Source organism: Oncorhynchus nerka, linkage group LG28 (assembly GCF_034236695.1).
Source record: "Oncorhynchus nerka isolate Pitt River linkage group LG28, Oner_Uvic_2.0, whole genome shotgun sequence".
NCBI classification, from domain to species: Eukaryota; Metazoa; Chordata; class Actinopteri; order Salmoniformes; family Salmonidae; genus Oncorhynchus; species Oncorhynchus nerka.
The window spans coordinates 53683807-53755408 of NC_088423.1; the positions used below are offsets into that span (position 1 = coordinate 53683807).

General features: G+C 41.9%; 4 protein-coding genes and 1 long non-coding RNA gene across 5 annotated transcripts; 4 read left to right on the forward strand and 1 right to left on the reverse strand.

The window, feature by feature from the left end:
* Positions 1-15180: 15180 nt before the first annotated feature.
* LOC115112733 (zona pellucida sperm-binding protein 2-like) lies at positions 15181-16265 on the reverse strand. The gene is made up of 3 exons (XM_065012558.1): positions 16131-16265; positions 15695-15818; positions 15181-15374 (listed from the first exon to the last, which is right to left on the reverse strand). The coding sequence occupies exons 1-3, from the start codon at positions 16263-16265 to the stop codon at positions 15181-15183; spliced, it is 453 nt and encodes a 150-aa protein (XP_064868630.1).
* Positions 16266-22078: 5813 nt separating this feature from the next.
* On the forward strand, positions 22079-24480 carry LOC135565583 (uncharacterized). Its single transcript, XM_065012884.1, has 8 exons — positions 22079-22241; positions 22342-22400; positions 22471-22551; positions 22653-22777; positions 23405-23548; positions 23857-23955; positions 24057-24218; positions 24358-24480. Exons 1-8 carry the CDS (start codon positions 22219-22221, stop codon positions 24460-24462), a joined length of 798 nt encoding a protein of 265 aa, XP_064868956.1. The 5' UTR covers positions 22079-22218; the 3' UTR covers positions 24463-24480.
* Positions 24481-24710: 230 nt separating this feature from the next.
* Positions 24711-33114, forward strand: LOC135565582 (zona pellucida sperm-binding protein 2-like). Its single transcript, XM_065012883.1, has 13 exons — positions 24711-24729; positions 25362-25518; positions 25701-25924; positions 26177-26297; positions 26618-26814; positions 26929-27043; positions 27250-27419; positions 27508-27605; positions 27776-27906; positions 28223-28412; positions 32583-32724; positions 32825-32921; positions 32997-33114. Exons 2-13 carry the CDS (start codon positions 25410-25412, stop codon positions 33068-33070), a joined length of 1668 nt encoding a protein of 555 aa, XP_064868955.1. The 5' UTR covers positions 24711-24729; positions 25362-25409; the 3' UTR covers positions 33071-33114.
* An 8994-nt stretch (positions 33115-42108) lies between these two features.
* On the forward strand, positions 42109-53008 carry LOC135565512 (uncharacterized). The gene is given in 20 exon segments (XM_065012559.1): positions 42109-42273; positions 42376-42434; positions 42519-42599; positions 42701-42825; positions 43475-43618; positions 43930-44028; positions 44139-44300; positions 44440-44539; positions 44725-44945; positions 45578-45734; positions 45923-46146; positions 46445-46565; positions 46886-47082; positions 47197-47311; positions 47518-47687; positions 47783-47880; positions 48051-48181; positions 48494-48683; positions 52766-52835; positions 52838-53008. Coding segments are annotated over 20 exon segments (2658 nt in total). The 5' UTR covers positions 42109-42250.
* A 9-nt stretch (positions 53009-53017) lies between these two features.
* Positions 53018-53305, forward strand: LOC135565584 (uncharacterized). The gene is made up of 2 exons (XR_010461709.1): positions 53018-53112; positions 53188-53305. It is a non-coding gene; the product is annotated as an uncharacterized LOC135565584 (long non-coding RNA).
* Positions 53306-71602: the final 18297 nt, after the last annotated feature.

Here is a 71602-nt window from a genome sequence, read left to right on the forward strand (position 1 = left end):
TCTACAATGTAGAAAATAGTGAAATGCAGAAAAACCCTTGAATGAGTAGATGTGTCAACTTTTGACTGGTACGGTATTTCTCAACTTTCCTAATATTAAGCACATTGCTTATATTTACAACAGGTGTACAGCCTACCTGGCTGTCATGAAAATTAACGAGTAAGTGTGATTCACGATTAATAGCGTCCTCCATTCGCTATTTAAGTCCATAGATTAAGTTCATTTTTTACCCCTGCCTGTTTCAAGTCAGGTGCATGATAATTGTCCTTTTTCAAATTATAGTGCGACACCTCATGTAGCCTAGCCCATAGGCCTATATGTTTTGATAAGGTTTGTGTAGACTGGCGAAAGTCAACCCAGCACAGGACACAAAAATGATTTGGGGTTGTTCATACTGTCGAAGCTTACAGTTAAAATTGGATAATGTCGGAGGGAAATCACTGCAAGACGAAGTCACCATGAAGTTAAATTCAGTCCAAATCACAATCAAGTGAAATTAATCTGTATTAAAGTGCATAAAATCAATCTGAGTAGTGTCTCTGCTTTAAACACACTGCCCACGTGACACCCTAACCACACATGGAACAGTAGATCGTCACCCACACAGCAGCTTTAAATAATGTAATGATTAACTCCACAACATGTCTCTGAGAGCACTGGTATTCAGCTAGCAAGAAGCTAACATCCCCATGTCAATCCAAAGGAACGTTGGACCCACGATGGATTTCAGTAGCTCTCCAGTGTAATTGCTTACTCTTCCACACAATCCCATAACTGCTTGCACACCTTATTCATGAATCTCTTAAAGGGACAGCGGAAGAATTGCTCTGGCGCATTGAATGAAATTCTTGTTTAAAATGAAGGTCTTATTTTGAAAATGTTTATTGCCTTGTTGATGATACCGACTGTCTATTCGGCAACTTTGGTTAAACCACGGTCAATTGATCAATATTCCGGTCGCCTGTAGTCTGACCATTCTGGATCATTTCAAATTTTAAGAACCATTTAGAGAGACATCTCATGTCAATGGAATTGAATATACATGTTTGACAGCCGTCATTTAACAAGCCATTGCAGTAGACCAAAATAAATATTGTTGATTCAGATTCATCCAGGTCTGATGGGCCAAAATATCAGAAATTAAAACCAACAAACCACTGTCGTGACCTTGACTTATCTGAGGACTGTTTAATTGTTAGCTGACTCTAAATGAATCATGTTAGGATTTGGGGTGCCGAGGAAGTGGTTTTAAAGTTACCATCTCCCGACAGAAATCTATTAAATTGATAGTCAACTTATTAACATTACATCGTATCCTCCTTGCAGCTGCAAAAACCCAGCCTTATGATTCAGTACTATACAAGTTGGTTTAATTGAATTACTAGCTAACTAAATAACAACACAGACTAAACACACAGGTGACACTATATGACGGCTTGTTACAAGGTTTTCCCCCCATTCCGTAAGGGACACTTATCATTGATACATTTTTTTAACACACGAACCGGCACCAGCTTGGAGTAAAAGCATGAATGTATTTATGTGGGATGCTGCCGTGGCAAGGTAGGTGGTGTGTCTTCTCTCTGATTGGCTACATGAGATCACAATGTCGTTGGTTGTCCGTGGCTCCAATGACTAGTCTTGAACAGAACTACAGGATGGGTTTACCTTTCACTCGTTCTGGAAGATGGGCTAATCAACCCTGTCACTGATTCCTCAGTGGGTGATGAGTAGGATGGTTTGGATATAGTAGCAGAATGATCCCACTTAAGTTCATTATTCTAGGTACTTGTGAGTTTAGGAAAGTTCCAAACGTGTAGCTTGCGCCTCACGGTTTTCTGGTCTAATGTTAATTTCTGCTACCATTCCTTTTATGCACTCTGGCTGCCGGGGATGGTTCTATCAGTCTGACCCGCTCTCTGATGTCCCTCGTGGCATGGATACTTACTATGCACATTTTCTAGGGGAGTTTGTCTAACCCGTTCAAAGTGAATACTGGAACAATATTTCTAACATAAGACTGGTCAGAGATTAGCTATAGAAAATGAATGTCATATTGTTTATTGTTTTATTTTTACTAGAAACGTCCTCACTCTACAGATAGGAAGTCTCGAGCCTTTACATTGTATATGAAATGTTTTTTCAAGACAAAGGTGATTTTTTGTTGTTGTTGGGAAAATTCTGTGCAAAAACATTCCTTTAGTTCATACTGGAGGGGGAAAAATAACTCACTTCTGCTGTAAATTGATCTGATCCTCACAGGACAGTCATGACACCACCACAAGACTTTGTACACAAGGCGGTTGGGGTTTGCAGCGTTTTCTTGTTCCTAACTTAGTCCCTCTCTCTACACTGGCAGCTGTGAGAACCCCGAGGATCCATACAGTGTGGTCTTCCACCCGGTAGTAGCTGATGCCAGGGTCCACTTTCCCCCTCACGTCAAACGCTTTGAGGTCTATATGTTTTCCTTCGCCGAGGATGCGGTTGAGCCGAGTGGCCAGGTAACAAAGTTCACCCAACAATCTTTATTGGTTAATTTTGTGAGTGGCAATCATACCTTTAAAAAACTGAACTAATAGTTTCTCTCTCTCTCTCTCAACAGGTCAACGACATGTCAAAGACCTCTCTGAGGAGCGTCATTTATATGTTTCTTCTGGATACATTCTTTGGGTGTAATGTCTTGTTCTAACATGTCAAATAAAGTGTTCTATATAAAACAATCCTAACCGTTGGAGCTACCTTAATTGTATCTGATTTGCGTTTAACACCAAGGCGCATGTAGTAGGCTTGTCATCTGACATGTATCAATCAACCCTTTTGTAAGCATGGAACTCTGAACCATCCACCGGAGGGAGATAAGTGTTGCACACCAATTTCCCGTCTAGGACAAACAATGGGTGTCAAAACAAAAGCTTTCCAATTTCCAGTAGGATGAACTGACTCAATGTTATAGTGGTTTGCCAAAGTGAAACCAGCAGGGCTGTGGTTGGATGCAGTGTTGGTAATTTTCAACTGAAATTACAACTTTCCTTGATACCTCTCACTAGCTTGGTTTCCATCCAAATATGGACATTTCTTCTTTAATGATATGCATGTCAATCTCTCATGGCTCAAATGGGAAGAGCATGAATTCATCGCTACTTGTTTGTGTAAGAAGTGTTGACAAGCTGAATGTACCGAGCTGTCTGTTTTTTAATCTACTAGCGCACAGCTCGGACACCCATGCATTCCCCACAAGACATCTCTTCACAATCTCCAAGTCCGAACTACGAAGGTAGAGCCATGATTACGTTGCAATCTATTCCGCATCAGAAGATTTCAACACACCGTACGGAACAGCGGGGACTGAAGACGCACTCCTTAAAAAGTTGCGAGCTTGCACAGCGGGACAGCTTCATTGCTCCAGACCACCACAAGGGGGAGTTTGCGCAATCATTATGCATTTGGGTCCCAAGGCTTTGACCAGACTAATTTTGACACGAGCCACCCTTGCCTTGTGGCGCTCAAAGAAGATTGCTGACAAAACAGATGGAAGTTGCCTTAACGAGTCAAGCAAATGTACAATTTGAGAGGACTGTGATAATGTAGAGAAATGGCTTTTTTTTGTTAAAGTTAAATTACAAATCTCTATCAAGTTACCAGACTAGCTAGTGTTAGGAGAATGAATTTGTAAATCGTCTTTCAGGGACTCCTGAGAACCAACAAACCAGGCAGTTGTCTTGTGAAACAGTGGATGTAAAGAATTGAGCTGGCTAAAGCATTGACTGCACAATTGTAAGCTTGCCTTGCAATGCAGCTGAAGTAACATGGCTAGCTATTTACTTGCTTGAGTCGGATTAAAAATAACTGTTGCCGCTCTGGGTATGGACCCTACGTAGTTCTGAACTAATATTCATACCAATCAATGAACCTCAAGTCTGAATGGCATTAATGAAGCCTAGAGTGGAATATACCTTTCATTGTGCCAAGGATGCAAGACCTATATACACATGTATTTTAGTTATTACCACGTATGAGATTCCCATATTGTAGCCTGTACATTGAATATATTCACCGACCATTTACTCTTCCCTGGCAAATAAAGGTGGTTAAGGTTTGACACACTTTCAGTCATATCAAACGATGCGGTGTATGTATTACAATTGTACACTTAAAGTGTTTACTGCTCCTGGGATATCAATGATTACACATTGTAACTATACAATAGACTAAACATTATTGATTTGTAATTCATATATACAGGAAAAAAACCTATGCATATCTAACTCCATTAATCTGAGGACACAGGATAGTATTTCAACCAGTGGAGAATGTGAAACGCTTTATTGAAAAATCCATGTGTCTTCTGTTTTTCCCAGACATCAAAAGTGGTTTCCTGCTAGGGTTTTAAATGTTGTCGTGGACAGAACATCCAATCATGTTATATTTCTATTAAAAAGGTGTACTTTTGAGAGCGAAAACCTACAGATGCAGGGACAAACGGTCAATGGGGAATTGTTTTTTTTGTGGGGGGGGGGGTCAGGCAAAACAATGAAAGGATTTTACTGGGCCCTAATGGACTACAGACATTGACAGTCTCCTAGCCTAAAAACAAATGCTAAATGCACTGCCTAGATTGAGGGAAACGCACTGTCCATTATTGGATTTGATCAGGGCATGGCAGGGAAGCACTAACAAACTGCCTTTAGTCCAATCAAAAGACATTATGGTGATAAATAAAAGGCAGTTGCTCCACCCCATGACACGAGAACCCTCTGCTGGAGCAAAATGCTTACAGCACCTGGTATTCCCAGGCGGTCTCCCATCCAAGTACTAACCAGGCCCGACCCTGCTTAGCTTCCGAGATCGAGATTTGGCTTTTATACCATTTCTCTAGATTTTGGTTTCCCTCTCCACCTCATTTGGATATTTCAGTACTATTTGTTGAATCGGAACGATGATCAATACTCCCACAATTCAAATTACCTTTCCAGTTATCTTGTCCGCATAGCATTCCCTTCCTGTCTCCCCACGCCTGTACAAGATCACCGTCATATCCCCCAGCACCTATTTAATATCCCGTCTTAATCTCGGGCGAATATGCCTCTCATGATTAAGTTTATTTTATTTACGGTAGTCCACATTACCACAGGTTATTTTCGAACCTGCCCATTGTATATCGGTTATACAAAACCCAGTGTATGTTGGTCATACAAAACCGTGTGGGAATAGCAAAGCTCCCATAATTGATGAATTCTAAAAATGTTAAGAACAATCAAAGAACTCAAATCCCCCCAGAATCGAGAACATAGGCTCTTGACCTTGCCGCCGACTGGGAAAAGCATTGTTCGTTGGATCTAGTCACCGTCCCTGTCGGTCTGGGGTGTACACCAGCCTGGTTCGAAGGACCAATTGTTGCAGGAATTAAATTCCTCTGTTTTAATACCCAATTAAAATCAAACACTCTATTTGTATAAAATGGACAGAGCCCAGTCTTAACGTCAACCAGCAGATTTTATTCACGAGAGTACTGCCCATTACACATTTTACCACAGGTTATAAACTGAAAATGACGTCATTAGTTTTAGTACTAACCCGTGTCATCTCCGCTCTAGTACAATGGCTGTATGGTTCTCACATGTCTCTCCCTATTAAGATAATATATGACAGAGCCAAGGTCAGGTTGTGTAGATAAACCTTCTAGCCAGTCAGGCTATAAGTTCATTAATTTATACCATGGTACAGACAGTCATTGTTCTAATTCTTGATTATATTTACACACATATTCAGTACTAGGATTAAAAAGAAAATTCATACATATACAGTAACATAATAGTATTCTGATTAGTACATATACAGTAACATAATAGTATTCTGATTAGTACATACACAGTAACATAATAGTATTCTGATTAGTTAGTCCTGATTGAAATGTATACATAATTAGTCATCATTGAAAAAAAATCCCTAAACAGTTGTACTCTTGATGATTTACCCACGTGACTCACAATGTAACTCATGGCCAGCACGGGATCGAACCCACGACCTTGGCGATATTAGCACCACGCTCTTACCACATGAGTTAACCAGTCACTGGCTACAGAGCACAATTGTTGAGATGCACTGAGCCTCTGAAAGTGCTGGCGCGAAAACTAACAAGTCCACCAACAGCATAGCCTGACAAGACTGGACCCTCTTGGTTGCTCCTTGTGGAAATTCCAATTGGCTGGGGAATTTAATCAAATTTTGGGGAATTTAATCAAATGGTGGAGCGCTTGCTTAGCATGCGAGAGGTAGTGGGATCGATGCCCGCATTCTCAAAAAAACACTTTGTTTTTGTGGCTCCGAAGAAAGCTCCAGTTCATACTTCATGCAGCCTTGTCTTACGACAACCTACTGTCATGTATCAGTGACAAACAACTTTCATGTAACACTGATGTCACAATGTCAGATGAAAAAGAAAGACATTTCTTACTTTCAGAGGAGCAGTGTAGCACACACCATTTAGGCCCACAAACAAAGCTGTTGGCAGTTTCCTTGAAGCTAAAGCAAAGCATGAACAACAACTAATGCCGAAACCTAGGATTGAAACACGGACCTCACGCTCTACCATCTTAATCATTTCGGGAAGCCACGAAAATAAACTCTGTGGAACCATTGACGATGCACACACATGTGACTCACAATTTTGAAACTCAAATTGTATATCACTGCCAGTACGGGGATCGAACCCACACCATTGGCTTTATTAGCACCTCGCTCTAACCAACTGAGCTAACTGGCCGCTGGCTATGGAACACAAAGCTGTGGGCAGTTTCCTTGTATCCAAAGCAGAACATAAAGAAATCAAATCAAATCAAATGTTATTTGTCACATACACATGGTTAGCAGATGTTAATGCGAGTGTAGCGAAATGCTTGTGCATCTAGTTCCGACAATGCAGTAATAACCAACAAGTAATCTAGCTAACAATTCCAAAACTACTACCTTTATAGACACAAGTGTAAGGGGATAAAGAATATGTACATAAAGATATATGAATGAGTGATGGTACAGAGCAGCATAGGCAAGATACAGTAGATGGTATTGAGTACAGTATATACATATGAGATGAGTATGTAAACAAAGTGGCATAGTTAAAGTGGCTAGTGATACATGTATTACATAAAGATGCAGTAGATGATATAGAGTACAGTATATACGTATACATATGAGATGAATAATATAGGGTATGTAAACATTATATTAGGTAGCATTGTTTAAAGTGGCTAGTGATATATTTTACATCATTTCCCATAAATTCCCATTATTAAAGTGGCTGGAGTTGAGTCAGTGTGTTGGCAGCAGCCACTCAATGTTAGTGGTGGCTGTTTAACAGTCTGATGGCCTTGAGATAGAAGCTGTTTTTCAGTCTCTCGGTCCCAGTTTTGATGCACCTGTACTGACCTCGCCTTCTGGATGATAGCGGGGTGAACAGGCAGTGGCTCGGGTGGTTGTTGTCCTTGATGATCTTTATGGCCTTCCTGTGACATCGGGTGGTGTAGGTGTCCTGGAGGGCAGGTAGTTTGCCCCCGGTGATGCGTTGTGCAGACCTCACTACCCTCTGGAGAGCCTTACGGTTGTGGGCGGAGCAGTTGCCGTACCAGGCGGTGATACAGTCTGACAGGATGCTCTCGATTGTGCATCTGTAGAAGTTTGTGAGTGCTTTTGGTGAGAAACCGAATTTCTTCAGCCTCCTGAGGTTGAAGAGGCGCTGCTGCGCCTTCTTCACAATGCTGTCTGTGTGGGTGGACAATTTCAGTTTGTCTGTGATGTGTATGCCGATGAACTTAAAACTTACTACTCTTTCCACTACTGTTCCATCGATGTGGATAGGGGGGTGTTCCCTCTGCTGTTTCCTGAAGTCCACAATCATCTCCTTAGTTTTGTTGACGTTGAGTGTGAGGTTATTTTCCTGACACCACACTCCGAGGGCCCTCACCTCCTCCCTGTAGGCCGTCTCGTCGTTGTTGGTAATCAAGCCTACCACTGTTGTGTCGTCCGCAAACTTGATGATTGACTTGGAGGCGTGCGTGGCCATGCAGTCGTGGGTGAACAGGGAGTACAGGAGAGGGCTCAGAACGCACCCTTGTGGGGCCCCAGTGTTGAGGATCAGCGGGGTGGAGATGTTGTTGCCTACCCTCACCACCTGGGGGTGGCCCGTCAGGAAGTCCAGTACCCAGTTGCACAGAGCGGGGTCGAGACCCAAGGTCTGGAGCTTGATGACGAGCTTGGAGGGCACTATGGTGTTAAATGCCGAGCTGTAGTCGATGAACAGCATTCTCAGATAGGTATTCCTCTTGTCCAGGTGGGTTAGGGCAGCGTGCAGTGTGGTTGAGATTGCATCGTCTGTGGACCTATTTGGGCGGTAAGCAAATTGGAGTGGGTCTAGTGTGTCAGGTAGGGTGGAGGTGATATGGTCCTTGACTAGTCTCTCAAAGCACTTCATGATGACGGAAATGAGTTCTACGGGGCGGTAGTCGTTTAGCTCAGTTACCTAAGCTTTCTTGGGAACAGGAACAATGGTGGCCCTCTTGAAGCATGTGGGAACAACAGACTGGGATAGGGATTGATTGAATATGTCCGTAAACACACCAGCCAGCTGGTCTGCGCATGCTCTGAGGGATGCCGTCTGGGCCTACAGCCTTGCGAGGGTTGACACGTTTAAATGTTTTCCTCACGTCGGCTGCAGTGAAGGAGAGTCCGCATGGTTTGGTTGCGGGCCTTGTCAGTGGCACTGTATTGTCCTCAAAGCGGGCAAAAAAGTTATTTAGTCTGCCTGGGAGCAAGACATCCTGGTCTGTGACGGGGCTGGTTTTCTTTTTGTAATCCGTGATTGACTGTCGACCCTGCCACATACCTCTTGTGTCTTAGCCGTTGAATTGAGATTCTACTTTGTCAATATACTGACGCTTAGATTGTTTATTTGCCCTGCGGAGGAAATAGCTACACTGTTTGTATTCGGTCATGTTTCCGGTCACCTTGCCCTGATTAAAAGCAGTGGTTCGCGCTTTCAGTTTCACGCGGATGCTGCCATCAATCCATGGTTTCTGGTTTGGGAATGTTTTAATCGTTGCTATGGGAACGACATCTTCAACACACGTTCTAATGAACTCGCTCACCGAATCAGCGTATTTGTCAATGTTGTTGTTTGATGCAATACGAAACATATCCCAGTCCACGTGATGGAAGCAGTGGAATCAGATTGGTCAGACCAGCATTGAACAGACCTCAGTGCGGGAGATTCTTGTTTTATTTTCTGTCTGTAGGCAGGGATCAACAAAATGTAGTCGTGGTCAGCTTTTCCGAAAGGAGAGCGGGGCAGGGCCTTATATGCGTCACGGAAGTTAGAATAGCAATGATCAAAGGTTTTTCCAGCCCTGGTTGCGCAATCGATATGCTGATACAATTTAGGGAGTCTTGTTTTCAGATTAGCCTTGTTAAAATCCCCAGCTACAATGAATGCAGCCTCAGGATATATGGATTCCAGTTTGCAAAGAGTCAAATAAAGTTTGTTCAGAGCCATCGATGTGTCTGCTTGGGGGGGAATATATACGGCTGTGATTATAATCGAAGAGAATTCCCTTGGTAGATAATGCGGTCGACATTTGATTGTGAGGAATTCTAAATCAGGTGAACAGAAGGACTTGAGTTCCTGTATGTTGTTGTGGCCACACCATGTCTCGTTAACCATGAAGCATACGCCCCCGCCCCTCTTCTTACCAGAAAGATGTTTGTTTCTGTCGGCGCGACACGTGGAGAAACTAGCTGGCTGCACCGACTCCGATAGCGTCTCTCCAGTGAGCCATGTTTCCGTGAAGCAAAGAACGTTACAGTCTTTGATGTCCCTCTGGAATGCTACCCTTGCTCGGATTTCATCAACCTTGTTGTCAAGAGACTGGACATTGGCGAGAAGAATGCTAGGGAGTGGTGCACGATGTGCCCGTCTCCGGAGTCTGAAAGAACAACAACTAATGCCAAAATCCAGGATCAAAACAGGGACCTTAATTATGGCTGCGATCCCCATACAGGGACCAACATCAGTGGAAATTTCAGAGTGACAACTAAAAATACAACTTCGTAACATTAAACATTCTTGAAAATGCAAGTGTCTTCACCCTTCAAAAGATTAGCTCAAACCTTGCTTGCATTTCCAGACCATATATTTCACTCTTGTGGGGGGGGGGAAAGAGGGCATATCCTAGGTTCATACTTATGACAACTTCATGGACTAGGGCCCAGAAAATACAGCGCACCCACACGGAATCACGAAATACAGACATTAAACCGAAATTCAACAATATTCAAAAATGCTTTGAACTAAGGAGGAAATCAACTCAATTCCTTCAACTTGTTAGAAAATCCATTCATTTGCCCAAGTGAATCATAAGACATGAACAAAATGCATCAGTGATTCGTATTTCCACGGAACTTTCAGAAACTGCACAGGACTGCCCAGTCTCTGTGCGCATGCGTGCGGAGCGCAAAGTAGCCCATGCCAGCCTGGCAGAATTATATCATGATTATTTGCATCAATCCAGTGGCCATTTTTTTTGCAAACTCCGCAATCACATGAGCGCTACAGCAACACCACTTAACCTGTTACTCCTACCCTCTACTTTTTTGAACATTCTGTTAAAAATCGCGCAACATTTCAGCGCCCTGCTACTCATGCCAGGAATATAGTATTTGCATATGATTAGTATGTGTGGATAGGAAGGTCGACGACATCCGATCCTCGTTTGCTAAGTCAAACGACACCGCTGGTTCTGCTCACACTGCCCTACCCTGTGCTCTGACCTCTTTCTCCCCTCTCTCTCCAGATGAAATCTCGCGTCTTGTGACGGCCGGCCGCCCAACAACCTGCCCGCTTGACCCTATCCCCTCCTCTCTTCTCCAGACCATTTCCGGAGACCTTCTCCCTTACCTCACCTCGCTCATCAACTCATCCCTGACCGCTGGCTACGTCCCTTCCGTCTTCAAGAGAGCGAGAGTTGCACCCCTTCTGAAAAAACCTACACTCGATCCCTCCGATGTCAACAACTACAGACCAGTATCCCTTCTTTCTTTTCTCTCCAAAACTCTTGAACGTGCCGTCCTTGGCCAGCTCTCCCGCTATCTCTCTCAGAATGACCTTCTTGATCCAAATCAGTCAGGTTTCAAGACTAGTCATTCAACTGAGACTGCTCTTCTCTGTATCACGGAGGCGCTCCACACTGCTAAAGCTAACTCTCTCTCCTCTGCTCTCATCCTTCTAGACCTATCGGCTGCCTTCGATACTGTGAACCATCAGATCCTCCTCTCCACCCTCTCCGAGTTGGGCATCTCCGGCGCGGCCCACGCTTGATTGCGTCCTACCTGACAGGTCGCTCCTACCAGGTGGCGTGGCGAGAATCTGTCTCCTCATCACGTGCTTTCACCACTGGTGTCCCCCAGGGCTCTGTTCTAGGCCCTCTCCTATTCTCGCTATACACCAAGTCACTTGGCTCTGTCATAACCTCACATGGTCTCTCCTATCATTGCTATGCAGACGACACACAATTAATCTTCTCCTTTCCCCTTCTGATGACCAGGTGGCGAATCGCATCTCTGCATGTCTGGCAGACATATCAGTGTGGATGACGGATCACCACCTCAAGCTGAACCTCGGCAAGACCGAGCTGCTCTTCCTCCCGGGAAGGACTGCCCGTTCCATGATCTCGCCATCACGGTTGACAACTCCACTGTGTCCTCCTCCCAGAGCGCTAAGAACCTTGGCGTGATCCTGGACAACACCCTGTCGTTCTCAACTAACATCAAGGCGGTGGCCCGTTCCTGTAGGTTCATGCTCTACAACATCCGCAGAGTACGACCCTGCCTCACACAGGAAGCGGCGCAGGTCCTAATCCAGGCACTTGTCATCTCCCGTCTGGATTACTGCAACTCGCTGTTGGCTGGGCTCCCTGCCTGTGCCATTAAACCCCTACAACTCATCCAGAACGCCGCAGCCCGTCTGGTGTTCAACCTTCCCAAGTTCTCTCACGTCACCCCGCTCCTCCGCTCTCTCCACTGGCTTCCAGTTGAAGCTCGCATCCGCTACAAGACCATGGTGCTTGCCTACGGAGCTGTGAGGGGAACGGCACCTCAGTACCTCCAGGCTCTGATCAGGCCCTACACCCAAATAAGGGCACTGCGTTCATCCACCTCTGGCCTGCTCGCCTCCCTACCACTGAGGAAGTACAGTTCCCGCTCAGCCCAGTCAAAACTGTTCGCTGCTCTGGCCCCCCAATGGTGGAACAAACTCCCTCACGACGCCAGGACAGCGGAGTCAATCACCACCTTCCGGAGACACCTGAAACCCCACCTCTTTAAGGAATACCTAGGATAGGATAAAGTAATCCTTCTCACCCCCCTTAAAAGATTTAGATGCACTATTGTAAAGTGGCTGCTCCACTGGATGATAAGGTGAATGCACCAATTTGTAAGTCGCTCTGGATAAGAGCGTCTGCTAAATTACTTAAATGTAATGTAAATGATAGAAAACACTCAGACGTTTATAAAACTGGTTAAATCACGGCTGTGGCTATAACATAACGTGCGTTTCATCGGAAAGCGCAGGAAAAACTGATCACTGAAAATGGAAAAATATATTGCTGCGCTACCCATTGATAAAGGTGAACCACAATTAATGAGGCTGAGGTTGTAGTACCTACAGCTTCCACACGGTGTCTAGAGTCTTGTCATTTGCCTACGATTTGTTTCTTGGTCAAACACATGCAAGGCAGCGCAGTTCTTCAGGTCTAGGACCGGATATTTTGTTTGAGTTTCTAGCCGGACATTTTTCCAGACGGACAGCTATAGAATATACTTCGTCTTGTGATTAATTTGATCGCTTCTTAACGTTTACTAATACCTAAAGTTGCATTACAAAAGTATTTCGAAGTGTCTTGACTTTTTGAATTTAAAAAAATGATGTTACGTTATGAAACGCTGTTTTTTTTCGTTTATCACACAGTCTACATAGAACGATATCTAGGCTATATATGGACCGATTTAATCGAAAAAAAGACCCAATAGTGATTATGGGACATCTAGGAGTGCCAACAAAGAAGATGGTCAAAGGTAATGAATGTTTTCTATTTTATTGTGCGGTTTGTGTAGCGCCGAATATGCTAATTATTTTGTTTACGTCCCCTGCGGGTCTTTTGTGGTGTTACATGCTATCAGATAATAGCTTCTCATGCTTTCGCCGAAAAGCATTTTAAAAATCTGACTTGTTGCCTGGATTCACAACGAGTGTAGCTTTAATTCAATACCCTGCATGTGTATTTTAATGAACGTTTGAGTTTTAACTAATACTATTAGCATTTAGCTTAGCGCATTTGCATTTCCAGAGCTCTAGTTGGGACGCAAGCGTCCCGAGTAGAAGCAAGAGGTTAACCAAACAAATGTCTCTTCCTGGCGCACACTTGCCTTTATAAAGGGTAACAACACCCCAAAATCGACATGTCTTCCGTTTTTCCCAGACCTCAAAAGTGGCTCCCTGCTAGGGTTTTAAACATTGTCATGGACATAGAAATATAACACGATTGGATGTTCTATTAAAAAGGTGTACTTTTGAGAGCGAAAACATGCAGAAGCAGAGACAAACGGTCGACAGGGAAATGTTAACGGAGAATAGGGGATTTTATTTTGGGGGGGGGGGGGGGGAATCAGGCAAAAGGGATTTTACATGAACATTAGCTAGTTAAATAAGGTTAGCAAGATGCTGCTACACTTGACCGTGGTATTTGTTCATGTTTAGCAACTCCCAATTAGCGCATTCCTCTAGGACAGGAAATTCCATTGAAAGTGGCATCAACTTCTGGGGATCCTGTCAACTGATCCTATTCAGTTTCAAACATCCATGCTGCACAGGCGTGTGAACCATCCTTTATGTTTAGTGCAATAACTGTTTTAAAAACAAGAGGTAACTTGTGCCTGAATTCAACCCAAAACCAACAACTATTCAGTCAGTGTTAAGAGCAGTTGTTTGAAACCAATCGGAAAGGCAAGCCAAGCTTGCCAGCCGCTCTTGATTTCTATTTGACTGACCATCAGTTTGGCACAACACTGAACTCTAGCCAACCAAAAGGATAACATTGAGTAAAAAGGTGTAGGTAACACCAACATTAACCTTTTCACACGCAAGTTCCAAATATCTTCAACAGTCGCCCCAGTAGGAGTTGATTTTTTATATATTTTCTGTGTAACGTGTTGTCGTTTCTACTGTAGCGTACCGTAAGTATAATGTACTTTGCGTTTTATTCATGCTTTCTGATTCTTGCCTAGATTGTAATGGACACGTGTGTAAAACACTTTTGAAGGTGGTACTGAATATGACCTAATGCTAACGCCATACAATGCAGTCAGGTTATCACGTACGCGTCTGTCAGACTAATGGTGATCTCAACTGGAGTACCCCCATTGTCTTGAATGCACTGAAGTCGTTAGTTGATTTAAACACGGCATCAGAGTGTAAACTATGGTACCTCAGGGTTGCCAGATCAGACCAGGGATATTTAGCTTAGAAAAACTGTCTGCTACGCCATTTATTGTTGATAAATCCCCCATCTTATTAATATTTCCTGCATCATCCTCTCCATAATACCTTCCCCCAAGGACTTCACCTCCCAAAATGGATTGAGCTATATCTTGCAACTCTGTTTAGCTTTTGTGCTAAGGTTGTATTGGCTTTTTGATTAGTTAACTGTAAACTACTTGTCATGTGTACGCCGTAACAAGCATAAAGATTTGTCACATGCTGAAGTGGCCAAACTAAGTTAAGACCTCAGGAAATGGGCACAGTGAACGGCATTCTGGGATTAAGGAGTTCTTGCTTGACTAACATGGCTGCCATATTTTCTAAACTAGATGTACATGTTCCAATGGTACGCTGCAGGGACCAGTCAGTGATAACAAGCATGTGATCGTACGCGCCAGACTCTCCCATAAGTGTTATATTGGGTGGAGATCTGGTGACAGACCGCACATGGCTCAAACCATTGTGACCAGTCATGACATATGGATGGGGGCATAGCCACGGTAGCCAAAGTAAATGGCCTGTCAAGCATGATAGGTTGCTAATTACTCAGGAACCACACCTGTGGAATAACACTTGTTTAGGCCCCATAAAACAACAAGTTACCCATTAATGATGAGATTCCAACGGGGTCGGGAGTCACGGTCCTCGTTGAGGGTGGCCCAGCAGTGGTCAAGCACCAGCGCTACCTTGGGGTCAGAGGACCTGGTCAGCTCCACCTCAAAGTGCAGAGGCTGTCTCAGGTACCTCACCACTGGATAGTCCTCCTCCTGGTGGAACGTGTTATACGAGACGTCTGGAACACAGAACAAGACAACCGGGGTTCGTGTTCAGTGGACACCATCCATTAAGAAAAGCTTGTTTATAATATCCTGTTGTGCCCCGATTAACACAACCCAGTTATAGCCAACACTACCCCCCTCCCCCCAGAAGCTTCTGACAAATTCCCAAATCAGCTCCTCACCGTTACTACATAGCCACACGTGTAGATCTCAGAATGCAAGAGTAATATATCACAAGGCTTACATTTTTGGGAATGGTTTTGTAAAGGATACCTTCCAAGATTCTTTTAGAGGCTAGGGGTCAAGTTGAAATTCTGAATTTGTGCACGCTTACCCTGAACGAGTCTCATTCTGAACATTAGTTGACCCGTCCCAGTCTCTGCAAAAGGCTCGTTGTCACGTGGCCTGGTCAGGAAGGCCAATGTGCGAGTGATGTTGAACACATAGTAGCAGGAAACCTTTAACCTTACAAGAGTATGCAACTTCAATAGGGGAAATATGCAACTTCAATAGGGGAAACTTCAAGCAGTGGAGTGGACACACTGATAGTAGAGGCACATTTTCCCTGTATACAAAGTATTGAGCAATTGGTGAAGGAAAAAAACACACCCTATAACAGCTAATAGCTACAATTGTGATGCGTAATGCACTCATACAGCATGAATTGTTGATGAACTATGTAGTAGAGGGGAATTGCTTATTACAGCCTACAGAAGCAAACAGTCCATAAATACACAGTACCCATCACCTCAGGGTAATAGTCATTTTACCTTCCTGGTGGTGCCACAGGAGTTCACAGTGAAGTGGAAGTAGGCGAAGCGATCGTCACTGTAGGTGGGACCACAGGCGGGGTCGCTCAGGGTCAGCTGACCGGGGTTCAGAACGGGAGCAGACTCCACCTTCATCGCTAGCGCAGTCATAGAGAAACACTCTTGGAGGTGGGGGAGAAAAAGACAGGTAGCCATCAGACCTGGGTTCTGTATTTGTTACACTTAATTGAGCTTGCCGAGCACAGTAGAACCAATGGAATAGCACCAAATATGCAAACCATGCCCATCTGGTTCTCCAGATTGAATTGAAGAATACACCTGAAGTCGTAAAATGTCTAACTAGTCATTTATTATGCTAACTATTTAGCAAGAGGTTGCATAGCAACATCATCAACTTCCGGTTGACAGGTGAAGAGCTAGTACACGCGACTGAAAGCATACTGTTCGTTTACAGGTTGGAACAACCTATTTCATTTCGTATGTTTTTGCGGTCCTTTTTTGGAACCGTATAAGCTTAAATGTTGCGGCATCCTGCAGCACATCTTGCGTGGTTCCGCATAATTCTATGGCACGTTATTTAAGTGTCAGCCAAGACGCAATTTACCACAATCTGCCACCATCTACCACAAACGGGGGCTGCATAAGCTCAAAACTTTCAAAAGTAAGAACCACTGTACATCTGACAACTTTATCAGATGTAACATTTTACTGGTTGTCTCAGATAAAAAAACACTACTACTTTGTTCTCCTGTACCTCTTCTCCCTGCCTGTTTGTTCTTCTAGATTCTCCCCTTCCATCTATGTCCCCATCTGTGGCAAATCCACCCTCGTCTCCTTTTCCCAACATTTTCCACCCAAACATGTGTACAGTCTTGTAGGTAGACTCATCACTGATCCTTTCACCTTCATCTCCTTTCATCTCAGACGTACACTCATCTGGGCTACCTGCACAGCCTATCTCATTACAGATGTGCAGATCCACCAACCAAACGCACCACTACATTCACTTCCGAAACCGAATGTTTTGATCGAACACAACATTTTTAAAATAATAATAATTCAATGTCCAAAGTCAGATTCCGCACTTATCTGGTATGTTGTGATTCAAACTGTAGCCCAAATGAGCGTGCTCTGGTATCAATGCTCATCGGGAGAAGTCCTCAACTTCAAAACGTTGTTTTCTACAGCAAAGCTAGCTTACCGTACGTATTCACTACTGCACTTGTTTATTGCAATTGAATGGTAAAAACACATGCAAGAAACACCCACATCAAACCACACCCCCAAGACAATTCTTGTTTGCCTTCAGTCATGGCCGCTAGCATTTCTTAATGAGCATTGATGAAAAACAAGAGCTGTGCTTGAATACCCATACTAACATACTGTATACTACATACTTAATGAGTATATACTGAATACTATATATTATTAGTTCATTTTAGTATACTGTAAACGAACAGTAGGCTTTCAATTGCGTGTACTAGCTTTTCACCTGTCTACCGGAAGTTGATGCTGTTGCTATGCAACCTCTTGCTAGCTATCTAGCATAACAAATGACTGGTTAGACATTATACGACTTCGGGTGTGTTCTTAAATTCAATCAGGAGTTCCAGAATGCGCTCATGAATTCAGAGCGTTGTCACATTGTCTGTTTGTAAATTCAGAGCAGAGTAGACAGCCAGAGTGAATTTATGAAAGCACCCAAATGTCTATTGAGAACGCACAATGACTATACCATTTAGCTAAGCTCAGAATGACGGGAATAATCACGTCAAACATTGGGTAGATTTCCTGAAGGTTTGCATTATTGGCCCTAAAGTACGGAAATAGTGTCCTCTTCGTGTATTCCTCATATTTTGGCGAATTTAGTACGACATCCTGGAACATTTGGCATACTAAATATATCCATAGTATTTTTTTATTTCTATTTTATTTCACCTTCATTTAACCAGTTAGGCTAGTTGAGAACAAGCTCTCATTTACAACTGCAACCCGGCCAAGATAAAGCAAAGCAGTTCGACACATACAACAACACAGAGTTACAGATGGAATAAACAAACATACAGTCAATAATACAGTAGAAAAAGTCTATATACAGTGTGTGCAAATAAGGAAAGGATAAGGGAGGTAAAGGCAATAAATAGGCCATTGTGGCGAAGTAATTACAATATAGCAATTAAACACTGGAATGGTAGATTTGCAGAAGATGAATGTGCAAGTAGAGATACTGGGGTGCAAAGGAGCAAAATAAATAAATAAATACAGCAAGGGGATGAGGTAGTTGGATGGGTTATTTACAGATGGGCTATGTACAGGTGCAGTGATCTGTGAGCTGCTCTGACAGCTGGTGCTTAAAGCTTAGTGAGGGAGATCTGAGTCTCCAGCTTCAGTGATTTTTGCAGTTTGTTCCAGTCATTGGCAGCAGAGAACTGGAAGTAAAGGCGGCCAAAGGAAAAATTGGCTTTGGGGGTGACCAGTGAGATTCTCCTGTGCTATGGGTGGGTGCTGCTATGGTGACCAGTGAGCTGAGATAAGGCGGGGCTTTACCTAGCAGAGACTTGTAGATGACCTGGAGCCAGTGGATGAAGCGAGGGAGCCCTGGAGCATATAGGTTGCAGTGGTGGGTAGTAAATGGGGCTTTTGGATTGGAGATGCTTAATGTGAGTCTGGAAGGAGAGTTGACAGTCTAACCTGACACCTAGGTATTTGTAGTCTACATATTCTAAGTCAGAACTGTCCAGAGTAGTGATGCTGAACGGGCGGACAGGTGCCGGCAGCGATCGGTTGAAGAGCATGCATTTAGTTTTACTTGAATTTAAGAGCAGTTGGAGGCCACGGAAGGAGAGTTGTATGGCATTGAAGCTCATCTGGAGGTTAGTTAACACAGTGTCCAAAGAAGGGCCAGAGGTATACAGGTATACTATGATATATTTATACAGGTATACTATGACCAATAAGCATACTAAATACTCAATTCATGTCACAAACAGTACAGTTAGTGCGAGTATTCGAACACAGCTAAGGCCAAATCAGGAAGTGCAGTCACCTTTTAATCCTGAATGACAATTGTCTTGCCTCATAGAGGGGGGCAGGGTAGCCTAGTGGTTAGAGCGTTTGACTAGTAGGTCAGAAGGTTGCGAGTTCAAACCCCCGAGCTGACAAAGTACAAATCTGTTGTTCTGCCCCTGAACAGGCAGTTAACCCACTGTTCCTAGGCCGTCATTGAAAATAAGAATTTGTTCTTAACTGACTTGCCTGGTAAAATAAATGGAGATACAGTGCCTTGCGAAAGTATTCGCCCCCCTTGAACTTTGCAACCTTTTGCCACATTTCAGGCTTCAAACATAAAGATATAAAACTGTATTTTTTTGTGAAGAATCAACAACAAGTAGGACACAATCATGAAGTGGAATGACATTTATTGGATATTTCAAACTTTTTTAACAAATCAAAAACTGAAAAATTGGGTGTGCAAAATGGAGTCTGCAAAATGGAGTCTGCAAAAGACCTGAGACTGGGACGGAGATTTGTCTTCCAACAAGACAATGATCCAAAACATAAAGCAAAATCTACAATGGAATGGTTCAAAAATAAACATATCCAGGTGTTAGAATGGCCAAGTCAAAGTCCAGACCTGAATCCAATCGAGAATCTGTGGAAAGAACTGAAAACTGCTGTTCACAAATGCTCTCCATCCAACCTCACTGAGCTCGAGCTGTTTTGCAAGGAGGAATGGGAAAAAATTTCAGTCTCTCGATGTGCAAAACTGATAGAGACATACCTCAAGCGACTTACAGCTGTAATCGCAGCAAAAGGTGGCGCTACAAAGTATTAACTTAAGGGGGCTGAATAATTTTGATTTGTTAAAAAAGTTTGAAATATCCAATAAATGTCGTTCCACTTCATGATTGTGTCCCACTTGTTGTTGATTCTTCACAAAAAAATACAGTTTTATATCTTTATGTTTGAAGCCTGAAATGTGGCAAAAGGTCGCAAAGTTCAATGGGGCCGAATACTTTCGCAAGGCACTGTAGATAAATCTTCTTAGGGCTGATCGATATGACAACAGCCAGTGAAAGTGCAGGGCGCCAAATTCAAAAGAACAGAAATCTCATAGTTAAAATTCCTCAGACATACAAGTATTTTCACACCATTTTAAAGATACACTTCTTGTTAATCCCACCACAGTGCCCAATTTCAAATAGGCTTTACGGCGAAAGCAACACAAACGATTATGTTAGTTCAGAGCCAAGTCACAAAAAAACACAGTCATTTTTCCAGCCAAAGAGAGGAGTCACAAAAATCTGAAATAGAGATCAAATTAATCACTAACCTTTGTTGATCTTCATCAGATGACACTCATAGGACTTCATGTTACACAATACATGTATGTTTTGTTCGATAAAGTTCATATTTATATCAAAAGGATCTCAGTATACGTTGGAGCGTTATGTTCAGTAGTTCCAAAAACATCCGGTGATTTTGCAGAGAGCCACATCAATTTACAGAAATACTCATAATAAATGTTCATGAAAATAAAATTGTTATGCACAGAATTAAAGATATATTTCTGCTTAATGCAACCGCTGTGTCAGATTTCAAAAAACCTTTACGGAAAAAGCAAACCATGCAATAATCTGAGTACGGCGCTCAGAGCCCAAACAAGCCAAAAAGATATCCGCCATATTGTGCAGTCAACAGAAGTCAGAAATAACATTATAAATATTCACTTACCTTTAATGATCTTCATCAGGATGCACTCCCAGGAATCCCAGTTCCACAATAAATGTTTGTTTTGTTCGATAATGTCCATCATTTATGTCCAAATAGCTACTTTTGTTAGCGAGTTTTGTAAACAAATCCAATCTCACGAAGCGTGTTCAATAGGAGCAGACGAAATGTCAAAAAGTTCCATTACAGTCCGTAGAAACATGTCAAACGATGTATAGAATCAATCTTTAGGATGTTGTTAAAATAAATCTTCAATAATGTTCCAACTGGAGAATTCCTTTGTCTTGTAGAATTGCGATGGAACAGAGCTCGCCCTCATGTGAACGAGCGTCACGAGCTCAAGGCATTCTGCCAGACCTCTGACTCATTCCCCTCTCATTCGCCCTCACTTCACAGTAGAAGCATCAAACAGGTTCTAAAGACTGTTGGCATCTAGTGGAAGCCTGTTGACATCTAGGAAGTAGGCAATGAGTTGAAAATCCCACCATCTTCAATTTTTCTCAGGTTTTTTCTCAGGTTTTTGCCTGCCACATGTGTTCTGTTATACTCCCAGACATCATTCAAACGGTTTTAGAAACGTCAGAGTGTGTTCTATCCACATATACTAATGATATGCATATCTTAGCTTCTGGGACTGAGTAGCAGGCAGTTTACTCTGGGCACCCCTGGACAAGAAGATAATAAGAAGCCATAAGAAGATAAAAGACTCATCTATGTATCTGTGCCAATATAGTGTCTGTGACAGCATGGGCAGCGCCATTGAGGCTATCTTCATATTAAAGTAGTAACATTTCTTCTTCACAATTGTCTGAGCCCTTCTGATGACCCGATTGGACATGACTTCAACAGGGTTACCAGTAGGGCTCAGCCAATGAAGTTGGTAGTCCCACCCAGTTGACTACATTCAAATTGTGAAAGTGCATGCAAATGCAGCATTTTGGCCATTAGAGGCCAATATCTTTCTCTCTGTCTGGGCTACAATTGTAGACGGTTGGGTAATTATGCTTTTCATCTGTGAAAGGCTGTTGTGCTGCTAATGAGGGAGTTCTATTAACCTGAGCCGAGCGGTGAGGGCGGAGCACCCTTCTAAAATTGAACAGTAGCCTTACATTTAGGTTTTTGTCCTAACACTACACAGCTGATTCAGATTAACAAAGCTGGATGATTATTTGAATCAGCTTTGTAGGGCTAGGGGAATAAAAAGAAAATGTGCAGCCCTTTGGGGTTCAGGTGACTGAGTGTGGGAAGCCTTTGTCATAGGGTAAAAGTTGCATACCCCTGGGCTGTAGGCTGCACACTTTGGGTCAAATATCAGGTTCTGTAGCTGTGTATTTTATCAGAACAAATCTGTTCTACAATGATTATTTTCCTTAGCTCAGGGTAAGTAGTAGCAGGCCTATGAGAGTCTTATGCGATGCAAACATTTGAGTTGTGTTCTTCCTCCTTTTAATCAATCATAATAATTTGTCATGCCTTACAGGTTGTTTTGCCTATTGATGGCAGCTGTGGGCATACAAGCACAACAGACACCTTCTATAAGTATGCACTTTGCAAATTTAAGCACTAAGCGTTTGACAAGATTTTTTTAAACTAACCTTTCCTATTCCAGATGACCTAAACGCTGAATGCCTTGGTAACGTTATTCGTTTGAGTGTCGCTCCTCTTTTTGAAGAGGTTGATGCTGTCTTCAGTGAGTTTGCCTCTTTTATGATTCTCTTTCTCTCCTTTCATAATTCATGGCTTGATATTGCTTGTCAACTATTGTGTTCACACCATCTCCATCCCTTCCAGATGACACACAAATCATAAACCTGACGCCTGGCCTTGCTACTCAGTGTGGATTCAGCTTTAAATTTGACCCCATGGGGAATGCCATGTTTTTTGCTTCTCTTCAAAACTGCTTTTCCCAAAACATGGTAACCCTAAGAACTGTAGTGTTTGCTTGTACTTCAAATGGACAGTTTTTCTTTCAGTGTCACTGCATTTGCAACTCATACTGTAGCAGTGTCATTTTATTTACCTTTGACATGGAGTCATGCTGAGACCAGGCTCTTTTACAGATGAGCCCTGTATACACAAAGATACAAGTCAATATTTGCATCACTAGATGGAAAAATAAAATAATTGGAAACCCATTTTTCAGTAAAAAGGTCCTCAATAAGCCTGAGGTGCTAATACATACAATTTAGCGCATGGAGGTTATTAGAAGTCCGGTTCCGGTTCCAGTTTTACTTAACTCTGTGGATATCAAAAGGATCTCCATTGTTAGCCACCCCTGGGTCTGGTATCTCTTACCTCTAAGTTAACGATGACGTAAGGTACAGCAGATGTTTATGGAGGGCTTTCAGAGGGCCAGCCAACTTTCTGATACAGACTGCAGTGATGTGAACTATTGAGCTCTACTCCTGTAGTGTGGCTTCAATACAGTGGCAGCTGCATTCATATAGCCAATTTTGCCACAGTCTATAACTTGCATGAATGTCACCTGAATTTTGTTTTTGCTATATAATGAAGGCTTTTTTTCCCTTCCCCCTTCATTTTAGGATGATAAGATGTTCAGCTTGGTCATGCAGTTCAGGCTGCCAGGAAACCACATGACTGAAGACCCTGTGTATAGAGTGGGCAAAACCTGTAGCTACACCCCCTGGACCTCCCGAGAGATTCTGTGCGACCGCAACTACATGGAGGCAAGTGAGCAGAGCATGCCCCAATGGACATGTTTACAGTCGCGCTTGTCGTACTGCCTGTATAATTGATCTGTCTAGAGCTACAACTGTCCAGTGTTTCATTTCTTCTGCGACACAACGTAGAGGTCTCGACTATCTCAATTCCACTCGCCTCTTCAAAATGCACATAGGAGAACTTTAGAGGTGAGGAATTTTGGCCTATTCTCAATGCATTTAAGGAGGTGAGTGGACAGATTGAGAACTGGCCCTTGATTTCCTATTGTATGGGAGGGAGAAATGCATAGGGAATAATGGCCTTTCTTCTCTAGGTGTCTGTCAGAAGGACTCTTCCAGACATCCAAACCATCCCCGAACAGCCCACTGGGGGCCCGAAAGCAAGGAGCGGCAACTTCCGGAGAGGAGCTGAGGTAGCCATGTTTCTGTAATTTCACTACAAAATGACAGGATGGCGCTAAACAATGTGCGTTTGACAATTTTGTTTAATTCATGTTTCCATTTCCTGAGACAGGCTGTTGCTTCAGGATACAAAATGACAGCAGTCGTCTTTAGTCCTAGCAAGAATGTCATGAATGTGGATGAGGTCCAAAGAAAGGGCTATGCAATAGCCAACACTCCCACACGGCTGGTGTTAAGAAGCCCTCATAATGCAGAGGAGACATACCTCCAGAATGTAAGCTGACCTCCATGAACTGGGTCATGTTCAGTAGAGCAAGCATTTGGAAACGGTGGCCCTACCTGAACTCGGCAACATATTGTTAATACGTTGTGCCCTACTGAACACGGCCCTGGTGTGGTTGCCCCCTGAACAGGTAGCTGGGGTTCCGATGCGGGTGCTCTCAACCTCAACCTTCTTTGAGCAGAAGTGGCTGGTTACTCGAGTAGATGCCACGGCTGTTTGTCCAACACCAGGTTGAGTGTGAAATAATTTAAGATCCTATAAGCCCAGTTCTTAATTGGCTCCAGACAAGACTTTCATGTTGTGTTCAGTTGGGAAAATGTTTTGGGGGTGAACTTAGATCCACTTTTCTCCTCTGATGCCTTCACCATGTTGGAAGTGTACATGGGAATTGACGCTAAGAGGCTGACCACTGAGGAAATGGCTGCCAGAAACTACTCGGTTTTAGTCAGAGGCTCATATTATTGTTGAAATTCCGGTGGGGGCGGTTGGCGGCTATTTCAAGGTCAGCATTGGATGAGTAAAATGTTCCTGTTTCATTTCTAAATCTAATTTGTAGAGCCCTTTTTACTACTGCAGTTGTCAATGCTTTGCAGGAACCCTTTGCCATCTCTCATGGGTAAACTCCTAGAAACGTTGTCTTGTGTAAAATGTTTCTTATTGAGCAATTGTCTGCTTAATCAGGTTAATATACAAAATTGTGTGAACTTTGCATAAAATTACATTTAAACATACTCTACCGCTTGTCTTTGCAGTTTGTCCTTTAGCCGCTTGAAATTTGAGACCAAATATCCACACTAAAGGATTGTTTACCTGACTTTTTAGGTAGCCGGTAGCTTTGCCACTGTCAACTGAATGCAAGCAACACTCAGCTGCTGTTTACATATTGTGCAAGTGTTTACTTTGCTTGTCAGTTGCTTTGAAAATGCACACTGCCGGAAATGCAAGTTGACAACCATACACCTACCAGCTCTCTAAAGTCTGGTAACCAATACTTTCCTTTGGATATTTTGTCTTAAATTATGAGTGGCAAAAAGACAAGCGGTAGAATAATTGTATTTAACATTCTGGCTTATAAGGAACATTTATCTGTTTTTGCACTCCAATTGTGTATTACATCACTCGTCTCCCTTACAGAGCCATATTCAGGATGACCAGTACTTTGTCACTTACACCATTGAGCCCATGCTTGAGTTGCTGTGGATTGAGGAGATCGCACACGAGGACACCAGCTATAAAGTCCTCTTCCCTATCACAACACCTCCGATGGCCAGGCCTCCACAAGTTCGCAACTGTGAGTCTGGTTTAGTTAAATAGTGCCTAGGGTAATTTGGGATGCCTGGGTTGTTCATTAGGCACAAAACAGAAGAAAATGTACTGAAACGGGGAGGCAATACCTGGACTTACCCAATAACAAATGTCAATTTTCAACTTCCATTCATTTCAAAATGTTTTCCTTTGTTTGCCAATGAACAGACACGCCCTTAGACACAGTTCCTGAGCAGGCAGTGTTTGTGCTTGAGTTGGGGACCTTCAACCTTGATGTGGAGCTGCTGAACATCACCTTTCCCACCATGGTGCTAACTGTTGCAGAGTGCAACGCCAGGGGCTTCAATGTTCAGGAGCAGAGATCCCCGGACAACACCTTGAAGACCTTCAGGATGGAGGTGCCCTTCTCAGACCCGGTGGTCTTTAAGGAGGTGTGTTTCTGTTAAATGCAAAGCCACACGCAGTGATTTGTACATGCCCTAACAAAATATAAATAATGGCACAAATGTACTTTGTATCCCTCATTTAGTCAAGTGTTTCATTTGATTTAGGGGAACATTACTTTAAGTATATAGTTTGTTTTAATAGTCCCCATATGTACTTAGTTGTTACTTGATGTTGAATAGAGTTCTGTTACAACAATAATGCTGACCAATTGACCAATGCTTTTAACTTCACTACAGAGAAGGGTGGAACAAGGTGTCACAACCTTCACTCTTCAGCTGATCTACGGCCTGGTCATCTTTCCAGAGTACGCTCCTTTCTCTCACTCTGCCGTTGTGGACGCTGTACTGCTGGACATTGGTATGTCTCTGGACTACGCCAAACTACTGTTGAATGGTTTCCTCTCGTTAATGATTGCCCTGAAAGGAAATTGGCAGTGAAAGCCCAACTAGCCATTCTGTAGGGTTTTCCTATGCGGTCTCTCTACAAAGAAAATGTTAAGCTTTAGAGTATTTGGACCCAGTTGTCCTGTTCCTGATTTGCCAGGTTCATGTTTATTCAGTCCCACCGTAGCAAAACATTTTGCAATCTAAACAAGGGTTTCTTCTTGGACAAGTTCAAGTAGTACCTTCCTGTTTTTTGTGCTTAATTAATGAACACAACCCTGTTTGTCCTTGTAGTGCCACCCTCAGTCACTGGCAACTGTGATCAGGAGAACTTCCACATCACTGTGGACTACAGGAACCAAGAGCCCTTTTTTGTGGTCTTGGTTGGCAAGCGGCTGCTTAACCATGAGTTTGCTCAACAGTATTTAACAGAGGGCGACACAGACTTCACCATCACGTTGCCCTTCTCTTCGCCGGACGCAGTGTTTGAGGTACGACGCTCTCCCAAAACATGTTAACCTAAATTGCTGCAGCTAGCCTCGCTTTCCTTACCCTGTATACATGCATACAATATTGGACTAATGAACTCTCCCATTGGTTCCCAGTCGGTTCACTCGTCCTCTGTCAGGAGCAGACTGGATGTGGCTCTGTTGAATCCTTACAACAACATGACCATCAAATACTTTTCCCTGGCTTGCAGCTTCCTCAAAACGCTGACTGGTTGGTTCTCAAACAATTACTTCCGATAAATAGTCATTTAACATGGTTACCAAACCTGGGTTCCTTGCAAATACTGTGAGTCTTATAGTAGTGCCAGATGTGCATGGTTTGCACTTTTGGTGATATTCCATTGGTTCAAGCTCAATAAGTGGAACAAATACAGAACCCAGGTCTGACTACCTGTCTTTTGCTCCCCCACCTCAAAGAGTGTTTCTCTAACGGAACGATGACTGCGCTGGCGGTGAAGGTGGATTCTGTTCCCGGTCTGAACCCCGGTCAGCTGACCCTGAGCGACCCCGCCTGTGGTCCCACCTACAGTGACGATCGCTTCGCCTACTTCCACTTCACTGTGAACTCCTGTGGCACCATCAGGAAGGTAAAATGACTATTACCCTGAGGTGATGGGTACTGTGTATTTGTTTGCTTCTGCAGGTTGTAATAAGCAATTCCCCTCTACTACATAGTTTATCAACAATGTCATGCTGTATGAGAACGAAATCTCATTGCCAGATGAACTTGAGGTGAAGCTGAATGCCACGACATCTTCAGAGGAGGAATATCAGTAAGTGCATTACGCATCACAATTGTAGCTATTAGCTTTCATAGGTATTTTTGTTTTCTTCACCAATTGCTCAATACTTTGTATACAGGGAAAATGTGCCTCTTACTACCAGTGTCCACTCCACTGCTTGAAGTTTCCCCTATTGAAGTTGCTTACATCCCTCTTTTTAGGTTAAAGGTTTCCTGCTACTATGTGGCCAACATCACTCGCACATTGGCCTTCCTGACCAGGCCGCGTGACAACGAGCCTTTTGCCGAGACTGGGACGGGTCGCCTAATGGTCAGAATGAGACTCGCACAGGGTAAGCGTGCACAAATTCAGAATTTCAACTTGACCCCTAGCCTCTAAAAGTATCTTGGAAGGTCTCCTTTACAAAACCATTCCCAAAAATCTAAGCCTTATGATATATTACTCTTGCTTACTGAGATCTACAGGTGTGACTATGGAGTAATTTGGGAATTTGTCAGAAGCCTCTGGTGGGGGGTGGGTAGTGTTGGCTATAAATGGCTTGTGTTCATTGGGGCACAATAGGATATGATAAACGAGCATTTCTTAATGGACAAGTTCAGATGGTGCCCACTGAACACGACCCCCGGTTGTCTTGTTCTGTGTTCCAGACGCCTCGTATAACACATTCCACCAGGAGGAGGACTATCCAGTGGTGAGGTACCTGAGACAGCCTCTGCACTTTGAGGTGGAGCTGACCACGTCCTCTGATCCCAAGGTAGCGCTGGTGCTTGACCACTGCTGGGCCACCCTCAACGAGGACCGTGACTCCCGACCCCGGTGGAATCTCATCATTAATGGGTAACATGTTGTTTTTGGGCCTAAACAAGTGTTATTCCACAGATGTGGTTCCTGAGTAATTAGCAACCTATCATGCTTGGCAGGCCATTGACTTTGGCTACTGTGGCTATGCCCCCATCCATAGGGTCGAGTGGTCAAAACGCTTAAAAACGATGTGAGCCATGTGGGGTCTGTCTCCAGATCTCCACCCAATTTAACACTTATGGGAGAATCTGTGGTCCCGCGTATGATCACATGCTTGTTATCACTGAGTGGTCCCTGCAGCGTATCATTGAACGGAACGTATGCTGCATCAAACGACTCTAAACCGCGTTGTCTGAAAAGCATCTAAACAAAACAGGTTGACTTGTTTTACAGTATGATGCGGTACAAGGGAGCCATGTAAATCTAGTTTAGAAAGTATGGCAGCCATGTTTGTCAAGCAAGAACTCCCAGAATGCCGTTCACTGCGCCCGTTGCCTGAGATCTTAACTTTGTCACATGCTGAAGTGGCCAAACTATCTTTGTACTTGTTACGGCGTACACATGACAAGTAGTTTAGTAACTATACAAAAAGCCAATTGTTGTCACCGCCCCAAATACAACCTTAGCACGAAAGCTAAACAGAGTTGCAAGCTATAGCACAATCCATTATTGGGGGTTAAGTCCTTGGGGGAAGGTATTGTGAAGAGGATGATGCAGGAAATATTACTAAGATCTGGGAATTTATCAACAGTTTCTCTAAGCTATATACCCCTGGAAAGGGGGGTCTGATCTGGCAACCCTGAGGTACCCTAGTTTACACTCTGATGCCGTGTTCAAATCAACTAACGACTTCAGTGCATTCAAGACAATGGGGGTACTCCAGTTGAGATCACCATAAGTCTGACAGACGCGTACGTGATAACCTGACTGCATTGTATGATGTTAGCTCATATTCAGTACCACCTTCAAAAGTGTTTTACACACGTGTCCATTACAATCTAGGCAAGAATCAGAACGCATGAATAAAACGCTAAGTACATTATAATTACGGTACTCTACAGTAGAAACGACAACACGTTACACAGAAAATGAGGCACTTTGATAGGAATGCACGCATGTCCACAGTTATTTGTAAGGAAGGCAATAAATGTGCAAGGACTGTATGCTTGGGCTTTCTTTTGAAGGAAGTTTGTCCGGCTCATTAAATTCTCAAATAGAAATGGTCTGCAACAGTGAAATGGGCTACTTTTGTGAATGAATGAGGCAAAATTAGAAGTTGAAACCGCCTACAGAAAATTAGCAGGTAGTGTCCCTTGGTCTGAGGTCAGCGCGGGTTAAATGTCCACATGTTGGAACGGTGAGTGCATTCTGACATCACGCGCATCAAATCAACTCCCACTGGGGCGACTGTTGAAGATATTTGGAACTCGCGTGTGAAAAGGTTAATGTTGGCGTTAAAAACACCTTTTTACTCAATGTTCTCCTTTTGGTTGGCTAGAGTTCAGTGTTGTGCCAAACTGATGGTCAGTCAAATGGGAATCAAGAGCGGCTGGCAAGCTTGGCTTGCCTTTCCGATTGGTTTCAAACAACTGCTCTTAACACTGACTGAATAGTTGTTGGTTTCGGGTTGAATTCAGGCACAAGTGACCTCTTGTGTTTAAAACGGTTATTGCACTAAACCTAAAGGATGGTTCAGATGCCTGTGCAGCATGGATGTTTGAAATTGAATAGGATCAGTTGACAGGATCCCCAGAAGTTGATGCTGCTTTCAATGGCATTTCCTGTCCTAGAGGAATGCGTTAATTGGGAGTTGCTAAACATGAACAAATACCACGGTCAAGTGTAGCAGCATCTTGCTAATGTTCATATTTGAAAAAATGTTACGACATTTTTGATTTGGGTGAGCACTTTGCCACAGATGGACACGCTGGCCTAATTTTTATCTCAAGAATTTAAATTGGTTAACTATTGGAAGATGACTTATTTATCCTACATTGTAATGGGCCACAATGATTATGCACGCTGCAAATGACACTTTATTTTGCGGGTGCCTTTTCAGTATCTGGATGCATGTTACACCAAGCAGTGTAGTGAAGCAACTTTATTGGTCAAAACCATTCATTTGGGGGATCATCGGGTTTGCAAAAGCAATTTTATGGTATCAAAAACCTAAATTTGGCCATGTGGACACGGAGTAACTTTGCAGCTGTTTATTAAATCAGCAATGTCATAGCAGTTTAAAAAAAACAGGCTGAAATGTTTTGTATATCATAGGAAAAGACACAACATTCACATGGCTGTGCACGAAATGGGCAGTTCAGATTTGTCACTTCAGCTGCAACTATATCGTTGTGCAAAATCCTGACCATCGTCTGTCAGCTCAAGTGGATTTGTACTGGTGTGGGCGTTTGTCTCTTCATGTAACGTCTTCAGATTTCACAAATTCCTTTTTGCTAATATCTGGCAGTTAAACAGTGAAGGATAAACCTCCCAAAGATGCAAATAAAATAAAAAAGTAGACCTAAACTGTCAATGCGTAGGTTACTTATAGTAGAGCTGCGCCCTTCACAGAAGTCCTCCACATGTGAATCCGATGCCGTGGGTGTAGAATTTATTTTGCGTGAGCAATTTTTCCAACAGCGGAAGAATTTCTCTGGCGCATTGCATGAAATTCTTGTTTAAAATGAAGGTCTTATTTTGAAAAATATGATTGCCTTGTTGATGATACTTTGGTTAAACCACGGTCAATTGATCAATATTCAGGTCGCCTGTAGTCTGACCATTCTGGATCATTTAGAATTTTAAGAACCATTTAGAGGGACATCTCACCTCATGTCAATGGAATTGAATATACATGTTTGACAGCCGTCATTTAACAAGCCATTGCAGTAGACCAAAATAAATATTGTTGACGGAAAGCCCAATTTCTGTTCTTTAAAATAAAAACGTACTTAATCAGATTCATCCAGGTCTGATGGGCCAAAATATCAGAAATTAAAACCAACAAACCACTGTCGTGACCTTGACTTATCTGAGGACTGTTTAATTGTTAGCTGACTCTAAATGAATCATGTTAGGATTTGGGGTGCCGAGGAAGTGGTTTTAAAGTTACCATCTCCCGACAGAAATCTATTAAATTGATAGTCAACTTATTAACATTACATCGTATCCTCCTTGCAGCTGCAAAAACCCAGCCTTATGATTCAGTACTATACAAGTTGGTTTAATTGAATTACTAGCTAACTAAATAACAACACAGAATAAACACACAGGTGACACTATATGACGGCTTGTTACAAGGTTTTCCCCCCATTCCGTAAGGGACACTTATCATTGATACATTTTTTTAACACACGAACCGGCACCAGCTTGGAGTAAAAGCATGAATGTATTTATGTCGGATGCCGCCGTGGCAAGGTAAGTGGTGTCTTCTCTCTGATTGGCTACATGAGATCACAATGTCGTTGGTTGTCCGTGGCTCCAATGATTAGTCTTGAACAGAACTACAGGATGGGTTTACCTTTCACTCGTTCTGGAAGATGGGCTAATCAACCCTGTCGCTGATTCCTCAGTGGGTGATGAGTAGGATGGTTTGGATATAGTAGCAGAATGATCCCACTTAAGTTCATTATTCTAGGTACTTGTGAGTTTAGGAAAGTTCCAAACGTGTAGCTTGCGCCTCACGGTTTTCTGGTCTAATGTTAATTTCTGCTACCATTCCTTTTATGCACTCTGGCTGCCGGGGATGGTTCTGTCAGTCTGACCCGCTCTCTGATGTCCCTCGTGGCATGGCTACTTACTATGCACATTTTCTAGGGGAGTTTGTCTAACCCCCCCCCGTTCAAAGTGAATACTGGAACAATATTTCTAACATAAGACTGGTCAGAGATTAGCTATAGAAAATGAATGTCATATTGTTTTTTTATTTTTACTAGAAACGTCCTCACTCTACAGGTAGGAAGTCTCGAGCCTTTACATTGTATATGAAATATTTTTTTCAAGACAAATGTTATTTTTGGGGGAAGCCTGTTAGCAAAAACATTCCTCTAGTTCATACTGGAGGGGGAAAAAGAACCCACTTCTGCTGTAAATTGATCTGATCCTCACAGGACAGTCATGACACCACCACAAGACTTTGTACACAAGGCGGTTGGGGTTTGCAGCGTTTTCTTGTTCATAACTTAGTCCCTCTCTCTACACTGGCAGCTGTGAGAACCCCGAGGATCCATACAGTGTGGTCTTCCACCCGGTAGTAGCTGATGCCAGGGTCTACTTCCCCCCTCACGTCAAACGCTTTGAGGTCTATATGTTTTCCTTCGCCGAGGATGCGGTTGAGCCGAGTGGCCAGGTAACAAAGTTCACCCAACAATCTTTATTGGTTAATTTTATGAGTGGCAATCATACCTTTAAAAAAAAAAATCTGACACCATCAAATCTTTGATTCCTAGGTCTTTGTCCATTGTGATGTGGTCATCTGTGATGCCAGTAGTCCCTCTGGCGGCCCCTGTAGTGGACAATGTGTGAATCAGGACAACCCGAAAAGAGGTAGGTCTTGGTTTATGCTTTTCAGACCCTGGCAGACCATAACTGAACTAATAGTTTCTCTCTCTCTCTCAACAGGTCAACGACATGTCAAAGACCTCTCTGAGGAGCATCATTTATATGTTTCTTCTGGATACATTCTTTGGGTGTAATGTCTTGTTCTAACATGTCAAATAAAGTGTTCTATATAAAACAATCCTAACCGTTGGAGGTACCTTAATTGTATCTGATTTGCGTTTAACACCAAGGCGCATGTAGTAGGCTTGTCATCTGACATGTATCAATCAACCCTTTTGTAAGCATGGAACTCTGAACCATCCACCGGAGGGAGATGAGTGTTGCACACCAATTTCCCGTCTAGGACAAACAATGGGTGTCAAAACAAAAGCTTTCCAATGTCCAGTAGGATGAACTGATTCAATGTTATAGTGGTTTGCCAAAGTGAAACCAGCTTTGCTGTGGTTGGATGCAGTGTTGGTAATTTTCAACTGAAATTACAACTTTCCTTGATACCTCTCACTAGCTTGGTTTCCATCCAAATATGGACATTTCTTCTTTAATGATATGCATGGCTCAAATGGGAAGAGCATGACTTCATCGCTACTTGTTTGTGTAAGCAGTTTGACAAGCTGAATGTACCGAGCTGTCTGTTTTTTTTAAACTACTAGCGCACAGCTTGGACACCCATGCATTCCCCACAAGACATCTCTTCACAATCTCCAAGTCCGAACTACGAAGGTAGAGCCATGATTACGTTGCAATCTATTCCGCATCAGAAGATTTCAACACGCCGTATGGAACAGCGGGGACTGAAGACGCACTCTTTAAAAAGTTGCGAGCTTGCACCGCGGGACCGCTTCATTGCTCCAGACCACCACAAGGGGAGTTTGCGCAATCATTATGCATTTGGGTCCCAAGGCTTTGACCAGACTAATTTTGACACGAGCCACCCTTGCCTTGTGGCGCTCAACGAAGATTGCTGACAAAACAGATGGAAGTTGCCTTAACGAGTCAAGCAAATGTACAATTTGAGAGGACTGTGATAATGTAGAGAAATGGCTTTTTTTTTTGTTAAAGTTAAATTAGAAATCTCTCAAGTTACCAGACTAGCTAGTGTTAGGAGAATGAATTTGTAAATCGTCTTTCAGGGACTCCTGAGAACCAACAAACCAGGCAGTTGTCTTGTGAAACAGTGGATGTAAAGAATTGAGCTGGCTAAAGCATTGACTGCACAATTGTAAGCTTGCCTTGCAATGCAGCTGAAGTAACATGGCTAGCTATTTACTTGCTTGAGTCGGATTTAAAAATAACTGTTGCCGCTCTGGGTATGGACCCTAAAACGTAGTTCTGAGCTAATATTCATACCAATCAATGAACCTCAAGTCTGAATGGCATTAATGAAGCCTAGAGTAGAATATACCTTTCATTGTGCCAAGGATGCAAGACTTATATACACATGTATTTTTGTTATTACCACATATGAGATTCCCATATTGTAGCCTGTACATAGAATATATTCACTGACCATATACTCTTCCCTGGCAAATAAAGGTGCGGTTCAGGTTTGACACACTTTCAGTCATATCAAACGATGCGGTGTCTGCATGTATGTATTACAATTGTACACTTAGTGTTTACTGCTCCTGGGATATCAATGATTAGTATATTGTATAGTTACAATGTGTAAACATTTGATTTGTAATTCATATATACAGGAAAAAAACCTATGCATATCTAACTCCATTAATCTGAGGACACAGGATAGTATTTCAACCAGTGGAGAATGTGAAACGCTTTATTGAAAAATCCATGTCTTCTGTTTTTCCCAGACCTCAAAAGTGGTTTCCTGCTAGGGTTTTAAATGTTGTTGTGGACATAGAAATATAACATGATTGGATGTTCTATTAAAAATGTGTACTTTTGAGAGCGAAAACCTACAGATGCAGGGACAAACTGTCAACGGGGAAATGTAAATGGAGAATAGGGGGATTTTTTTTTGGGGGGGGGGGGTCAGGCAAAACAATGAAATGATTTTACAGGGCCCTAATGGACTACAGACATTGACAGTCTCCTAGCCTAAAAACAAATGCTGAATGCACTGCCTAGATTGAGGGAAACGCACTGTCCATTATTGGATTTGATCAGGGCATGGCAGGGAAGCACTAACAAACTGCCTTTAGTCCAATAAAAAGACACATTATTATGGTGATAAATAAAAGGCAGTTGCTCCACGCATGACACGAGAACCCTCTGCTGGAGCAAAACGCTTACAGCACCTGGTATTCCCAGGCGGTCTCCCATCCAAGTACTAACCCTGCTTAGCTTCGCAGATCGGGCACATTTAAAAAAAAAAAACACAATATTTACAACATTCAGACAAAAGATGAACAATTCACCCTTTTACAAAATCAGAAAAAAGAAAAACAATTAACACAATTATCCACTAATACCAATTAATAATGAATTACAAGTTTTCCATTTGACAGAATTTCAATTAAAGTACTCACCCACACAGTTTCCTCCACCGTATCTATATATTATCTATCTTTCTCTAAAATACTCCTAAAATAAACTCCACACACAATTTTCCCTTCATAATCACCTAAATTCCTTAATCTTATCGCATGACTTAGTACAAAATTCAAAATTAAACTTTAAAACTTTCTTTTTGGTTTAAATGGGAAAAGTAAACAACCTCCTCCACTCCAGTAAAAATATCTTCTCCCCAATGTTTTACTTAAAGCCCTTTTAAAAACTCGTGAAAATCATTTAACCTACTACATTCAGCCCCCGTACCACAAATATCACATTCTCTTTTAATACCCCTATAAATTTGACGCAAAACCACATTTGTAAAAATCCTATTGTTTCAATTTAAAATCATTGTCTTCACATACTATAGATTTATATTTTACATTTACATTCTAACATATTGATTTCACATACATGTTTGCAAACACCCTAGACCACACTTTTCCCGAAGCAGTGACTTTTATCTCTTTTAAAATACATTTTCTATAAACCATTTAAAGTTTTAAACCTGATTAAATCATGTTTCTCCCCATTACTTTCAGAATATAAAACCGGTAAACCCCACGATCTTTTGACCACCTCTTTATTTATTAAAATCACCCACTCCCCAGGAATACATACTAATATATTCTTGTACATATTCTCCACAGTAGGTTTTACCTATCTCTTCATCTACTTCAACCACATTATCATATATTGCCTGAAATGGAAGGAATCCAGGAATTACCTCAGGTGCCATAACATATCTGCCTCATCCCAGCCCTCATACAATATTTACAAAACAACATATTATTACACTATCTTTGGATTTAAAAATATAGGCTGATTTTAAAATATTTTCTAAAATGGTACATTCATAATAAATATTTGGTCAATAATATTCTGGCATATCCAAAATGTTCATTACATAAATCTAGCATTGTCTTGCATGAGGAGGAACCCAGGGCCAACCGCACCAGCATATGGTCTCACAAGGGGTCTGAGGATCTCATCTCGGTACCTAATGGCAGTCAGACTACCTCTGGCGAGCACATGGAGGGCTGTGCGGCCCCCCAAAGAAATTACACCCCACACAATGTCTGACCCACTGCCATACCGGTCATGCTGGAGGATGTTGCAGGCAGCAGAACGTTCTCCACGGCGTCTCCAGACTCTGTCACGTGCTCAATGTGAACCTGCTTTCATCTGTGAAGAGCACAGGGCGCCAGTGGCGAATTTGCCAATCTTGGTGTTCTCTGGCAAATGCCAAACGTCCTGCACGGTGTTGGGCTGTAAGCACAACCCCCACCTGTGGACGTCGGGCCCTCATACCACCGTCATGGAGTCTGTTTCTGACCGTTTGAGCAGACACATGCACATTTGTGGCCTGCTGGAGGTCATTTTGCAGGGCTCTGGCAGTGCTCCTCCTGCTCCTCCTTGCACAAAGGTGGAGGTAGCGGTCCTGCTGCTGGGTTGTTGCCCTCCTACGGCCTCCTCCACGTCTCCTGATGTACTGGCCTGTCTCCTGGTAGCGCCTCCATGCTATGGACACTACGCTGACAGACACAGCAAACCTTCTTGCCACATCTCGCATTGATGTGCCATCCTGGATGAGCTGCACTACCTGAGCCACTTGTATGGGTTGTAGACTCCGTCTCATGCTACCACTAGAGTGAAAGCACCGCCAGCATTCAAAAGTGACCAAAACATCAGCCAGGAAGCATAGGAACTGAGAAGTGGTCTGTGGTCACCACCTGCAGAACCACTCCTTTATTGGGGGTGTCTTGCTAATTGCCGACAATTTCCACCTGTTGTCTATTCCATTTGCACAACAGCATGTGAAATGTATTGTCAATCAGTGTTGCTTCCTAAGTTGACAGGTTGATTTCACAGAAGTGTGATTGACTTGGAGTTACATTGTGTTGTTTAAGTGTTCCCTTTATTTTTTTGAGCAGTGTATGTTCTCCTCTTTTTATTCTTCTCTAATCCAAGAAAAAACCAAGTGCATTTCTCCCCCTCAAAAATACTTTGCTTTACTTCTTATAATAGCCCCCTTACACTTATCTATTTCATATTTACTCAATTTTTCTTTCAACTCTAAAAACTCTTCTATATTATAATTAGGTTCACTGTCACACTTCCCCATTTCTTCTTCCAATTTAGCTCTCAACTCATTTTCTTTTCATCCTACCCCTCTTTTTCCTTGCATATCTTATACTAAAAACTTGTCCCACCATAAACACTTATCATTCTCTTTCTGCTTGTCCTCCATTTCACATGCTATCAAAGATTTAAGTTGTTTCCCATATTCCTCATCTTCTAAATACCCTGCATTCATACACCATATTCTACCCCCTGCTCTTTCCTTATCTAAGCCCACTGAAAATGTTAAACCTGCATGATCACTAAAAGTTGCAAAAACATACATAATATCCTTCATACAATTCCTTCAACCTTCTTTTACTAAAACCAGATCTATCCTTGTTTGTTTCAAATCCCTAAAACCACCTGCCTTCTAGAAAATTCTCTTTTGTCTGGATTTTCCTCTCCACATATCAATCATTCCTTTTTCTAACATCATCTTCTTTAAAACCCCCCAGATTCATCACTTCTAAAAAAAAGCTCCTCTTGTCATATCCAGTCTATCCATTTTAACATTAAAATCCCCAACTACAATACAGTTTCCCTCACACCATTTTCCTAATTCTAAAAAGAAATCTTTGCGCTCTATTTCAGTATTAGGTGCGTAAATATTTATATTTCTAAAAACCATATTCATATATTCAAAATCTAAAATTAAAATTCTCCCATTATTATTATAAATCTTTCACATTCTCTACCACATCCTCAATAAAATAGCAACACCACTTGAATTCCCCCTGCCATTGTTAACAAAAATAAAGTCTCTCCATATTTTTTTAACTTCTAAAATACATACATTGTCCCAATGTGTTTCTTGAAGGCATAAAATATCTGAATTCTTCATTTTTACTATTCTTTGGAATTTTTCCCTTGTTCTTAAACCATTCGCATTGATTGACATAAAATTAACCATTCCAATAAATTAAAAATATCTATATTTTCTCATTATCCTGTACCTGTTGTCATGTTTTCATCATTTCCTGTCCTTTTTCACCTCCACCGCCGCTTATCTCTTCCTGTAGCCTCCCCTTGTTCTATCAATAATTTCCATGTCATCTGAATCTGAAATTGACTCTAAATCCATCTCATCCAACCAACTCAAAATCTTCTTTCCTGTGCCTGTTGTGCTTCCTGCATCCATTTGTGTCTCCTGTATCGTTGTCAGCATCCCCCCCCCCCTCCTGAAAACTCCCTCTTCTTATTTCTGAATCCATACTGCTCCCTATTTCATTCGTCTTCTGTTCCCTCTTCTCCCTTCTTGCTTTCTCCGTCTCTCCACCCTCCACCACGTCCTCTCCTCCATCTTCTTCTCCTTCTTGTGGTGATACAATTGCTTCCTCAAAAAGTTCCTGACTCCCCACTTCAGCCAAAACCTCTCCACAGTTGCACTCCTCTAGTCTCTTTCGGCATCCACCACAAAAAGACCTTGCCTTCCCTCCAACACATTCCCTCACATAATGACCCTGTTAACCACACTTGAAACATTTAAACTCAGGGCAGTCCTTGACTATGTGCCCAGACTGGATACACAGTCGACAAACCCTGACCTGCTTATCGTGTATTACTCGGAAATACTCTCCTCCCTCCAGTGTCTCAAATTTTGTCGAATATGGCAACGATTGTACTGTTTCAGTGAATTTTACTTTACAGCATCTCGTCCCGTCCACGAACCCTGTACCTGGCCAAACTCTCCTCCTTATTTCTGAGACAGCAGTTACACCCCAGCTACTCAGCTTATCCAGTATAACTTTTTCTTCGATGTATACCGGAAGATTCATGAAAGATACAACTAGCTCATTGGCAATCATATCTCTCGCCATGATCCTTGTATCTGTAATCATTAAACCATCCATTAACCGATCCTTTTTCATTTCGCATTGTAATTTCGTACTTTCTTTCTCCTTTCATTCTACATCCCACCACCTCTCCACACACCTCTTTAATCGAACGTAGTAACTCCATTGTTGTAACTTTATCTTCTCCCATCAACTCCACTGCCACCGTAAATTCTTTGGCATATTTCAGTCCTCCTTCATCTCCATGTTTCTTCCGTTGAGCATTTTCTTTGTCCTTGTCCATTCCATTAGTCATTGCCATGTTGTCCGTCATAGTAAACAAAAATGAGAACAAAAACTCTCCCCCAAGCAGCAAAACTGCAAAGGGGGAAAAAAACTAAGCAAACTTAAACTTGTTCAAATGCAAAAATCTAAATTATACTCCAAAAAACGTTGAAAATAACCAAAAAAGCTCTCAGCAAACACTCTCAAGCAAACAAACACTCACTCATGACTTAATCACCAACACCTGTCTCACTTTCCAAACAGGAAGTGCTCACTCAGGCCGGTATGGCCGTAAGCAAGAAATTATCTCTTGGTGTACTATATAAAGTCAAAGTGAGTCTGATTAACATATGTTGTATTTTCACCATTTAGATAATCATCTTTGTGTCACTCAAAAAGTGGAAGAAATTGCATATAATGTAGCCATCCAGGCACCCCCTAGTGGATCAAGCCCACTACTTCTCACATGCTAAGCAAGCACTCTTCCATTTGATCTAATTCTCCAGCCGGATGGAATTGCCACAAGGAGCAACCAAGAGTGTCCAGTCTTGTCAGGCTATGCTGTTGGTGGACTTGTTAGTTTATGCGCCAGCACTTGCAGAGGCTCGGTGCATCTCAACAATTGTGCTCCGTAGCCAGTGGCTTGTTAGCTCAGTTGGTTAGAGCGTGGTGCTAATAACTCCAATGTGATGGGTTTGATCCCTGTACTGGCCATGAGGTGCATTTGAAATGTCAAATTGTGACTCACATACTCACACGATTATGTTAGGTCAGAGCCAAGTCACAGAAAAACACAGTCATTTTTCCAGCCAAAGAGAGGAGTCACAAAAATCTGAAATAGAGATCAAATTAATCACTAACCTTTGTTGATCTTCATCAGATGACACTCATAGGACTTCATGTTACACAATACATGTATGTTTTGTTCGATAAAGTTCATATTTATATCAAAAGGATCTCAGTATACGTTGGAGCGTTATGTTCAGTAGTTCCAAAAACATCCGGTGATTTTGCAGAGAGCCACATCAATTTACAGAAATACTCATAATAAATGTTCATGAAAATAAAATAGTTATGCACAGAATTAAAGATATATTTCTGCTTAATGCAACCGCTGTGTCAGATTTCAAAAAACCTTTACGGAAAAAGCAAACCATGCAATAATCTGAGTACGGCGCTCAGAGCCCAAACAAGCCAAAAAGATATCCGCCATATTGTGCAGTCAACAGAAGTCAGAAAAAACATTATAAATATTCACTTACCTTTGCTGATCATCATAAGGATGCACTCCCAGGAATCCCAGTTCCACAATAAATGTTTGTTTTGTTCGATAATGTCCATCATTTATGTCCAAATAGCTACTTTTGTTAGCGAGTTTTGTAAACAAATCCAATCTCACGAAGCGTGTTCAATAGGAGCAGACGAAATGTCAAAAAGTTCCGTTACAGTCCGTAGAAACATGTCAAACGATGTATAGAATCAATCTTTAGGATGTTGTTAAAATAAATCTTCAATAATGTTCCAACTGGAGAATTCCTTTGTCTTGTAGAATTGCGATGGAACAGAGCTCGCCCTCATGTGAACGAGCGTCACGAGCTCAAGGCATTCTGCCAGACCTCTGACTCATTCCCCTCTCATTCGCCCTCACTTCACAGTAGAAGCATCAAACAGGTTCTAAAGACTGTTGGCATCTAGTGGAAGCCTGTTGACATCTAGGAAGTGCAACATGACCAATATCCCACTGGGTCTTCAATTTTTCTCAGGTTTTTTCTCAGGTTTTTGCCTGCCATATGTGTTCTGTTATACTCACAGACATCATTCAAACGGTTTTAGAAACTTCAGAGTGTGTTCTATCCACATATACTAATGATATGCATATCTTAGCATCTGGGACTGAGTAGCAGGCCGTTTACTCTGGGCACCTCTGGACAAGAAGATAATAAGAAGCCATAAGAAGATAAAAGACTCATCTATGTATCAGTGCCAATATAGTGTCTGTGACAGCATGGGCAGCGCCATTGAGGCTATCTTCATATTACAGTAGTAACATTTCTTCTTCACAATTGTCTGAGCCCTTCTGATGACCCGATTGGACATGACTTCAACAGGGTCACCAGTAGGGCTCAGCCAATGAAGTTGGTAGTCCCACCCAGTTGACTACATTCGAATTGTGAAAGTGCATGCAAATGCAGCATTTTGGCCATTAGAGGCCAATATCTTTTCTCTCTGTCTGGGCTACAATTGTAGACGGTTGGGTAATTATGCTTTTCATCTGTGAAAGGCTGTTGTGCTGCTAATGAGGGAGTTCTATTAACCTGAGCCGAGCGGTGAGGGCGGAGCACCCTTCTAAAATTGAACAGTAGCCTTACATTTAGGTTTTTGTCCTAACACTACACAGCTGATTCAGATTAACAAAGCTGGATGATTATTTGAATCAGCTTTGTAGGGCTAGGGGAATAAAAAGAAAACGTGCAGCCCTTTTTGGGGTTCAGGTGACTGAGTGTGGGAAGCCTTTGTCATAGGGTAAAAGTTGCATACCCCTGGGCTGTAGGCTGCACACTTTGGGTCAAATATCAGGTTCTGTAGCTGTGTATTTTATCAGAACAAATCTGTTCTACAATGATTATTTTCCTTAGCTCAGGGTAAGTAGTAGCAGGCCTAGCAGAGTCTTATGCGACGCAAACATTTGAGTTGTGTTCTTCCTCCTTTTAATCAATCATAATAATTTGTCAAATACCTTACAGGTTGTTTTGCCTATTGATGGCAGCTGTGGGCATACAAGCACAACAGACACCTTCTATAAGTATGCACTTTGCAAATTTAAGCACTAAGCGTTTGACAAGATTTTTTAAAATGTTTTTTTTTTAACTAACCTTTCCTGTTCCAGATGACCTCAACGCTGAATGCCTTGGTAACGTTATTCGTTTGAGTGTCGCTCCTCTTTTTGAAGAGGTTGATGCTGTCTTCAGTGAGTTTGCCTCTTTTATGATTCTCTTTCTCTCCTTTCATAATTCATGGCTTGATATTGCTTGTCAACTATTGTGTTCAAACCATCTCCATCCCTTCCAGATGACACACAAATCATAAACCTGACGCCTGGCCTTGCTACTCAGTGTGGATTCAGCTTTAAATTTGACCCCATGGGGAATGCCATGTTTTTTGCTTCTCTTCAAAACTGCTTTTCCCAAAACATGGTAACCCTAAGAACTGTAGTGTTTGCTTGTACTTCAAATGGACAGTTTGCCTTTCAGTGTCACTGCATTTGCAACTCATACTGTAGCAATGTCTTTTTATTTACCTTTGACATGGAGTCATGCTGAGTGAGACCAGGCTCTTTTACAGATGAGCCCTGTATACACAAAGATATAAGTCAATATTTGCATCACTAGATGGAAAAATGAAATAATTGGAAACCCATTCTTCAGTAAAAAGGTCCTCAATAAGCCTGAGTTGCCGTAGAGGTGCTAATACATACAATTTAGCGCATGGAGGTTATTAGAAGTCCGGTTCCAGAAACATTGAAGCAGTTTTACTTAACTCTGTGGATATCAAAAGGATCTCCATTGTTAGCCACCCCTGGGTCTGGTATCTCTTACCTCTAAGTTAACGATGACGTAAGGTACAGCAGAAGTTTATGGAGGGCTTTCAGAGGGCCAGCCAACTTTCTGATACAGACTGCAGTGATGTGAACTATTGAGCTCTACTCCTGTAGTGTGGCTTCAATACAGTGGCAGCTGCATTCATATAGCCAATTTTGCCACAGTCTATAACTTGAATGAATGTCACCTGAATTTAGTTTTTGCTATATAATGAAGGCTTTTTTCCCTTCCCCCTTCATTTTAGGATGATAAGATGTTCAGCTTGGTCATGCAGTTCAGGCTGCCAGGAAACCACATGACTGAAGACCCTGTGTATAGAGTGGGCAAAACCTGTAGCTACACCCCCTGGACCTCCCGAGAGATTCTGTGCGACCGCAACTACATGGAGGCAAGTGAGCAGAGCATGCCCCAATGGACATGTTTACAGTCGCGCTTGTCGTACTGCCTGTATAAATGATCTGTCTAGAGCTACAACTGTCCAGTGTTTCGTTTCTTCTGCGACACAACGTAGAGGTCTTGACTCTATCTCAATTCCACTCGCCTCTTCAAAATGCACATAGGAGAACTTTAGAGGTGAGGAATTTTGGCCTATTCTCAATGCATTTAAGGAGGTGAGTGGACAGATTGAGAACTGGCCCTTGATTTCCTATTGTATGGGAGGGAGAAAATGCATAGGGAATAATGGCTTTTCTTCTCTAGGTGTCTGTCAGAAGGACTCTTCCAGACATCCAAACCATCCCCGAACAGCCCACTGGGGGCCCGAAAGCAAGGAGCGGCAACTTCCGGAGAGGAGCTGAGGTAGCCATGTTTCAGTTGCTGTAATTTCACTACAAAATGACAGGATGGCGCTAAACAATGTGCGTTTGTTGACAGTTTTGTTTAATTCATGTTTCCATTTCCTGAGACAGGCTGTTGCTTCAGGATACAAAATGACAGCAGTCGTCTTTAGTCCTAGCAAGAATGTCATGAATGTGGATGAGGTTCAAAGAAAGGGCTATGCAATAGCCAACACTCCCACACGGCTGGTGTTAAGAAGCCCTCATAATGCAGAGGAGACATACCTCCAGAATGTAAGCTGACCTCCATGAACTGGGTCATGTTCAGTAGAGCAAACATTTGGAAACGGTGGCCCTACCTGAACTCGGCAACATATTGTTAATACGTTGTGCCCTACTGAACACGGCCCTGGTGTGGTTGCCCCCTGAACAGGTAGCTGGGGTTCCGATGCGGGTGCTCTCAACCTCAACCTTCTTTGAGCAGAAGTGGCTGGTTACTCGAGTAGATGCCACGGCTGTTTGTCCAACACCAGGTTGAGTGTGAAATAATTTAAGATCCTATAAGCCCAGTTCTTAATTGGCTCCAGACAAGACTTTCATGTTGTGTTCAGTTGGGAAAATGTTTTTGGGGGTGAACTTTTTCCAAATAATGGCACAGTTGTGTTCAGTTGCAAAATGTTATGTTTTGATGTGCACTTGGCTTCTTGTTTCACTGCAGGGGCAGTTGCCTTTACTCAAGAAGTGATCACCTGGTACATGCCCAAGCACATAGACCCACTTTTCTCCTCTGATGCCTTCACCATGTTGGAGGTGTACATGGGAATTGACGCTAAGAGGCTGAACACTGAGGAAATGGCTGCCAGAAACTACTCTGTTTTAGTCACAGAGGCTCATATTATTGTTGAAATTCCGGTGGGGGCGGTTGGCGGCCATTTCAAGGTCAGCATTGGATGAGTAAAATGTTCCTGTTTAATTTCTAAATCTAATTTGTAGAGCCCTTTTTACTACAGCAGTTGTCAGTGCTTTGCAGTAACCCTTTGCTATCTCTCATGGGTGAACTCCTAGAAACGTTGTCTTGTGTAAAATGTTTCTTATTGAGCAATTGTCTGCTTAATCAGGTTAATATACAAAATTGTGTGAATTTTGCATAAAATTACATTTAAACATACTCTACCGCTTGTCTTTGCAGTTTGTCCTTTAGCCGCTTGAAATTTGAGACCAAATATCCACACTAAAGGATTGTTTACCTGACTTTTTAGGTAGCCGGTAGCTTTGCCACTGTCAACTGAATGCAAGCAACACTCGGCTGCTGTTTACATATTGTGCAAGTGTTTACTTTGCTTGTCAGTTGCTTTGAAAATGCACACTGCCGGAAATGCAAGCTGACAGCCATACACCTACCAGCTCTCTAAAGTCTGGTAACCAATACTTTCCTTTGGATATTTTGTCTTAAATTACGAGTGGCAAAAAGACAAGCGGTAGAATAATTGTATATAACATTCTGGCTTATAAGGAACATTTATCTGTTTTTGCACTCGAATTGTGTATTACATCACTCGTCTCCCTTACAGAGCCATATTCAGGATGACCAGTACTTTGTCACTTACACCATTGAGCCCATGCTTGAGTTGCTGTGGATCGAGGAGATCGCACACGAGGACACCAGCTATAAAGTCCTCTTCCCTATCACAACACCTCCGATGGCCAGGCCTCCACAAGTTCGCAACTGTGAGTCTGGTTTAGTTAAATAGTGCCTAGGGTAATTTGGGATGCCTGGGTTGTTCATTAGGCACAAAACAGAAGAAAATGTACTGAAACGGGGAGGCAATACCTGGACTTACCCAATAAGAAATGTACATTTTCAACTTCCATTGTACCGCATTTCAAAATGTTTTCCTTTGTTTGCCAATGAACAGACACGCCCTTAGACACAGTTCCTGAGCAGGCAGTGTTTGTGCTTGAGTTGGGGACCTTCAACCTTGATGTGGAGCTGCTGAACATCACCTTTCCCACCATGGTGCTAACTGTTGCAGAGTGCAACGCCAGGGGCTTCAATGTTCAGGAGCAGAGATCCCCGGACAACACCTTGAAGACCTTCAGGATGGAGGTGCCCTTCTCAGACCCGGTGGTCTTTAAGGAGGTGTGTTTCTGTTAAATGCAAAGCCACACGCAGTGATTTGTACATGCCCTAATAAGTAGGCCACCAACAAAATGTAAATAATGGCACAAATTTACTTTGTATCCCTCATTTACTCAAGTGTTTCCATTATTTTGCCTGTTGTCTGCATTTGATTTAGAGGAATTAGGGGAACATTACTTTAAGTATATAGTTTGTTTTAATAGTCCCCATATGTACTTAGTTGTCACTTGATGTTGACTAGAGTTCTGTTACAACAATAATGCTGACCAATTGACCAATGCTTTTAACTTCACTACAGAGAAGGGCGGAACAAGGTGTCACAACCTTCACTCTTCAGCTGATCTACGGCCTGGTCATCTTTCCAGAGTACGCTCCTTTCTCTCACTCTGCCGTTGTGGACGCTGTACTGCTGGACACTGGTATGTCTCTGGACTACGCCAAACTACTGTTGAATGGTTTCCTCTCGTTAATGATTGCCCTGAAAGGAAATTGGCAGTGAAAGCCCAACTAGCCATACTGTAGGGTTTTCCTATGCGGTCTCTCTACAAAGAAAATGTTAAGCTTTAGAGTATTTGGACCCAGTTGTCCTGTTCCTGATTTGCCAGGTTCATGTTTATTCAGTCCCACTGTAGCAAAACATTTTGCAATCTAAACAAGGGTGTCTTCTTGGACAAGTTCAAGTAGTACCTTCCTGTTTTTTGTGCTTAATTAATGAACACAACCCTGTTTGTCCTTGTAGTGCCACCCTCAGTCACTGGCAACTGTGATCAGGAGAACTTCCACATCACTGTGGACTACAGGAACCAAGAGCCCTTTTTTGTGGTCTTGGTTGGCAAGCGGCTGCTTAACCATGAGTTTGCTCAACAGTATTTAACAGAGGGCGACACAGACTTCACCATCACGTTGCCCTTCTCTTCGCCGGACGCAGTGTTTGAGGTACGACGCTCTCCCAAAACATGTTAACCTAAATTGCTGCAGCTAGCCTCGCTTTCCTTACCCTGTATACATGCATACAATATTGGACTAATTAACTCTCCCATTGGTTCCCAGTCGGTTCACTCGTCCTCTGTCAGGAGCAGACTGGATGTGGCTCTGTTGAATCCTTACAACAACATGACCATCAAATACTTTTCCCTGGCTTGCAGCTTCCTCAAAACGCTGACTGGTTGGTTCTCAAACAATTACTTCCGATAAATAGTCATTTAACATGGTTACCAAACCTGGTTTCCTTGCAAATACTGTGAGTCCTATAGTAGTGCCAGATGTGCATGGTTTGCACTTTTGGTGATATTCCATTGGTTCAAGCTCAATAAGTGGAACAAATACAGAACCCAGGTCTGACTACCTGTCTTTTGCTCCCCCACCTCAAAGAGTGTTTCTCTAACGGAACGATGACTGCGCTGGCGGTGAAGGTGGATTCTGTTCCCGGTCTGAACCCCGGTCAGCTGACCCTGAGCGACCCCGCCTGTGGTCCCACCTACAGTGACGATCGCTTCGCCTACTTCCACTTCACTGTGAACTCCTGTGGCACCATCAGGAAGGTAAAATGACTATTACCCTGAGGTGATGGGTACTGTGTATTTACGGACGGTTTGCTTCTGCAGGTTGTAATAAGCAATTCCCCTCTACTACATAGTTTATCAACAATGTCATGCTGTATGAGAACGAAATCTCATTGCCAGATGAACTTGAGGTGAAGCTGAATGCCACGACATCTTCAGAGGAGGAATATCAGTAAGTGCATTACGCATCACAATTGTAGCTATTAGCTTTCATAGGTATTTTTGTTTTCTTCACCAATTGCTCAATACTTTGTATACAGGGAAAATGTGCCTCTTACTACCAGTGTCCACTCCACTGCTTGAAGTTTCCCCTATTGAAGTTGCTTACATCCCTCTTTTTAGGTTAAAGGTTTCCTGCTACTATGTGGCCAACATCACTCGCACATTGGCCTTCCTGACCAGGCCGCGTGACAACGAGCCTTTTGCCGAGACTGGGACGGGTCGCCTAATGGTCAGAATGAGACTCGCACAGGGTAAGCGTGCACAAATTCAGAATTTCAACTTGACCCCTAGCCTCTAAAAGTATCTTGGAAGGTCTCCTTTACAAAACCATTCCCAAAAATCTAAGCCTTATGATATATTACTCTTGCTTACTGAGATCTACAGGTGTGACTATGGAGTAACGGTGAGGAGCTGATTTGGGAATTTGTCAGAAGCCTCTGGTGGGGGGTGGGTAGTGTTGGCTATAAATGGCTTGTGTTCAGTGGGGCACAATAGGATATGATAAACGAGCATTTCTTAATGGACCTGAACACGACCCCCGGTTGTCTTGTTCTGTGTTCCAGACGCCTCGTATAACACGTTCCACCAGGAGGAGGACTATCCAGTGGTGAGGTACCTGAGACAGCCTCTGCACTTTGAGGTGGAGCTGACCACGTCCTCTGATCCCAAGGTAGCGCTGGTGCTTGACCACTGCTGGGCCACCCTCAACGAGGACCGTGACTCCCGACCCCGGTGGAATCTCATCATTAATGGGTAACATGTTGTTTTTGGGCCTAAACAAGTGTTATTCCACAGGTGTGGTTCCTGAGTAATTAGCAACCTATCATGCTTGGCAGGCCATTGACTTTGGCTACTGTGGCTATGCCCCCATCCATAGGGTCGAGTGGTCAAAACGCTTAAAAACGATGTGAGCCATGTGGGGTCTGTCTCCAGATCTCCACCCAATTTAACACTTATGGGAGAATCTGGCGCGTATGATCACATGCTTGTTATCACTGAGTGGTCCCTGCAGCGTATCATTGGAACGGAACGTATGCTGCATCAAACGACTCTAAACCGCGTTGTCTGAAAAGCATCTAAACAAAACAGGTTGACTTGTTTTACAGTATGATGCGGTACAAGGGAGCCATGTAAATCTAGTTTAGAAAGTATGGCAGCCATGTTTGTCAAGCAAGAACTCCCAGAATGCCGTTCACTGCGCTCGTTGCCTGAGATCTTAACTTAGTTTGTCACATGCTGAAGTGGCCAATCTTTGTACTTGTTACGGCGTACACATGACAAGTAGTTTACAGGGAACTATACAAAAAGCCAATTGTTGTCACCGCCCCAAATACAACCTTAGCACGAAAGCTAAACAGAGTTGCAAGATATAGCACAATCCATTATTGGGGGTTAAGTCCTTGGGGGAAGGTATTGTGAAGAGGATGATGCAGGAAATATGACTAAGATCTGGGAATTTATCAACAATAAATGGTGGGGAAGACAGTTTCTCTAAGCTATATACCCCTGGAAAGGGGGGTTCTGATCTGGCAACCCTGAGGTACCATAGTTTACACTCTGATGCCGTGTTCAAATCAACTAATGACTTCAGTGCACTCAAGACAATGGGGGTACTCTAGTTGAGATCACCATTAGTCTGACAGACGCGTACGTGATAACCTGACTGCATTGTATGATGTTAGCTCATATTCAGTACCACCTTAAAGTGTTTTACACACGTGTCCATTACAATCTAGGCAAGAATCAGAATGCATGAATAAAACGCCAAGTACATTATAATTACGGTACTCTACAGTAGAAACGACAACACGTTACACAGAAAATAAGGCACTTTGATAGGAATGCACGCATGTCCACAGTTATTTGTAAGGAAGGCAATACATGTGCAAGGACTGTATGCTTGGGCTTTCTTTTGAAGGAAGTTTGTCCGGCTCATTAAATTCTCAAATAGAAATGGTCTGCAACAGTGAAATGGGCTACTTTTGTGAATGAATGAGGCAAAATTAGAAGTTGAAACCGCCTACAGAAAATTAGCAGGTAGTGTCCCTTGGTCTGAGGTCAGCGCGGGTTAAATGTCCACATGTTGGAACGGTGAGTGCATTCTGACATCACGCGCATCAAATCAACTCCCACTGGGGCGACTGTTGAAGATATTTGGAACTCGCGTGTGAAAAGGTTAATGTTGGCGTTAAAAACACCTTTTTACTCAATGTTCTCCTTTTGGTTGGCTAGAGTTCAGTGTTGTGCCAAACTGATGGTCAGTCAAATGGGAATCAAGAGCGGCTGGCAAGCTTGGCTTGCCTTTCCGATTGGTTTCAAACAACTGCTCTTAACACTGACTGAATAGTTGTTGGTTTCGGGTTGAATTCAGGCACAAGTGACCTCTTGTGTTTAAAACGGTTATTGCACTAAACCTAAAGGATGGTTCAGATGCCTGTGCAGCATGGATGTTTGAAATTGAATAGGATCAGTTGACAGGATCCCCAGAAGTTGATGCTAAAATGTTACTACATTTTTGATTTGGGTGAGCACTTTGCCACATGGACACGCTGGCCTAATTTTTATCTCAAGAATTTAAATTGGTTAACTATTGGAAGATGACTTATTTTTCCTACATTGTAATGGGCTACAATGACTTTGCCCATGATTATGCACGCTGCAAATGACACTTTATTTTGCGGGTGCCTTTTCAGTATCTGGATGCATGTTACACCAAGCAGTGTAGTGTAGCAACTTTATTGGTCAAAACCATTCATTTGGGGGATCGGGTTTGCAAAATGCTATCAAATCACGCAATTTGACCATTTTTATGAAATGGTATCAAAAACCTAAATTTGGCCATGTGGACACGGAGGAACTTTGCAGCTGTTTATTAAATCAGCAATGTCATAGCAGTTTAAAGAAAACAGGCTGAAATGTTTTGTATATCATAGGAAAAGACGCAACATTCACATGGCTGTGCACGAAATGGGCAGTTCAGATTTGTCGCTTCAGCTGCAACTATATCGTTGTGCAAAATCCTGACCATAGTCTGTCAGCTCAAGTGGATTTGTACTGGTGTGGGCGTTTGTCTCTTCATGTAACGTCTTCAGATTTCACAAATTCCTTTTTGCTAATATCTGGCAGTTAAACAGTGAAGGATAAACCTCCCAAAGATGCAAATTCAAAAAAGTAGGCCTAAACTGTCAATGCGTAGGTTACTTGTATAGGAGAGCTGCGCCCTTCACAGAAGTCCTCCACATGTGAATCCGATGCCGTGGGTGTAGAATTTATTTTGTGTGACCAATTTTTCCAACAGCGTAAGAATTGCTCTGGCGCATTGCATGAAATTCTTGTTTAAAATAGTCTTATTTTGAAAAATATGATTGCCTTGTTGATGATGCCGACTGTCTATTCGGCAACTTTGGTTAAACCACGGTCAATTGATCAATATTCAGGTCGCCGGTAGTCTGACCATTCTGGATCATGTAGAATTTTAAGAACCATTTAGAGGGACATCTCACCTCATGTCAATGGAATTGAATATACATGTTTGACAGCCGTCATTTAACAAGCCATTGCAGTAGACCAAAATAAATATTGTTGACGGAAAGCCCAATTTCTGTTCTTTAAAATAAAAACGTACTTAATCAGATTCATCCAGGTCTGATGGGCCAAAATATCAGAAATTAAAACCAACAAACCACTGTCGTGACCTTGACTTATCTGAGGACTGTTTAATTGTTAGCTGACTCTAAATGAATCATGTTAGGATTTGGGGTGCCGAGGAAGTGGTTTTAAAGTTACCATCTCCCGACAGAAATCTATTAAATTGATAGTCAACTTATTAACATTACATCGTATCCTCCTTGCAGCTGCAAAAAACCCAGCCTTATGATTCAGTACTATACAAGTTGGTTTAATTGAATTACTAGCTAACTAAATAACAACACAGAATAAACACACAGGTGACACTATATGACGGCTTGTTACAAGGTTTTCCCCCCATTCCGTAAGGGACACTTATCATTGATACATTTTTTTAACACACGAACCGGCACCAGCTTGGAGTAAAAGCATGAATGTATTTATGTCGGATGCCGCCGTGGCAAGGTAAGTGGTGTCTTCTCTCTGATTGGCTACATGAGATCACAATGTCGTTGGTTGTCCGTGGCTCCAATGATTAGTCTTGAACAGAACTACAGGATGGGTTTACCTTTCACTCGTTCTGGAAGATGGGCTAATCAACCCTGTCGCTGATTCCTCAGTGGGTGATGAGTAGGATGGTTTGGATATAGTAGCAGAATGATCCCACTTAAGTTCATTATTCTAGGTACTTGTGAGTTTAGGAAAGTTCCAAACGTGTAGCTTGCGCCTCACGGTTTTCTGGTCTAATGTTAATTTCTGCTACCATTCCTTTTATGCACTCTGGCTGCCGGGGATGGTTCTGTCAGTCTGACCCGCTCTCTGATGTCCCTCGTGGCATGGCTACTTACTATGCACATTTTCTAGGGGAGTTTGTCTAACCCCCCCCCGTTCAAAGTGAATACTGGAACAATATTTCTAACATAAGACTGGTCAGAGATTAGCTATAGAAAATGAATGTCATTTTGTTTTTTTATTTTTACTAGAAACGTCCTCACTCTACAGGTACGAAGTCTCGAGCCTTTACATTGTATATGAAATGTTTTTTCAAGACAGGTGATTTTTTTGTTGGGAAAAAGAACCCACTTCTGCTGTAAATTGATCTGATCCCCACAGGACAGTCATGACACCACCACAAGACTTTGTACACAAGGCGGTCTGTTTGCAGTGTTTTCTTGATCCTAAATGAGTCCCTCTCTCTACACTGGCAGCTGTGAGAACCCCGAGGATCCATACAGTGTGGTCTTCCACCCGGTAGTAGCTGATGCCAGGGTCCACTTTCCCCCCCTCACGTCAAACGCTTTGAGGTCTATATGTTTTCCTTCGCCGAGGATGCGGTTGAGCTGAGTGGCCAGGTAACAAAGTTCACCCAACAATCTTTATTGGTTAATTTTGTGAGTGGCAATCATACCTTTAATAAAAAAATAAAAAAATCTGACACATCAAATCTTTGATTCCTAGGTCTTTGGCCATTGTGATGTAGTCATCTGTGATGCCAGTAGTCCCTCTGGCGGCCCCTGTAGTGGACAATGTGTGAATCAGGACAACCCGAAAAGAGGTAGGTCTTGGTTTATGCTTTTCAGACCCTGGCAGACCATAACTGAACTAATAGTTTCTCTCTCTCTCTCAACAGGTCAACGACATGTCAAAGACCTCTCTGAGGAGCATCATTTATATGTTTCTTCTGGATACATTCTTTGGGTGTAATGTCTTGTTCTAACATGTCAAATAAAGTGTTCTATATAAAACAATCCTAACCGTTGGAGGTACCTTAATTGTATCTGATTTGCGTTTAACACCAAGGCGCATGTAGTAGGCTTGTCATCTGACATGTATCAATCAACCCTTTTGTAAGCATGGAACTCTGAACCATCCACCGGAGGGAGATGAGTGTTGCACACCAATTTCCCGTCTAGGACAAACAATGGGTGTCAAAACAAAAGCTTTCCAATGTCCAGTAGGATGAACTGATTCAATGTTATAGTGGTTTGCCAAAGTGAAACCAGCTTTGCTGTGGTTGGATGCAGTGTTGGTAATTTTCAACTGAAATTACAACTTTCCTTGATACCTCTCACTAGCTTGGTTTCCATCCAAATATGGACATTTCTTCTTTAATGATATGCATGGCTCAAATGGGAAGAGCATGACTTCATCGCTACTTGTTTGTGTAAGCAGTTTGACAAGCTGAATGTACCGAGCTGTCTGTTTTTTAAACTACTAGCGCACAGCTTGGACACCCATGCATTCCCCACAAGACATCTCTTCACAATCTCCAAGTCCGAACTACGAAGGTAGAGCCATGATTACGTTGCAATCTATTCCGCATCAGAAGATTTCAACACGCCGTATGGAACAGCGGGGACTGAAGACGCACTCTTTAAAAAGTTGCGAGCTTGCACCGCGGGACCGCTTCATTGCTCCAGACCACCACAAGGGGGAGTTTGCGCAATCATTATGCATTTGGGTCCCAAGGCTTTGACCAGACTAATTTTGACACGAGCCACCCTTGCCTTGTGGCGCTCAACGAAGATTGCTGACAAAACAGATGGAAGTTGCCTTAACGAGTCAAGCAAATGTACAATTTGAGAGGACTGTGATAATGTAGAGAAATGGCTTTTTTTTTTGTTAAAGTTAAATTAGAAATCTCTCAAGTTACCAGACTAGCTAGTGTTAGGAGAATGAATTTGTAAATCGTCTTTCAGGGACTCCTGAGAACCAACAAACCAGGCAGTTGTCTTGTGAAACAGTGGATGTAAAGAATTGAGCTGGCTAAAGCATTGACTGCACAATTGTAAGCTTGCCTTGCAATGCAGCTGAAGTAACATGGCTAGCTATTTACTTGCTTGAGTCGGATTTAAAAATAACTGTTGCCGCTCTGGGTATGGACCCTAAAACGTAGTTCTGAGCTAATATTCATACCAATCAATGAACCTCAAGTCTGAATGGCATTAATGAAGCCTAGAGTAGAATATACCTTTCATTGTGCCAAGGATGCAAGACTTATATACACATGTATTTTTGTTATTACCACATATGAGATTCCCATATTGTAGCCTGTACATAGAATATATTCACTGACCATATACTCTTCCCTGGCAAATAAAGGTGCGGTTCAGGTTTGACACACTTTCAGTCATATCAAACGATGCGGTGTCTGCATGTATGTATTACAATTGTACACTTAGTGTTTACTGCTCCTGGGATATCAATGATTAGTATATTGTATAGTTACAATGTGTAAACATTTGATTTGTAATTCATATATACAGGAAAAAAACCTATGCATATCTAACTCCATTAATCTGAGGACACAGGATAGTATTTCAACCAGTGGAGAATGTGAAACGCTTTATTGAAAAATCCATGTCTTCTGTTTTTCCCAGACCTCAAAAGTGGTTTCCTGCTAGGGTTTTAAATGTTGTTGTGGACATAGAACATCCAATCATGTTATATTTCTATTAAAAATGTGTACTTTTGAGAGCGAAAACCTACAGATGCAGGGACAAACTGTCAACGGGGAAATGTAAATGGAGAATAGGGGATTTTTTTTGGGGGGGGTCAGGCAAAACAATGAAATGATTTTACAGGGCCCTAATGGACTACAGACATTGACAGTCTCCTAGCCTAAAAACAAATGCTGAATGCACTGCCTAGATTGAGGGAAACGCACTGTCCATTATTGGATTTGATCAGGGCATGGCAGGGAAGCACTAACAAACTGCCTTTAGTCCAATAAAAAGACACATTATTATGGTGATAAATAAAAGGCAGTTGCTCCACGCATGACACGAGAACCCTCTGCTGGAGCAAAACGCTTACAGCACCTGGTATTCCCAGGCGGTCTCCCATCCAAGTACTAACCCTGCTTAGCTTCGCAGATCGGGCACATTTAAAAAAAAAAACACAATATTTACAACATTCAGACAAAAGATGAACAATTCACCCTTTTACAAAATCAGAAAAAAAGAAAAACAATTAACACAATTATCCACTAATACCAATTAATAATGAATTACAAGTTTTCCATTTGACAGAATTTCAATTAAAGTACTCACCCACACAGTTTCCTCCACCGTATCTATATATTATCTATCTTTCTCTAAAATACTCCTAAAATAAACTCCACACACAATTTTCCCTTCATAATCACCTAAATTCCTTAATCTTATCGCATGACTTAGTACAAAATTCAAAATTAAACTTTAAAACTTTCTTTTTGGTTTAAATGGGAAAAGTAAACAACCTCCTCCACTCCAGTAAAAATATCTTCTCCCCAATGTTTTACTTAAAGCCCTTTTAAAAACTCGTGAAAATCATTTAACCTACTACATTCAGCCCCCGTACCACAAATATCACATTCTCTTTTAATACCCCTATAAATTTGACGCAAAACCACATTTGTAAAAATCCTATTGTTTCAATTTAAAATCATTGTCTTCACATTCTATAGATTTATATTTTACATTTACATTCTAACATATTGATTTCACATACATGTTTGCAAACACCCTAGACCACACTTTTCCCGAAACAGTGACTTTTATCTCTTTTAAAATACATTTTTATAAACCATTTAAAGTTTTAAACCTGATTAAATCATGTTTCTCCCCATTACTTTCAGAATATAAAACCGGTAAACCCCACGATCTTTTGACCACCTCTTTATTTATTAAAATCACCCACTCCCCAGGAATACATACTAATATTTTCTTGTACATATTCTCCACAGTAGTTTTTACTTATCTCTTCATCTACTTCAACCACATTATCATATATTGCCTGAAATGGAAGGAATCCAGGAATTACCTCAGGTGCCATAACATATCTGCCTCATCCCAGCCCTCATACAATATTTACAAAACAACATATTATTACACTATCTTTGGATTTAAAAATATAGGCTGATTTAAAATATTTTCTAAAATGGTACATTCATAATAAATATTTGGTAAAATCTGTCCCCAAGCCACAAACACTTCTCTATAAAACAAAGGTATATTACGTAACATTTCCTTCTTCATACTCAATAAACCATTGTCCCCAGTCCTCCCAACCTCCTGCAAATACTCTTAAATAAAAAAATTCCACCCATATTCCAATTCACCAAATACATTTTTCTGTACCATTTTTACTCTAATTGCTGTTTTCCTTACACTTAAACCTACCAACTTCAACCCCCCCCCCCCCCATAACCTGCAATCAAAGTTTTAAAGCTATTTTCACCCCCTTCCCATCCCATACAAAATCAACTAAAATCTTATTCGTTTCAGATAAAACCCATTCTGGCATATCCAAAATGTTCATTACATAAATCTAGCATTGTCTTGCATGAGGAGGAACCCAGGGCCAACCGCACCAGCATATGGTCTCACAAGGGGTCTGAGGATCTCATCTCGATACCTAATGGCAGTCAGACTACCTCTGGCGAGCACATGGAGGGTTGTGCGGCCCCCCAAAGAAATTCCACCCCACACAATGTCTGACCCACTGCCAAACCGGTCATGCTGGAGGATGTTGCAGGCAGCAGAACGTTCTCCACGGCGTCTCCAGACTCTGTCACGTGCTCAATGTGAACCTGCTTTCATCTGTGAAGAGCACAGGGCGCCAGTGGCGAATTTGCCAATCTTGGTGTTCTCTGGCAAATGCCAAACGTCCTGCACGGTGTTGGGCTGTAAGCACAACCCCCACCTGTGGACGTCGGGCCCTCATACCACCGTCATGGAGTCTGTTTCTGACCGTTTGAGCAGACACATGCACATTTGTGGCCTGCTGGAGGTCATTTTGCAGGGCTCTGGCAGTGCTCCTCCTGCTCCTCCTTGCACAAAGGTGGAGGTAGCGGTCCTGCTGCTGGGTTGTTGCCCTCCTACGGCCTCCTCCACGTCTCCTGATGTACTGGCCCGTCTCCTGGTAGCGCCTCCATGCTATGGACACTACGCTGACAGACACAGCAAACCTTCTTGCCACATCTCGCATTGATGTGCCATCCTGGATGAGCTGCACTACCTGAGCCACTTGTATGGGTTGTAGACTCCGTCTCATGCTACCACTAGAGTGAAAGCACCGCCAGCATTCAAAAGTGACCAAAACATCAGCCAGGAAGCATAGGAACTGAGAAGTGGTCTGTGGTCACCACCTGCAGAACCACTCCTTTATTGGGGGTGTCTTGCTAATTGCCTATAATTTCCACCTGTTGTCTATTCCATTTGCACAACAGCATGTGAAATGTATTGTCAATCAGTGTTGCTTCCTAAGTTGACAGGTTGATTTCACAGAAGTGTGATTGACTTGGAGTTACATTGTGTTGTTTAAGTGTTCCCTTTATTTTTTTGAGCAGTGTATGTTCTCCTCTTTTTATTCTTCTCTAATCCAAGAAAAAACCAAGTGCATTTCTCCCCCTCAAAAATACTTTGCTTTACTTCTTATAATACACTTATCTATTTCATATTTACTCAATTTTTCTTTCAACTCTAAAAACTTTTCTATATTATAATTAGGTTCACTGTCACACTTCCCTATTTCTTCTTCCAATTTAGCTCTCAACTCATTTTCTTTTCTTTTCATCCTACCCCTCTTTTTCCTTGCATATCTTATACTAAAAACTTGTCCCACCATAAACACTTATCATTCTCTTTCTGCTTGTCCTCCATTTCACATGCTATCAAAGATTTAAGTTGTTTCCCATATTCCTCATCTTCTAAATACCCTGCATTCATACACCATATTCCACCCCCTGCTCTTTCCTTATCTAAGCCCACTGAAAATGTTAAACCTGCATGATCACTAAAAGTTGCAAAAACATACATAATATCCTTCATACAATTCCTTCAACCTTCTTTTACTAAAACCAGATCTATCCTTGTTTGTTTCAAATCCCCTAAAACCACCTGCCTTCTAGAAAATTCTCTTTTGTCTGGATTTTCCTCTCCACATATCAATCATTCCTTTTTCTAACATCATCTTCTTTAAAACCCCCCAGATTCATCACTTCTAAAAAAAAAGCTCCTCTTGTCATATCCAGTCTATCCATTTTAACATTAAAATCCCCAACTACAATACAGTTTCCCTCACACCATTTTCCTAATTCTAAAAAGAAATCTTTGCGCTCTATTTCAGTATTAGGTGCGTAAATATTTATATTTCTAAAAACCATATTCATATATTCAAAATCTAAAATTAAAATTCTCCCATTATTATTATAAATCTTTCACATTCTCTACCACATCCTCAATAAAATAGCAACACCACTTGAATTCCCCCTGCCATTGTTAACAAAAATAAAGTCTCTCCATATTTTTTTAACTTCTAAAATACATACATTGTCCCAATGTGTTTCTTGAAGGCATAAAATATCTGAATTCTTCATTTTTACTATTCTTTGGAATTTTTCCCTTGTTCTTAAACCATTCGCATTGATTGACATAAAATTAACCATTCCAATAAATTAAAAATATCTATATTTTCTCATTATCCTGTACCTGTTGTCATGTTTTCATCATTTCCTGTCCTTTTTCACCTCCACCGCCCCTTATCTCTTCCTGTAGCCTCCCCTTGTTCTATCAATATTTTCCATGTCATCTGAATCTGAAATTGACTCTAAATCCATCTCATCCAACCAACTCAAAATCTTCTTTCCTGTGCCTGTTGTGCTTCCTGCATCCATTTGTGTCTCCTGTATCGTTGTCAGCATCCCACTCCCCTCCACTTCACCTCCTTCCGAGGCACCCACATCGCTCGAGGTCCCCCCCAAAGTCTGTGAGTCCCCAGTTCCTCCACCCAGCCCACCCCCCCCTCCTGAAAACTCCCTCTTCTTATTTCTGAATCCATATTGCTCCCTATTTCATTCGTCTTCTGATCCATCTTCTCCCTTCTTGCTTTCTCCGTCTCTCCACCCTCCACCACGTCCTCTCCTCCATCTTCTTCTCCTTCTTGTGGTGATACAATTGCTTCCTCAAAAGTTCCTGACTCCCCACTTCAGCCAAAACCTCTCCACAGTTGCACTCCTCTAGTCTCTTTCGGCATCCACCACAAAAAGACCTTGCCTTCCCTCCAACACATTCCCTCACATAATGACCCTGTTAACCACACTTGAAACATTTAAACTCAGGGCAGTCCTTGACTATGTGCCCAGACTGGATACACAGTCGACAAACCCTGACCTGCTTATCGTGTATTACTCGGAAATACTCTCCTCCCTCCAGTGTCTCAAATTTTGTCGAATATGGCAACGATTGTACTGTTTCAGTGAATTTTACTTTACAGCATCTCGTCCCGTCCACGAACCCTGTACCTGGCCAAACTCTCCTCCTTATTTCTGAGACAGCAGTTATACCCCAGCTACTCAGCTTATCCAGTATAACTTTGTCTTCGATGTATACCGGAAGATTCATGAAAGATACAACTAGCTCATTGGCAATCATATCTCTCGCCATGATCCTTGTATCTGTAATCATTAAACCATCCATTAACCGATCCTTTTCATTTCGCATTGTAATTTCGTACTTTCTTTCTCCTTTCATTCTACATCCCACCACCTCTCCACACACCTATTTAATCGAACGTAGTAACTCCATTGTTGTAACTTTATCTTCTCCCATCAACTCCACTGCCACCGTAAATTCTTTGGCATATTTCAGTCCTCCTTCATCTCCATGTTTCTTCCGTTGAGCATTTTCTTTGTCCTTGTCCATTCCATTAGTCATTGCCATGTTGTCCGTCATAGTAAACAAAAATGAGAACAAAAACTCTCCCCAAGCAGCAAAACTGCAAAGGGGGAAAAAAACTAAGCAAACTTAAACTTGTTCAAATGCAAAAATCTAAATTATACTTCAAAAAACGTTGAAAATAACCAAAAAAGCTCTCAGCAAACACTCTCAAGCAAACAAACACTCACTCACGACTTAATCACCAACACCTGTCTCACTTTCCAAACAGGAAGTGCTCACTCAGGCCGGTATGGCCGTAAGCAAGAAATTATCTCTTGGTGTACTATATAAAGTCAGTGAGTCTGATTAACATATGTTGTATTTTCACCATTTAGATAATCATCTTTGTGTCACTCAAAAAGTGGAAGAAATTGCATATAATGTAGCCATCACTTTGTTGCACAGATCATTGGATGAAATACAAACTTATCTTGCTTACTTATTTCAAAGCGAGGGCACATATTCAGGCTTGTGGGAAAAAACAGACAAAGAGTTTTAATTCTACAAGGCAGTGATGCTGATGAAATGATGCAAGAGCACCCCCTAGTGGATCAAGCCCACTACCTCTCACATGCTAAGCAAGCACTCTTCCATTTGATCTAATTCTCCAGCCGGATGGAATTGCCACAAGGAGCAACCAAGAGTGTCCAGTCTTGTCAGGCTATGCTGTTGGTGGACTTGTTAGTTTATGCGCCAGCACTTGCAGAGGCTCGGTGCATCTCAACAATTGTGCTCCGTAGCCAGTGGCTTGTTAGCTCAGTTGGTTAGAGCGTGGTGCTAATAACTCCAATGTGATGGGTTTGATCCCTGTACTGGCCATGAGGTGCATTTGAAATGTCAAATTGTGACTCACATACTCACACGATTATGTTAGGTCAGAGCCAAGTCACAGAAAAACACAGTCATTTTTCCAGCCAAAGAGAGGAGTCACAAAAATCTGAAATAGAGATCAAATGAATCACTAACCTTTGTTGATCTTCATCAGATGACACTCATAGGACTTCATGTTACACAATACATGTATGTTTTGTTCGATAAAGTTCATATTTATATCAAAAGGATCTCAGTATACGTTGGAGCGTTATGTTCAGTAGTTCCAAAAACATCCGGTGATTTTGCAGAGAGCCACATCAATTTACAGAAATACTCATAATAAATGTTCATGAAAATAAAATTGTTATGCACAGAATTAAAGATATATTTCTGCTTAATGCAACCGCTGTGTCAGATTTCAAAAAACCTTTAAGGAAAAAGCAAACCATGCAATAATCTGAGTACGGCGCTCAGAGCCCAAACAAGCCATAAAGATATCCGACATATTGTGCAGTCAACAGAAGTCAGAAAAAACATTATAAATATTCACTTACCTTTGCTGATCTTCATAAGGATGCACTCCCAGGAATCCCAGTTCCACAATAAATGTTTGTTTTGTTCGATAATGTCCATCATTTATGTCCAAATAGCTACTTTTGTTAGCGAGTTTTGTAAACAAATCCAATCTCACGAAGCGTGTTCAATAGGAGCAGACGAAATGTCAAAAAGTTCCGTTACAGTCCGTAGAAACATGTCAAACGATGTATAGAATCAATCTTTAGGATGTTGTTAAAATAAATCTTCAATAATGTTCCAACTGGAGAATTCCTTTGTCTTGTAGAATTGCGATGGAACAGAGCTCGCCCTCATGTGAACGAGCGTCACGAGCTCAAGGCATTCTGCCAGACCTCTGACTCATTCCCCTCTCATTCGCCCTCACTTCACAGTAGAAGCATCAAACAGGTTCTAAAGACTGTTGGCATCTAGTGGAAGCCTGTTGACATCTAGGAAGTGCAACATGACCAATATCCCACTGGGTCTTCAATTTTTCTCAGGTTTTTTTCTCAGGTTTTTGCCTGCCATATGTGTTCTGTTATACTCACAGACATCATTCAAACGGTTTTAGAAACTTCAGAGTGTGTTCTATCCACATATACTAATGATATGCATATCTTAGCATCTGGGACTGAGTAGCAGGCCGTTTACTCTGGGCACCTCTGGACAAGAAGATAATAAGAAGCCATAAGAAGATAAAAGACTCATCTATGTATCAGTGCCAATATAGTGTCTGTGACAGCATGGGCAGCGCCATTGAGGCTATCTTCATATTACAGTAGTAACATTTCTTCTTCACAATTGTCTGAGCCCTTCTGATGACCCGATTGGACATGACTTCAACAGGGTCACCAGTAGGGCTCAGCCAATGAAGTTGGTAGTCCCACCCAGTTGACTACATTCGAATTGTGAAAGTGCATGCAAATGCAGCATTTTGGCCATTAGAGGCCAATATCTTTCTCTCTGTCTGGGCTACAATTGTAGACGGTTGGGTAATTATGCTTTTCATCTGTGAAAGGCTGTTGTGCTGCTAATGAGGGAGTTCTATTAACCTGAGCCGAGCGGTGAGGGCGGAGCACCCTTCTAAAATTGAACAGTAGCCTTACATTTAGGTTTTTGTCCTAACACTACACAGCTGATTCAGATTAACAAAGCTGGATGATTATTTGAATCAGCTTTGTAGGGCTAGGGGAATAAAAAGAAAACGTGCAGCCCTTTTTGGGGTTCAGGTGACTGAGTGTGGGAAGCCTTTGTCATAGGGTAAAAGTTGCATACCCCTGGGCTGTAGGCTGCACACTTTGGGTCAAATATCAGGTTCTGTAGCTGTGTATTTTATCAGAACAAATCTGTTCTACAATGATTATTTTCCTTAGCTCAGGGTAAGTAGTAGCAGGCCTAGCAGAGTCTTATGCGACGCAAACATTTGAGTTGTGTTCTTCCTCCTTTTAATCAATCATAATAATTTGTCAAATACCTTACAGGTTGTTTTGCCTATTGATGGCAGCTGTGGGCATACAAGCACAACAGACACCTTCTATAAGTATGCACTTTGCAAATTTAAGCACTAAGCGTTTGACAAGATTTTTTTAAATGTTTTTTTTTTAACTAACCTTTCCTGTTCCAGATGACCTCAACGCTGAATGCCTTGGTAACGTTATTCGTTTGAGTGTCGCTCCTCTTTTGAAGAGGTTGATGCTGTCTTCAGTGAGTTTGCCTCTTTTATGATTCTCTTTCTCTCCTTTCATAATTCATGGCTTGATATTGCTTGTCAACTATTGTGTTCAAACCATCTCCATCCCTTCCAGATGACACACAAATCATAAACCTGACGCCTGGCCTTGCTACTCAGTGTGGATTCAGCTTTAAATTTGACCCCATGGGGAATGCCATGTTTTTTGCTTCTCTTCAAAACTGCTTTTCCCAAAACATGGTAACCCTAAGAACTGTAGTGTTTGCTTGTACTTCAAATGGACAGTTTGCCTTTCAGTGTCACTGCATTTGCAACTCATACTGTAGCAATGTCTTTTTATTTACCTTTGACATGGAGTCATGCTGAGTGAGACCAGGCTCTTTTACAGATGAGCCCTGTATACACAAAGATATAAGTCAATATTTGCATCACTAGATGGAAAAATGAAATAATTGGAAACCCATTCTTCAGTAAAAAGGTCCTCAATAAGCCTGAGTTGCCGTAGAGGTGCTAATACATACAATTTAGCGCATGGAGGTTATTAGAAGTCCGGTTCCAGAAACATTGAAGCAGTTTTACTTAACTCTGTGGATATCAAAAGGATCTCCATTGTTAGCCACCCCTGGGTCTGGTATCTCTTACCTCTAAGTTAACGATGACGTAAGGTACAGCAGAAGTTTATGGAGGGCTTTCAGAGGGCCAGCCAACTTTCTGATACAGACTGCAGTGATGTGAACTATTGAGCTCTACTCCTGTAGTGTGGCTTCAATACAGTGGCAGCTGCATTCATATAGCCAATTTTGCCACAGTCTATAACTTGAATGAATGTCACCTGAATTTAGTTTTTTGCTATATAATGAAGGCTTTTTTCCCTTCCCCCTTCATTTTAGGATGATAAGATGTTCAGCTTGGTCATGCAGTTCAGGCTGCCAGGAAACCACATGACTGAAGACCCTGTGTATAGAGTGGGCAAAACCTGTAGCTACACCCCCTGGACCTCCCGAGAGATTCTGTGCGACCGCAACTACATGGAGGCAAGTGAGCAGAGCATGCCCCAATGGACATGTTTACAGTCGCGCTTGTCGTACTGCCTGTATAAATGATCTGTCTAGAGCTACAACTGTCCAGTGTTTCGTTTCTTCTGCGACACAACGTAGAGGTCTTGACTCTATCTCAATTCCACTCGCCTCTTCAAAATGCACATAGGAGAACTTTAGAGGTGAGGAATTTTGGCCTATTCTCAATGCATTTAAGGAGGTGAGTGGACAGATTGAGAACTGGCCCTTGATTTCCTATTGTATGGGAGGGAGAAAATGCATAGGGAATAATGGCTTTTCTTCTCTAGGTGTCTGTCAGAAGGACTCTTCCAGACATCCAAACCATCCCCGAACAGCCCACTGGGGGCCCGAAAGCAAGGAGCGGCAACTTCCGGAGAGGAGCTGAGGTAGCCATGTTTCTGTAATTTCACTACAAAGGTAAGTGAATATTTATAATGTTTTTTCTGACTTCTGTTGACTGCACAATATGGCGGATATCTTTTTGGCTTGTTTGGGCTCTGAGCGCCGTACTCAGATTATTGCATGGTTTGCTTTTTCCTTAAAGGTTTTTTGAAATCTGACACAGCGGTTGCATTAAGCAGAAATATATCTTTAATTCTGTGCATAACAATTTTATTTTCATGAACATTTATTATGAGTATTTCTGTAAATTGATGTGGCTCTCTGCAAAATCACCGGATGTTTTTGGAACTACTGAACATAACGCTCCAACGTATACTGAGATCCTTTTGATATAAATATGAACTTTATCGAACAAAACATACATGTATTGTGTAACATGAAGTCCTATGAGTGTCATCTGATGAAGATCAACAAAGGTTAGTGATTAATTTGATCTCTATTTCAGATTTTTGTGACTCCTCTCTTTGGCTGGAAAAATGACTGTGTTTTTCTGTGACTTGGCTCTGACCTAACATAATCGTGTGAGTATGTGAGTCACAATTTGACATTTCAAATGCACCTCATGGCCAGTACAGGGATCAAACCCATCACATTGGAGTTATTAGCACCACGCTCTAACCAACTGAGCTAACAAGCCACTGGCTACGGAGCACAATTGTTGAGATGCACCGAGCCTCTGCAAGTGCTGGCGCATAAACTAACAAGTCCACCAACAGCATAGCCTGACAAGACTGGACACTCTTGGTTGCTCCTTGTGGCAATTCCATCCGGCTGGAGAATTAGATCAAATGGAAGAGTGCTTGCTTAGCATGTGAGAGGTAGTGGGCTTGATCCACTAGGGGGTGCTCTTGCATCATTTCATCAGCATCACTGCCTTGTAGAATTAAAACTCTTTGTCTGTTTTTTCCCACAAGGCTGAATATGTGCCCTCGCTTTGAAATAAGTAAGCAAGATAAGTTTGTATTTCATCCAATGATCTGTGCAACAAAGTGATGGCTACATTATATGCAATTTCTTCCACTTTTTGAGTGACACAAAGATGATTATCTAAATGGTGAAAATACAACATATGTTAATCAGACTCACTGACTTTATATAGTACACCAAGAGATAATTTCTTGCTTACGGCCATACCGGCCTGAGTGAGCACTTCCTGTTTGGAAAGTGAGACAGGTGTTGGTGATTAAGTCGTGAGTGAGTGTTTGTTTGCTTGAGAGTGTTTGCTGAGAGCTTTTTTGGTTATTTTCAACGTTTTTTGAAGTATAATTTAGATTTTTGCATTTGAACAAGTTTAAGTTTGCTTAGTTTTTTTCCCCCTTTGCAGTTTTGCTGCTTGGGGGAGAGTTTTTGTTCTCATTTTTGTTTACTATGACGGACAACATGGCAATGACTAATGGAATGGACAAGGACAAAGAAAATGCTCAACGGAAGAAACATGGAGATGGAGGAGGACTGAAATATGCCAAAGAATTTACGGTGGCAGTGGAGTTGATGGGAGAAGATAAAGTTACAACAATGGAGTTACTACGTTCGATTAAAGAGGTGTGTGGAGAGGTGGTGGGATGTAGAATGAAAGGAGAAAGATAGTACGAAATTACAATGCGAAATGAAAAAGGATCGGTTAATGGATGGTTTAATGATTACAGATACAAGGATCATGGCGAGAGATATGATTGCCAATGAGCTAGTTGTATCTTTCATGAATCTTCCGGTATACATCGAAGAAAAAGTTATACTGGATAAGCTGAGTAGCTGGGGTGTAACTGCTGTCTCAGAAATAAGGAGGAGAGTTTGGCCAGGTACAGGGTTCGTGGACGGGACGAGATGCTGTAAAGTAAAATTCACTGAAACAGTACAATCGTTGCCATATTCGACAAAATTTGAGACACTGGAGGGAGGAGAGTATTTCCGAGTAATACACGATAAGCAGGTCAGGGTTTGTCGACTGTGTATCCAGTCTGGGCACATAGTCAAGGACTGCCCTGAGTTTAAATGTTTCAAGTGTGGTTAACAGGGTCATTATGTGAGGGAATGTGTTGGAGGGAAGGCAAGGTCTTTTTGTGGTGGATGCCGAAAGAGACTAGAGGAGTGCAACTGTGGAGAGGTTTTGGCTGAAGTGGGGAGTCAGGAACTTTTTGAGGAAGCAATTGTATCACCACAAGAAGGAGAAGAAGATGGAGGAGAGGACGTGGTGGAGGGTGGAGAGACGGAGAAAGCAAGAAGGGAGAAGATGGATCAGAAGACGAATGAAATAGGGAGCAATATGGATTCAGAAATAAGAAGAGGGAGTTTTCAGGAGGGGGTGTGGGCTGGGTGGAGGAACTGGGGACTCACAGACTTTGGGGGGGACCTCGAGCGATGTGGGTGCCTCGGAAGGAGGTGAAGTGGAGGGGAGTGGGATGCTGACAACGATACAGGAGACACAAATGGATGCAGGAAGCACAACAGGCACAGGAAAGAAGATTTTGAGTTGGTTGGATGAGATGGATTTAGAGTCAATTTCAGATTCAGATGACATGGAAATTATTGATAGAACAAGGGGAGGCTACAGGAAGAGATAAGCGGCGGTGGAGGTGAAAAAGGACAGGAAATGATGAAAACATGACAACAGGTACAGGATAATGAGAAAATATAGATATTTTTAATTTATTGGAATGGTTCATTTTATGTCAATCAATGCGAATGGTTTAAGAACAAGGGAAAAATTCCAAAGAATAGTAAAAATGAAGAATTCTGATATTTTATGCCTTCAAGAAACACATTGGGACAATGTATGTATTTTAGAAGTTAAAAAAATATGGAGAAATTTTATTTTTGTTAACAATGGCAGGGGGAATTCAAGTGGTGTTGCTATTTTATTGAGGATGTGGTAGAGAATGTGAAAGATTTATAATGATAATAATGGGAGAATTTTAATTTTAGATTTTGAATATATGAATATGGTTTTTAGAATTATAAATATTTACGCGCCTAATACTGAAATAGAGCGCAAAGATTTATTTTTAGAATTAGGACAATGGTGTGAGGGAAACTGTATTGTAGTTGGTGATTTTAATGTTAAAATGGATAGACTGGATATGACAAGAGGAGCTTTTTTTAGAAGTGATGAATCTGTTTTTTTAAAGAAGATGATGTTAGAAAAAGGAATGATTGATATGTGGAGAGGAAAATCCAGACAAAAGAGAATTTTCTAGAAGGCAGGTGGTTTTAGGGGATTTGAAACAAACAAGGATAGATCTGGTTTTAGTAAAAGAAGGTTGAAGGAATTGTATGAAGGATATTATGTATGTTTTTGCAACTTTTAGTGATCATGCAGGTTTAACATTTTCAGTGGGCTTAGATAAGGAAAGAGCAGGGGGTGGAATATGGTGTATGAATGCAGGGTATTTAGAAGATGAGGAATATGGGAAACAACTTAAATCTTTGATAGCATGTGAAATGGAGGACAAGCAGAAAGAGAATGATAAGTGTTTATGGTGGGACAAGTTTTTAGTATAAGATATGCAAGGAAAAAGAGGGGTAGGATGAAAAGAAAATGAGTTGAGAGCTAAATTGGAAGAAGAAATGGGGAAGTGTGACAGTGAACCTAATTATAATATAGAAGAGTTTTTAGAGTTGAAAGAAAAATTGAGTAAATATGAAATAGATAAGTGTAAGGGGGCTATTATAAGAAGTAAAGCAAAGTATTTTTGAGGGGGAGAAATGCACTTGGTTTTTTCTTGGATTAGAGAAGAATAAAAGAGGAGAACATACACTGCTCAAAAAAATAAAGGGAACACTTAAACAACACAATGTAACTCCAAGTCAATCACACTTCTGTGAAATCAACCTGTCAACTTAGGAAGCAACACTGATTGACAATACATTTCACATGCTGTTGTGCAAATGGAATAGACAACAGGTGGAAATTGTCGGCAATTAGCAAGACACCCCCAATAAAGGAGTGGTTCTGCAGGTGGTGACCACAGACCACTCCTCAGTTCCTATGCTTCCTGGCTGATGTTTTGGTCACTTTTGAATGCTGGCGGTGCTTTCACTCTAGTGGTAGCATGAGACGGAGTCTACAACCCATACAAGTGGCTCAGGTAGTGCAGCTCATCCAGGATGGCACATCAATGCGAGATGTGGCAAGAAGGTTTGCTGTGTCTGTCAGCGTAGTGTCCATAGCATGGAGGCGCTACCAGGAGACAGGCCAGTACATCAGGAGACGTGGAGGAGGCCGTAGGAGGGCAACAACCCAGCAGCAGGACCGCTACCTCCACCTTTGTGCAAGGAGGAGCAGGAGGAGCACTGCCAGAGCCCTGCAAAATGACCTCCAGCAGGCCACAAATGTGCATGTGTCTGCTCAAACGGTCAGAAACAGACTCCATGACGGTGGTATGAGGGCCCGACGTCCACAGGTGGGGGTTGTGCTTACAGCCCAACACCGTGCAGGACGTTTGGCATTTGCCAGAGAACACCAAGATTGGCAAATTCGCCACTGGCGCCCTGTGCTCTTCACAGATGAAAGCAGGTTCACATTGAGCACGTGACAGAGTCTGGAGACGCCGTGGAGAACGTTCTGCTGCCTGCAACATCCTCCAGCATGACCGGTTTGGCAGTGGGTCAGACATTGTGTGGGGTGGAATTTCTTTGGGGGGCCGCACAGCCCTCCATGTGCTCGCCAGAGGTAGTCTGACTGCCATTAGGTACCGAGATGAGATCCTCAGACCCCTTGTGAGACCATATGCTGGTGCGGTTGGCCCTGGGTTCCTCCTCATGCAAGACAATGCTAGATTTATGTAATGAACATTTTGGATATGCCAGAATGGGTTTTATCTGAAACGAATAAGATTTTAGTTGATTTTTTATGGGATGGGAAGGGGGTGAAAATAGCTTTAAAACTTTGATTGCAGGTTATGAGGGGGGTTTGAAGTTGGTAGATTTAAGTGTAAGGAAAACAGCAATTAGAATAAAAATGGTACGGAAAAATGTATTTGGTGAATTGGATTATGGGTGGAATTTTTCATTTAAGAGTATTTGCAGGAGGTTGGGAGGATTGGGGACAATGGTTTATTGAGTATGAAGAAGGAAATGTTACGTAATATACCTTTGTTTTATAGAGAAGTGTTTGTGGCTTGGGGACAGATTTGACCAAATATTTATTATGAATGTACCATTTTAGAAAATATTTTAAATCAGCCTATATTTTTAAATCCAAAGATAGTGTAATAATATGTTGTTTTGTAAATATTGTATGAGGGCTGGGATGAGGCAGATATGTTATGGCACCTGAGGTAATTCCTGGGTTCCTTCCATTTCAGGCAATATATGATAATGTGGTTGAAGTAGATGAAGAAATAAGTAAAAACTACTGTGGAGAATATGTACAAGAAAATATTAGTATGTATTCCTGGGGAGTGGGTGATTTTAATAAATAAAGAGGTGGTCAAAAGATCGGTTTTATATTCTGAAAGTAATGGGGAGAAACATGATTTAATCAGGTTTAAATCATAAAATGGTTTATAGAAAATGTATTTTAAAAGGGATAAAAGTCACTGCTTCGGGAAAAGTGTGGTCTAGGGTGTTTGCATACATGTATGTGAAATCAATATGGAAGAATGTAAATGTAAAATATAAATCTATAGAATGTGAAGACAATGATTTTAAATTGAAACAACAAATTGATTTTTACAAATGTGGTTTTGCGTCAAATTTATAGGGATATTAAAATAGTATGTGATATTTGTGGTACGGGGGCTGAATGTAGTAGGTTAAATGATTTTCACAAGTTTTTAAACAGGCTTTAAGTAAAACATTGGGGAGAAGATATTTTTACTGGAGTGGAGGAGGTTGTTTACTTTTTCCATTTAAACCAAAAAGAAAGTTTTAAAGTTTAATTTTGAATTAAGTCATGTGATAAGATTAAGGAATTTAGGTGATTATGAAGGGAAAATTGTGTGTGGAGTTTTTTTTAGGAGTATTTTAGAGAAAGATAGATAATATATAGATACGGTGGAGGAAACTGTGTGGGTGAGTACTTTAATTGAAATTCTGTCAAATGGAAAACTTGTAATTCATTATTAATTGGTATTAGTGGATAATTGTGTTGTTTTTCTTTTTTCTGATTTTGTAAAAGGGTGAATTGTTCATCTTTTGTCTGAATGTTGTAAATATTGTGTGTTTTTTTTAAAATGTGCCCGATCTGCAAAGCTAAGCAGGGTCGGGCCTGGTTAGTACTTGGATGGGAGACCGCCTGGGAATACCAGGTGCAGTAAGCTTTTTGTCAACTCTTTGTCCGTTTTTTCCCACAAGGCTGAAATATGTGCCCTCGCTTTGAAATAAGTAAGCAAGGTTAGTTTGTATTTCATCCAACAATCTGTGCTACAAATTATGGCTACAGTCTTGTAAATTTTGATAATTATCGACCGTTAACACTTTTAAATTGCGATTATAAGATTTTAGCCAAGGTCTTAGCTAATAGAGTTAAAAACGTTATGGGTGGGGTAATATCAGAGACACAGGTATATAGTGTACCAGGGAGGGATATTTCTGACACAGTGGGAACCATAAGGGATGTGATAAAGCATATGGGGGAGGAAGGGGGGTTTGTGCTGAGTCTGGATCTAAATAAGGCTTTTGATAGAGTTGATCATTCCTTTTTATTGCGTACACTTGGAAAATTTGGTTTTGGTGAAAGAATGATGGGTTGGATTAGATTACTGTATGGATCTGCAAGGAGCAGAGTAAAATGTAACGGGCTATTAACAGATGCTTTTCCTCTGGAGAGATCTGTTAGGCAGGGCTGTCCTTTATCAGCTGCTCTTTATAGTTTTTCGGTGGAGCCGC

Excerpts from the sequence above, each read along its gene's own strand:
- LOC115112733 (XM_065012558.1), bottom strand. The coding sequence starts at position 16,265 with ATGAAGGTGGAGTCTGCTCCCGTTCTGAACCCCGGTCAGCTGACCCTG. Across the intron at positions 15,819-16,130 it reads CCTGTGGCACCACCAGGAAG|GTTTCCTGCTACTATGTGTT; the intron begins GTAAAATGACTA and ends GTAAGGTTAAAG. Across the intron at positions 15,375-15,694 it reads CAGAATGAGACTCGTTCAGG|ACGTCTCGTATAACACGTTC; the intron begins GTAAGCGTGCAC and ends TCTGTGTTCCAG.
- LOC135565583 (XM_065012884.1), top strand. The coding sequence starts at position 22,219 with ATGATTATTTTCCTTAGCTCAGG. Across the intron at positions 22,778-23,404 it reads ACTGCTTTTCCCAAAACATG|GATGATAAGATGTTCAGCTT; the intron begins GTAACCCTAAGA and ends CCTTCATTTTAG. Across the intron at positions 24,219-24,357 it reads AGGAGACATACCTCCAGAAT|GTAGCTGGGGTTCCGATGCG; the intron begins GTAAGCTGACCT and ends CCCCCTGAACAG.
- LOC135565582 (XM_065012883.1), top strand. The coding sequence starts at position 25,410 with ATGCTTGAGTTGCTGTGGATTGAGGAGATCGCACACGAGGACACCAGC. Across the intron at positions 27,606-27,775 it reads TCTTCAGAGGAGGAATATCA|GTTAAAGGTTTCCTGCTACT; the intron begins GTAAGTGCATTA and ends CCCTCTTTTTAG. Across the intron at positions 32,922-32,996 it reads TCAGGACAACCCGAAAAGAG|GTCAACGACATGTCAAAGAC; the intron begins GTAGGTCTTGGT and ends CTCTCTCAACAG.